The sequence below is a fragment of the Ipomoea nil genome, unplaced genomic scaffold, assembly GCF_001879475.1.
Source record: "Ipomoea nil cultivar Tokyo-kokei standard unplaced genomic scaffold, Asagao_1.1 scaffold2216, whole genome shotgun sequence".
NCBI classification, from domain to species: Eukaryota; Viridiplantae; Streptophyta; class Magnoliopsida; order Solanales; family Convolvulaceae; genus Ipomoea; species Ipomoea nil.
The window spans coordinates 201,611-273,699 of NW_017618644.1; the positions used below are offsets into that span (position 1 = coordinate 201,611).

At 34.5% G+C, this 72,089-nt stretch overlaps 2 protein-coding genes across 3 annotated transcripts; both read left to right on the forward strand.

Moving 5' to 3' along the window:
• Positions 1-37,528: 37,528 nt before the first annotated feature.
• On the forward strand, positions 37,529-41,352 carry LOC109150181 (myosin-binding protein 7-like). The gene is made up of 4 exons (XM_019298087.1): positions 37,529-37,750; positions 37,864-39,454; positions 40,330-40,376; positions 40,919-41,352. Exons 2-4 carry the CDS (start codon positions 38,048-38,050, stop codon positions 41,019-41,021), a joined length of 1,557 nt encoding a protein of 518 aa, XP_019153632.1. The 5' UTR covers positions 37,529-37,750; positions 37,864-38,047; the 3' UTR covers positions 41,022-41,352.
• Positions 41,353-61,592: 20,240 nt separating this feature from the next.
• LOC109150180 (ABC transporter G family member 22-like) lies at positions 61,593-68,971 on the forward strand. 2 transcript variants are annotated; one of them, XM_019298086.1, is made up of 11 exons: positions 61,593-62,175; positions 64,455-64,528; positions 64,632-64,864; positions 64,944-65,099; positions 65,694-65,877; positions 65,968-66,046; positions 66,143-66,282; positions 66,360-66,647; positions 67,417-67,701; positions 67,996-68,103; positions 68,578-68,971. In XM_019298086.1, the coding sequence occupies exons 1-11, from the start codon at positions 61,782-61,784 to the stop codon at positions 68,788-68,790; spliced, it is 2,154 nt and encodes a 717-aa protein (XP_019153631.1). In that variant the 5' UTR covers positions 61,593-61,781; the 3' UTR covers positions 68,791-68,971. The 2 variants fall into 2 exon arrangements, with proteins under 2 accessions (XP_019153631.1, XP_019153630.1); XM_019298085.1 differs by having other exon boundaries at positions 65,968-66,282.
• Positions 68,972-72,089: the final 3,118 nt, after the last annotated feature.

The following is a 72,089-nucleotide window of genomic DNA, read 5'->3' on the forward strand; positions in this document are numbered from 1 at the left end:
GTCCCGAGGCACCTGTAGGACCTCGTAGTTGATCAGCTGACCCAATAGCTGGAGCGCCACGTCCCGGTACCTCCTCATTCTTTCGTCACTTGCCTCAAATTCACCTGTGACCTGTCCCACGACGAGTCTGGAGTCACACCGGATTTTGAGCTTTTCCACCCTCATGTTTAGTGCGAGGCGGAGCCCCCTAGGAGCCCCCCTAGGCCGGCCCGGCCTCCGACGTGGCCCGTGCGGGGCCACGTGGCGAGGCCCCGTCCGGGGCGGGTACGCGGCGCCGCCCCAGGACCCGTTCTTGTCCGCGCCCCGGGTCGGTGCGGGTCGATTCCTAATATATCCGTCATTAACAATACCATATTCAGAGAGCACTCGAGTACCAATATTAGGTTTAGGATCAAACCGCACACATTTGAAAAGAACCACCTTTTTAATTGGTAGATTTGGATACTCAGTTTCAACAATCTCATTCAAAATGCCATAGAAATCAACTTCACCATCAGCAAGTCCTGTCCCTTTACCACATACTCCACTATTTAATTTCTAGTAGATTTGTCATTACAATATGATAGGTTTGAAACTTATACCCATTCACAATATATCCCGAGTATGTTTTGACTTCCAATAGTGGACCACATGCTAAATCAATGAGAAATTTGTTTTGTAACCCATCTCTATAATGATTTACCTAAATTGTTTTATATAATTAATGAGTATAGGTAAAATTACAATAATAAAAAAATGTTGTAAAACAAATACATATATAATTATAATACTTATATAAGTTTGAAACCACTTTGCAAAATAGTTTTCAACTTCTTTGTCAACTTGCGCATTTGTAGTTCCAGGATTTAATGCACACAATCCATCTTCAAACATCGTAAAAAAACATAATGCTTAATGTAATTTATAATTTGGGTTACATTTTTCTTTAAAAAATGTTAATGAAGGTTTAATGACTAATACCTTAAAATTGGTTTTACTTCTTCGCAATATATGTTAATGTGCTGCATCGGTTTCTTCTTCATCATATATCTTTTACTTGAAGCACCCATAAGACGACCTGGAAGGTTGAACACAAATAGCGTATATGGTATTGCATTATTAACTCCACCATCATCCAAGTTCTGACCAATCCTTGTATGTCTACTTTGTATATGAGCTTCAAAATAATATGAACCAAAAGTAGTAGTCTCTTCAATGATAAATGCTTCACATATAGAACCTTCTACCAGGCTATTATTCTTTATCTTTCTTTTTAAGAAATTAAGAAATCTTTCAAATGGATACATCCAACGGTATTGCACCGGTCCTCCTAATATTGCTTCATAAGGTAGGTGAACTGGTAAATGCTCATGCAACCAAAATATGTTGGAGGAAAAATTCTTTCTAATTTACAAATCAAATGTGCAATGCTCTCTTCTAATTCTTGAACCTTATTCACAAATAGTGTAGCAGAACAAAGATGACGAAAAGAAAATGCTTAGTGCTGCTATAACTTTTCAACATGTATGGGGCAACAAAGAAAACACAATTGGCATCAAGCATCCCATGAAGATGTGACAGTCATGGCTTTTCAAACCACACAATTTATTTTCATTAAGATCTACACAGTTTGCTACATTTGATGCAAAACCACCTGGCAACTTCAAATTTTGTACTCACTCACACACAACTCTTTGTTCATCCCGTTGCAAAGTGTAATTATCTTTCGATTTAAACAGTTTTCCATTATGCTCAACCAAGTGTAATTGTGGTCGGTTACAATACTCATGTATATCCAATCGAGACTTACACTATCTTTATTTTTATTTGTGCCTTTAACATTCATCACAGTATAGAACACATTATAAAAACATTTTTTTCAATGTGCATAACATCAAGATTGTGCCGGAGCAAATGATATTTTCAATATACTAAATCCCAAAATATACTCTTCTTCATCCAGTTATGTGTGTGTCCATAACCAATGTGTCGAGTAATCACACCTTCTGTAATTTTTGGAAAGGTAGATACTTGCTTAAACAACTCATCACCAGTATGTACTTGAGGAATTCTACTCTTTTCTATCTTTTTTTTTTTTTTTTTTTTTTTTGAGAAAACCATCTCTATTTCTTCTAAACGGATGGTTGAGATGGAATAATTGACGGTGGCAATCAAACCATGAATTTTTCCTAGAATTCTTTAGGTAAAATGTTTTTTTAATTATGCATACAATAATGACATGCTAGGTTTCATGTTGTTTGCCAACCCTATAACATCCCATATGCGGGAAAGTCATTAATGGTCCACATTAATGCAACCTTCATCAAAAAAATTTATTTCAATGAGATATCATAAGTCACTACACCTGTATCCCACAATAATTTCAGTTCATTAATGAGTGGTTGCAAGTACAAATCAATTTTTGCCTTAGGATTGCTTTTTCCTGGGATTACACAAGATAAGAACATGTATGGCATTGTCATACACATTGAGGGAGGAAGATTATAGGGCACAACTATGACTAGCCAACATGAATATGTTTTAGCATTCATACCAAATGGAGAAAAATCATCTACACACAATCCTAGTCTAACATTTCGAGGTTCTACAGCACATTCTGGGTAAATTGTATCAAAGTTTTTCCATGCCTCACCATCTGATAGATGACACATAACATTAGCCTCACGACGATTTTCAAAGTGTCAATGCATGTGTTTTGCAGAGTTGGGCGATGCATACAACCTTTGCAACGTACGAATGAGGGGAAAGTAGTGCATTTTATTTCGTGAAACCTTTTTGAGATGAGATCTTGTATGCCTATCACTTTTATATCTTGCTTCTCCACAAACCTTACATGAAACTAGTTCCACATCATCCTTGTAGTACAACATACACCCATTCACACAACAATCTATCTTGTCGTATCTCAAACCTAATTTATCAATCATTTTCTATGATTGATAATAGGTTAAAGGCACATGATTAAGACCAAATGCCTGATTATGTAGTTGTAATATTGCATGCATTGCTAGTTTGGTTAAATGTGGATTTGATGTCCATTATCTTCAAGGTGTACGATAACTCAGTTTCTTCATTACTTCTGGACCATAGTGGTTGTCTAGCTAACTCTAATAAGTCATAGAATTCTTTGATGACTCATGTGGGATGTCACCTTCAACTTCATCAATATTTGGGTTGAAACTTGGACTAGCAATATCACACAACATTGACTCATATTGATTCAATTCTGCATCTTGTGCATTTCCCCAAGAATCATTAATCATTGCTTCACCACTTTGTTGAGGTAGTTCTTCTCTGTGACATGTCCAAACCCGGCGGAAACAACACCGGCGGTCTACAAAGGAGACGGCAAAAACATAGTAATGAAGCGATATTTCCTAGGATTGAATATTGGGGGAAGGCTGAGGATGTAAAATAGGGAAGATTGTATCTAGGGTTGAATATTGGGGGAAGACAGTAATTCCTTGGGATGTGGAAAGAAAGAAAAGGAAGATTGTATATATATTTTTATTTTCAACATTCAACTCATAGGGAATATGTCGATGAATGCGTATTGGTCAAATTTCATCCCCCAAACTCTAATTCACCAGCGAAATTTAATTTATAAAATTAAAATTATATCCTTAAATATGCTTTATTATATTTCATATAACTATTCTTTATTACTTTTGAAATGAAGTTATTATATTTAAAATTAAAACAATTATTCTCTATAAATTTTAAAATGAATGTATTATTTTTAAAATTAAGATTTAATCTTTAAATTTACATTATTGTAATTTCATATAATACTAGTACTAATTGAGTAGTTGAACTAAGTTTCAATGTTAATTAATTGTCTGTTCTTGAAAATGCACGACATAACAAGATTTAATCTTTAAATTTATATTATTATAATTTCATATAAACCAAGTTATTCTCTAGTACTAGTTGAGTAGTTGAACTAAGTTTAAATTTTAATTAATTTTCTGTTATTGAAAATGCAAGACATAACAAGAATAAATAAATCAACACATGACTGGTTTTCAAAAAAAAAAGTCAACACATGACTAAGTAAAATATGAACTGTTATATTGAATAAGTTATCTAATGCCACAAGTACCATGTCACATTAGACAAGAACAAGGATTCTTATCTGATATGAGATAAAAGATGGACAAATTCAATTTTTTTTTTTTTTTAATTCTAAAGATGTGTTGGTTTACCCTAGAGGCTAGAAAGTAACACTCAACAAAATGGATGTGATATGGCATCATAAGGGCTTAGTGATCCCTCCATGTTTACATGTTATATGGTTTTGGGAATATATCTGGTGTGAATTTTTGAGCTGCACAGATGCTTCCCTTGATCCAGTGGCGGATCCAGGAATTTTCCTCAGTGGGGGCGTAACATTAAAATAAAATAGATAGTTTGAAGAAAAAAAATGAAACACTTAAGAAGTATAGCTATAAATATTGTTAGATATGAACAAAAAATAAAACACATCAAAACTTTATAAAAATATTCATAACAAAATATGAAACATAATTAATTTGATAAAATAATTCGAATAAAAAATACATTATAAATCACACATCTCATTATTAATAAAAATAAAAAAAAAAGATTATATATATATATATAGGTATGTTTTTTGAATGCTATTAGCTCTATTACAATGTAAAACCTGTTCATATACGTTCTCAACCTACTAAAACACAAAGAACCAATAATTCCTCCACTGAGGCTTGAGAACTCACAACCTTCCAAATGAAAGTCCAACCCGGATACCATTAGACCAGATAATCCTGGTGTATGTATGTATGTATATGTGTGTAAAAAACCTCACCATTAATTAATATTTAAAAATCATAAAGAAGCTCTTATCAAAAAAAAAAATCATAAATAATAGTGAGAAAAAAAAACACATTAATATTTAATTGCACTTAAAAACAGTGAATAGAAATGCTTGAAACGGTGTGCCTGGATTGAAGCGATAATAATAGTGAGGAAAAAAAACATTAATATTTAATTGCACTTAAAAACAGTGAATGCGAAAGCCAAGCATATGTTGAAGGATTCAAACCTTACCTTTTCACAAGATTAAACACGCACCTTGCCAACTGATCTAACACTCTATTGTTTACTATAGTCAATTTTCTTTTACTTATTATAAATCATATACTATAAATACATATATACATATATACATACAAGGATTATATATTGGGTGGGGGTGGGGGTGAGTGGGGGCAGCTGCCCCCACTGCCCCCATTGTAGGTCCGCCCCTGCCTTGATCCTTATAGCACCCCTCATAAAAGTAATTTGGGGGTTTATCCTCCCCATAGCAATTTTCAGAAAATCATCATTAGTAAAGGAAAATGTTGCATCAGAGAATGGATAATTACTATCATCACTTAATATTCATCATTATTTCATTTCATTCCACTACAAAAAGGCATCACAAAAAATGGTATCCTGCCTTTGAGATCAGTTACAAAAGAAACATATATCAATATTTGTTTACAAAAGGGCATAACAAAAAGGTAATCTGCCTTCATATGAAATTAGTTACAAAAAGGGGGCATAGCAAAAAATACTACTTGATTTCTAGCACATGTGTCATCACCATAACACTGCTATTCATTTTCAATACCATGCCCATAGCATCGATCTGTTGTAGTGGAATTAGTTAAAAAAAAAAAGGAATAACAAAAAATAGTAGTTGCTTTCTAGCACTTGTGCCATCACCATAACACAACTATTCATTTTCTCTTGGCAATGCCATGCCCCCATCATCTGTTGCCGTAACTCCTGTGCCATCACCATCTGCACCAACTGACTAGTTAGCATCATTAACATGTCTCCCAGTATTAACCATCACTTGATCAGATTGAAAAATAGAAGAGCAATCTATTCTTAACAGCTTTTCTAATGCAACCCTGAAGAGGCTATTAGTTTTTTCAAGTTCAACTACCCGTTGACATAGATCCTCAGTCTCATAGGATGTAGTTGATGAGGATGTGTGTGCTGGAGCTTTGCTACTATGCGAGGAAACACTAGGGAAGTAAAAAGCAGCATCATTATCGAAACCGGGAAACCGGGTACTTGGCTACCCTTTTTCGGTCCACCAACAGCCTTTAACCACATCCTAGATACACACATTGTTGGTTGAGTCAATTTTAGTTCATCTATATTCTCCTACATTGAATAAAACCTTGATGTTAACACGTATATTTTGTATGCACAAATACAATGTCATTAATCAACTTACCAAAACCTTTCGTGCTTTCACAAAAACATATTTGCCAGTTTTCTTTTGCATGTGTGTTTCTCGATATAACAAGTCAGGACTAGGCTCCTATCCACCATGTTTTTCATTCTGCAATAATAAATAAATAAATATATAAATAAATAGTAGTTAAGTAATACATAGTTAAGTAATACATGTAAAGAACTAAGATTATAAATGCATACCAATCGTCTATGATGTTTAGACATGTGTATAGATCTGCAAGTGTAGAGTGAAGAGGGACCATCATCACCATATGAACTATTTCTGGGTTGTTTATTCTTTTCACACTTGGCAATATAGCTAGGCGTGTTCTATAATTCACAGAGACCCTTGTACACTTCTAGCGTGATCCAATATGGACGGGATTTTTTCGCACGAACATCATAAAGGGTGTTTGAGAGTCTTTTGGAATCCTTTACATCAAAATTGCGTCGAATAGCAGTATCATGCTCAGGACTCCATCTGTACTTTTTCTATGAACATTAAAAAAAAGGTTAGGATTTTTAATAAATACAAAAAATAATGAGCTAGCCTTTTAAATTATTGTACTAACCTTGAACTCATTAAACCATACTTCCCTAACCTCGAGGGGTGCTTCCTTGTATGATTTTATAGGTTTCTTATAATATTTTTTTTTTAATGCAGTCAATCACTGCATGATTTGCACCATGTGGTTCAAAACCATTTTTCCCAGCAGGAATAATCATTCGCAATCCACCCCTCTCCGAAGGCACTTCAGATTGCTCATCATTCCTTGCATCACCTGCATCTGATACAGTAGTTGGAGGGTTTGCCTAGCGAATCATTAGAAGCACTATTAGTCCTACTTGGCCCATCCATAGGACTTTCAGTGGATGCCGGAGAATGTGGGGTTTGCATATGCCGGAGCACCAACAATGCGAGGTTCACTATTATTACCGCAACTCGTTCCTAATGAGTTACGCCTATCTTAAAATAAGGGTTGAAGTTCTTTACTAGCATTTAATAAGAATTCCATTGACGGGTGTATGAAAGGGTCCTCCTCCCTGTGACTACCACGATTACGTGAGCTTGATCCAGAATTACCTTGCATTGTTAAGCTACGTGACATCAACAACATTTTGAATATTATGTTTTCAATACATATAACAAGCTAAGAAAAAACAAATAAAGTATGGACAACAATTTGTTGAAGAATTTCTTCTATAGGATTTTACTTATTTTGAATTTGATATATTTCTATCCTAATTATTTGGATTATGTGAGTTAAAAAATTTGTATCTCTTCCATGAGTATTTGGTTTGAAAAAAAAAAAAAACAGAATAAGAAAACTTAATAATATATCTATCAACCATTTACCTAATATCTCTAATATGCAAAACAAGTATTCAATTTGAAAAAAAAAAAAAAACATAATGAGAAAACTTAATAATCTATTTATCAACCATTTACATAATGTCTCTAACCTACAAACAAGTATTCAATTTGAAAAAAAAAAAAAAAAAAAAAAAAAAAAAAAAAAAAAAAAAAAAACAGAATGAGAAAACTTAATAATCTATCTATCAACCATTTACATAATGTCTCTAATCTGCAAAAACAAGTATTCAATTTGAAAAAAAAAAATAGAATGAGAAGACTTAATAATCTATCTATTAACCATTTACATAATGTCTCTAATATGCAAAACAAGTATTCAATTTGAAGAAAAAAAAAAAAAACAGAATGAGAAAACTTAATATTCTATATATCGACAATTTACATAATGTCTCTAATTTGCAAAACAAGTATTTAAAATGTTGTTCACATCTTACAACACTATTCCTAGGCCTAACAAGAGAAAGAAGTGTATATCAAATGATAGCTCTGCCATTTCCCTTAATCGATATCACATTAAGGCTTTGAGTCAATATATCAGTTTTAATTTCCTAGTTAGAAGCTAGACATTCTAATTTCCCATTCATGTTCTCCACAAAGCCATAATGCCCACATCTAACTAAAGATTTGTTGAGTTCTATAAATCATTCACTTTTGAAACCCCATGCAACACTCTCTAAAGATAATTAATGGTCTTGACAAAACAACAACAAACCACAACCCCTTATTACTCTTGGAAGCGGGTAAGAAATAATTATGCTTTTTTTTTTTTTTTTGTGAAAAATAATTATTCTTTTATGTTTAGATAAGTAGCAATATCCCATACCCAATATAAAACAGATCTTGTTTTATGACAGTGCATGTCAAAAAATTCTAACTTGCATTATGTTAACAACAAATACTAACCATTGCATAACTCAAAACTATCGCTTCAAAAATAAAACTGAATACGAGAAATCATAAAAAAATTCAAAAAAAAAAAAACATAGTTTAACAAATTAAAATACAAATTTTACCTATCCTAAACAAGAATGAATACTTTATATGCCATGCAAACCACAAAAAACAAACCTATACAGAAGAAAGCAAAGAAAATCAAAACAGAAAATTAAAGAAAACCAGAATAGAAAATCCTTACCCTGACTCCTTGACTGTCAGAGAATCACTTGGAATGGAAGACGGGAACAGCAGAAGCTTAGCCCAAATTGTGAATGTGTTGAAGATGGGTAGAATCTGAAGAGAACTTAGATATCACTTGAAAATGAATGAAGAAATTTGAGGAGCGGTAGAGCAGCAGAAGCTTATTAGCCCAAACGCCCCAAAATATGTTCTTTTCGCAGGTTCCCAAGAAGGCCAAATAATATAATATCTTCCCTTTCTTCTCGCCACTTAATTTCTTGTGAAAAGAATATATGTATTTACCGACACACTGTACGTCGCTGGTAAATACTTGTTAATTTTAGTTTTGTGACGACGTATTGATTATGTCGGTAAATATTTATCAAGCAAAGTACCGACGTAAAATAATTTATAATTTATATCAGAAAAAACAAAACAATTGTTTGAGGCGTTGTATTAAAGTCGAAATAACTGACGTAAATATTTTTCATTCGTAAAGTACGTCGGAAATCAGCGAATTTTTTGTAGTGTTGGCACGGCTCCCTACCGAGAGGGTTCCTGAGATAAGGAACAAAATGCCCAATCCGTGATGACAGTTGGCTTTTGGAATGATTCGGACTTCCTTTGTTGTAACTATATCTTGAATGGATTGTGTGATACATTGTATGATGTGTATCGCAAGATAAGCACATCGAAAGCGTTGTGGGAAGCTTTGGATCATAAGTATAAAAGCGAGGATGCCGGCGCAATGAAATTTATTGTCGGTCAATTCCTTGACTTTAAAATGGTTGATTCTAAAATCGTGCTAAGTCAGGTTAAAGATTTGCAATTAATCTTTGACGAAACCCGTGACGAGGGCATGGTAGTGAGTGAAGCCTTCCAAATGGCATCTATGATCTGCTTGCTGCCTCCAGGTTGGAAGGACTTCAAGAATTACCTTAAACACAAGCGAAAGGAAATGAACTTGGAGGACTTGGTCCAACGACTCCGAATTGAGGAGGGGAACAAGAAGAATGACGGGAAAGGTCCTGTCATTGATGGCACTAAGGCCAACGTTGTGGAGCACAGTAAAAGCTTCAAGAAGAACAAGAAGGAGAAGCAGAAGCTAGGTCCAAAGGGAGGCATTACCAAGACCAAGTTTCATGGTAAATGCTTCAATTGTAGCAAGTCTGGCCACATGTCATCTGAGTGCAAGGCTCCAAGGAAGAAGAACAAGAGTTCTGAAGCCAATGTTGTTGGAGAAAGCAGTAAGAAGGAGGCCGAGATCAGCCTTTGGCCATGGTGACCGAGGTGAACCTTGTGGGGTCTAACTAGCGCGAGTAATTCATCGACACCGGTGCAACAAGGCATTTTTGTTGTAACCGAGAGATGTTCAGCGCCTTTTAGACCATTGAGGGCGAGAAGGTGTGGATGGGAAACTCTGCCCAGTTTGCTATGGAAGGCATGGGCAAGGTGTTTCTAAAGATGACTTCCGGGAAGGAACTGACATTGAACAACGTGCTGTATGTTCCGAAACTGCGGAAGAATCTGGTGTCTGGCTAGTTGTTGTGCTGTATGTTCCGGAACTGCGGAAGAATATGGTGTCTGGCTAGTTGCTAAACAAGCATGGGTTCTGTTAGATATGAATAGGCAGGTATGTGAATAGCTATGAGTTAATAGACATAAATGTGAATGAATGTGAAGAGGCATAACAGATGCTTCCATCTTGTATATATATGTAAGTGTTGTGTTAGTGTTGTATATATAAAGTGAGAATAAGAGAAAAGGGCTTCCACTCCAGTTTTCATTGTAAAATAGCTTCTCTCTTTAGTTTCCTTCATGGTATCAAAGCCACACAGCGGAAGAGGTAGTGGGCTTTCGTCGGAGCAGAGAAGCGACGCCGTCGAAAGAAGCGGAGCAGCCATCAGAGTTCTCACGCGCCGCCGCAGTCCAGGAGCTCCGATACCATGCGCCGGCGCGTATGCCCTATTCCGACGACTTTTCCGGTCGCGATTCGTACCGGTAGGATCGTTTTTGGAAGCCCAGTAGATCCAGAGTGGTGGTGTAGTCATCCGACTAAGTGAAGGATACTCCATCTTCCCCTTCTGTGTTGAATCCGAACCACCAGAACCTAGTTTTATCCTTTGGCAGCGAAAACATGCCGCAGCGAAAACATGCAGGTTTGAGAGAAAGAAGGTCTGAGAGAAAGAGGTTTGATTTTTCTATTGGAACTTACGTAATATATATTTGCATTAGAGCTTATATATTATGGCAGAAAGTAATTCCATTACTGTGGTGTCAACCCCGTCCAAAGTAATTGATGTGATATTGGCTGGTGATGGGTCTAATTTTGCTGAATGGAAATTTTTAGTTAAAATTAATTTGGATGGAATAGGTAAAGGTGACCATTTAGATAATGATTGCCCTCTAGATAATAAGGATTGGGAAACAGATGATAAAGCTTTATTATCACGGGTAATCAATTGTATTGATAGGAAAGTAATCTTATCAATGCAACACTGTACCACGGTTAAAGAAGCGTGGGAGTTAGTATCTAAATGGTTTAGTGGGTCAAGTAATTTGAGGAAACTGTATCAGTTGTCTCAAGATGTCTATCGTCCTAATAAAAAAGGTTGAGATTTAAGAGACTACTATTATGATTTCAAAAGTTTAAGTGAAGCTTTGTGTACTGCAATGCCTATTACAACTTATGTGAAAACAATGAAAGAACAACGTGATCAATTAATTTCTTTTAGCTGGATTTCTGGACTTGACAAAGAATATGATATTCTTAGGTCACAATTGCTGGGAAATAAGGAGTTCGGATCGTTGGACCAAGTATTCTCCCAGATACATAATGAAGCAGTAAGTACTAGTGAACCTCCCGAGAAGAGTGTTTTTATATCACAAGGAAGCAATGATGAATGAAGTGCGTTTGTGTCGCAAGGGAAGTATACTAACGAAGGGTACAATAGTAGAGGTGGAGGTGGTCGCCATCGAGGATGTGGTGGTTCTGGAAGAGATCGCGGTGGAGGTCGTGTAGGACCAAGGGTATGTTTTAATTGTGGGGAACCAGGTCATTTCAGAAACCAATGTCCTAAACCTCCAAAACAGCAAAGATTTGCTAACACAACCTCTGGGTCTGATGGACATCTTGTGGTTATGAAAAATGAGGAGTTAGCAGCGTTCAATCAACTGAAGGTGTCTTCTTCTATGCAGTCTCCATCCCAGTTTCCACCCAATAAACCGTCTTCTTCTACAACCTTTGTCCAAACAGGTAATCCTGTTGCATGTGTGTCTTCTTCATCTACACAGTGGGTTATTGACTCTGGGGCTAGCGACCATATGACAGGTAATTCTAATGTTCTCTCCACATATGCTCCCTCTAACCCTGGGGATACGGTTACTCTAGCAGATGGGTCATCTGTTTCAGTTTTGGGTAGGGGTAGTGTTGTTGCAACCTCATCATTACCCCTATCATCCATATTGTATCTTCTAAAGTTTCCATTTAATTTTGCTTTCTATTAGCCAGATCACACGGACTTTGAATTGTTCTGTCTCCATTTTCCCCGGTTATTATTTATTCCAGGATCTTTTGACGAAGAAGATTATTGGTAAGGGGAAGGAAGTCGGAGGACTATACGTATTAGAGCAATCTACATATCCATCCAAGGCAATGTTGAGTAATACCCCTCCTTCCCATCTACACTGTCGGTATGGTCACCCATCACTTTCAATCCTAAAAAAGCTTTTTCCTGGTTTAGAATCATTGTTTACTCTGCAGTGTGAGTCATGTGAGTTTGCTAAGCATTTTCTGGTTTCCCACCCTCCTCGTGTAAATATTTGAACTTGTTCACTCTAATATATGGGGTCCGTGTCGTGTCACATGGAAAAATGGGTTTAGATACTTCGTAACATTTGTGGACGATTTCTCTAGATGTACATGGTTATATCTTATGAAACCTAGAGATGAATTGTTTACTATTTTTTGTAATTTCTGTGCTGAGGTCAAAACCTAGTTTAATAAAACTATTAAGTATGTGCGCAGTGACAATGCACAAGAGTATTTCTCCAAACCTTTTTCCACTTATATGATCCAAAATGGAATAATTCATCAGTCCTCGTATGCGTATACCCCTCAACAAAATGGAGTGGCAGAAAGGAAAAACCGTCATTTGTTAGAAGTAGCTCGGGCAATGTTGTTTCAAATGAAAGTACCTAAAGTTTTTTGGTCTGATGCTGTTCATACTGCATGTTTTCTTATCAATCGGATGCCTTCATCTGTCCTTCAAGGTCAAATTCCTTATTCTTTGGTGTATCCGATGGAACCCTTTTTTCATCTCCCGCAAAAAATATTTGGGTGTACTTGTTTTGTTCAAGATGTTCGTCCTCAACGCGGGAAACTTGATCCAGAATCACTTAAGTGTATATTCTTGGGGTACTTGCACACTCAAAAGGGTTATCGGTGTTATTCACCTGACTTGGGGCGATATTTAGTATCGGCTGATGTTACTTTCTTTGAAAACATGGTGTTTTCTAGGGGTGTTGAATCGTCTGGGCATGGGTCTCTTCCACATAATGACTTCCTTACATATACTATTACTATACCAATCGAGTCTGTTTCTAGGCCCCCCATTACACAGGTTTATACTCGACGGCCGAGAGATGAAGTAGCACCGCTCCAACCACAAGTGAATACTTCTTTCTTACCAGAATCTTCGTCAAATGATCTAGATCTTCCCATTGCCCTTCATAAAGGTAAACGTCGTTGTCAACACCCAATTTCTTCTTTTGTGTCTTATTATGATCATTTGACAAAATCATCTCGCACCTTTGTATCACGTTTAGATTCTGTGTCAGTTCCAAATACTTTGAGTCAGGCTATAGCTAATGATGGGTGGAGACGTGCAATGGAGGAGGAGATGGCTGCCCTAAAGGACAATCATATTTGGGATTTAGTACCCCTATCGGCCGGTAAGACTGCAGTTGGTTGCAAGTGGGTTTATGTTGTGAAAGTGAATCTTGATGGGTCTGTGGCTAGACTTAAAGCTCGTCTAGTAGCAAAGGGTATACACAGATTTATGGTGTTGATTACACATAAACTTTCTCTCCTATAGCCAAGCTAGCTTTAGTTCGTATCTTTATTTCCTTAGCTGCTTCTAATCATTGGCCTTTGTATCAGTTAGATGTCAAAAACGCATTCTTGCATGGTGAATTGGTTGAGGAAGTTTACATGGAGTAACCCCCTGGGTTTGTTGCTCAAGGGGAGTCTGGGAAAGTATGTAAACTGAAAAAGTCTCTATATGGCCTGTAGCAATCTCCACGAGCTTGGTTTGGGAGGTTTAGTAGTGTGATTATTGAGTTTGGTATGCAGAGGAGTATGTGTGATCATACTGTCTTTTTCAAGCATACTAACGTTGGTTGCATTCTCTTGATTGTTTATGTTGATGATATAGTAACCACATGAAGTGATGCAGGAGGGATTGAAGCTCTTAAATCTTTCCTCAATGAAAAGTTTCATACTAAATATTTGGGAGTGTTGAAGTATTTTCTAGGAATCAAAGTTGCTCGTTCTCGGAAAGGAGTATTTCTTTTTCAAAGAAAATACGTGCTAGACTTGCTTGATGATACTGGGTTGTTGGGATCAAAACCATGCGAGACACCTATGGAGCATGGTGTTAAACTTGTAGCTGGTGAGGAGAAAGCCCTTGACTCTCCCGAGAGATATAGGAAGTTGGTGGGAAATTGAACTATATCACCATTACACGTCCAGATATTGCTTTTCCAGTAAGTGTGGTAAGTCAGTTCATGCAAACACCTACGCAAACTCATTGAGAAGCAGCAGTTCGAATTTTAAAGTATCTCAAGAATGCACCCGGGAAAGGTATTCTATATGTTGATCGTGGACATATGAGAGTTGAGGCATTTTATGATGCTGATTGGGCAGGCTCATTAAGTGACAGGAGGTCTACAATAGGGTATTGTGTGTTTGTAGGAGGTAATTTTGTTTCTTGGAAAAGCAAGAAACAAACTGTTGTGGCTCGGTCAAGTGCAGAATCTGAATATAGGGCAATGGCTCATGTGACATCTGAGATAACTTAGGTACACAATATTTTGAGAGAGGTTGGTGTGGAGGTAATGAAGCCCATACGTCTATGGTGTGATAATCAAGCGGCTATACACATTTCGAATAATCCAGTGTTCCATGAGCGGATAAAGCATATTGAGGTAGATTGTCATTTCGTGCGTGAAAATGCTCAACAATGACTGATTTCTATGGCTCATGTGTGTAGTGGCAATCAACTAGCTGATTTGTTAACTAAAGGGCTCAGCGGGGATATGGTTAAATATATTTGTAACAAACTGGACATGATTAATATCTATGCTCCAGCTTGAGGGGGAGTGTTAGATATGAACAGGCAGGTATGTGAATAGCCATGAGTTAATAGCCATAAATGTTAATGAATGTGAAGAGGCATAACAAATGCTTCCATCTTGTATATATATGCAAGTGTTGTGTTAGTGTTGTATACAGAAAGTGAGGATAAGATAAAAGGGCTTCCACTCCAGTTATCATTGTAGAATAGCTTCTCTCTTTAGTTTCCTTCAGGTTCCACATTGTGTTCAAGTCGAACAAAGTAGTTTTGTAAAAATAAGGAATGTTTGTAGGCAAAGGTTATGTAACTGATAGGCTTTTTAAGCTCAGTGTAATGCCTATTATCATGAATAAAAGCAAAGTTACTTCTGTTTACTTGCTTGAGTCTTCCAATTTGTGGCACGGTAGACTAGGTCATGTTAATTTTAATTCTATACCTAGATTAATTAACATGAACCATATTCCTACTTTTCAAATTAACACAAATAATAAATGTGAAATTTGTGTTGAGGAAAAACTAACTAAAGCACCTTTCAAATTGGTTGAAAGGCAAACTGAATCACTGGGATTAATCCATAGTGATTTGTGAGATTTTAAATTGATACAAACAAGAGGTGGTAATAAATATTATGTCACGTTTATTGATGATAGCACACGTTATTACTATGTGTATTTGCTAAAGAGCAAAGACGGAGCCTTGGAGAAATTCATTCTTTTTAAGAATGAAGTTGAAAACCAACTTAATTGTAAGATTAAGAAGGTTAGAAGCGATTGAGGTGGTGAGTACGAAGCATCTATTGGTGACTTCTGCGCAAGTGTAGGAATTATACACGAGCGTACGACACCTTACGCACCTCAATCGAACGGTGTTGACGAACGTAAGAATCATACATTGAAAGATATGATGAATGCGATGCTTATAAGTTCGGGCCTACCTCAAAGTATGTGGGGTGAGGCAATTTTGAGAAGTAATTATCTTTTAGAAGCTCGATAAGACTCCTTATGAGCTGTAGAAATGTAGGAAGCCTTCATACTAATACCTCAAAGTATGGGGTATCTTGCCAAAGTATTTTGTCAACATCTAAGAAAATAAAGATAGGTCCTAAGATGGTGGACTGTATCTTTATTGGCTATGCACATAATAGTAGTGCTTACTGGTTCTGTTCTTAGTACGCGAGTCCCATAATCTGGACGTACATAAGAACACGATAATAGAATCAAGGAACGCATCTTTCTTTGGAAATGTATTTCCTTATAGATCCAACGAGGGACCGAGTACGTCAAAACAGACATTTGACAAAGCTATGGATAATGATAGTGGGGAATCTAAGAAAGAACCCGAGCTCGAGCTGAGATGCAGTAAGTGGGCAAGAGTTGTAAAATCATTTGGTCCTGACTGATTTTCTAACTTACTTGTTAGAGTATGATTCGAGTACTCTAACTTGTTTATTAGAAAATGAACCAGATTTTCTAACTTGTTTGTTAGAAATTGAACCTCGAACGTATGTAGAAGCCGTGACTTCTACGGAAGGACCAATGTGGAAAGAGGCTATTAAAAGTGAAGTGGATTTTATCCTATAGAATCACACTTGGGAACTGGTTAATCCTCTTCCGGGTAGTAAACCCTTAGGATCTAAGTGGATCTTTAAAAGGAATATGAAACAGGATGGTTCCATTAAGAACTATAAGGTTAGGCTTGTAATTAAGGGTTACAGGCAATGCGATGGCCTTGATTACTTCGACATGTATTCTCCCGTGACAAGAATAAACTCAATTAGGATATACTTGCCACAACTGCGTTGCAAAATTTTGAAGTTCACCAAATGGATGTGAAAACCGCTTTCTTAAATGGCGAGTTAGATAAAGAAATCTATATGGAACAACCTGAAGGGTTTGTTGTTCTGGGCCAAGAAAAGAAAGTGTGTAGATTGGTTAAATCGCTATATGGTTTATAACAAGCTCCTAAACAATGGCACGAGAAGTTTGACCATGCGATGTTAACCAACGTGTTTAAAATAAACGAGAGTGACAAGTGTGTCTACGTTAAGGAAACGATAGACGGGTATGTCATTCTTTGTTTATACGTAGATGGTATACTGATCGTTGGTAGTAATGATCATATGATCAAGTCTACCAAAAACATGTTAAATGCGAGATTTGACATGAATGATATGGATTTGGCTGATTTAATACTCTGAATTAAAATCATTAGAAGACCTGATGGTCTTGTGTTGAGCCAATCTCATTATATTGATAAAATCATTGAAAAATTTAACAAGGATGATGATCAATTGGCTAGGACACCGTTTGATACAAACGTTCATCTAACCAAGAACCATGAAGAGGGTATTTCTCAAGTAGAATATGCTCGGGTTATTGGTAGTTTGATGTATCTTATGAGTAGTACTAGGTCGGACATTGCCATTGCGGTTAGTAAACTCAGTAGATATATCAATAACCACGCTGCTATGCATTGGAATGTAATAGTAAATGTTATGAGATACTTGAGGTCTACTCGTGACTTTGGACTGCACTATAGGAGATATCCTGATGTACTTGAAGGGTATAGCGACGCTAACTAGATATCTGATATTAAGGACTCCAGGTCCACAAGTGGCTACGTGTTTACACTAATCGGTGCAGCCGTTGCATGGAAATCCTCTAAACAAACCGTGATAGCTAGATCCACGATGGAATCTGAGCTGATAGCCTTGGACAAAGGTTGTGAAGAGGCCGAATGGCTACGACATTTTCTCGAGGATATTCCTAGTTAGGAAAGACCCGTACTTCCAATCTGTGTGCATTGTGATAGTCAAGCCACAATTGGGAGAGTACGGAGTCATATGTATAATGGTAAGTCTAGACATATGCGTCGTAAACTATACCATTAGACAACTTCTCATAACAGGTGTTGTCTCGATTGACTACGTAAAGTCAAAAGACAATATAGCGGATCCGCTAACCAAAGGATTAGGCAAAAAAGTTGTGGAGAAGCTGACACGATGAATGGGTCTAAAAGCCCTTGAAATAAAAGTTCTATAGTGGATACTGTCGGATTATGCTACATGAGTGATGGGAGAAAGGGAGGAACGAGAGTTACAGAGAAGATGAAGAAGAAAGACGATGATCTGATATTATTCATTAAGAGAGATGGATACACTGGTTATAAGGGAAAAAGAATAGAAAATAAAAAGGATGGGAGGATATTACATTTTTATCCTCCAACACCCCCCGTAAGCTGGAGCGTGTAGATTCTACATGTCCAGCTTAGATACAAAAGATCGAAAAAAGAGAATCAATACAGCAACCAATATTATACAAAGAAGGGTCTGATGTCTGGATTTGGACCAGCTAACCCATCAAAAGAAATGTACTTGGCATAGTTTGGTTCCTCATCAAACTTCAAATTCACAACATATTCAACAAACTGCATGCTTAAAAAACAAAGACCAGGGCAGAAGCAACAGAGCATTTCTGGAGAAATAGACATCTTTTTCTTGCAGACAAGTAATCTTTGTTCTCGCCCTGGTATCCCTGCCAAGGCAGCCGTCCACGGAGAAGGAAGACGAGTGTATAAGCAAGGGACTCTAAATCATCTCTTCGGCTTGCAATCCTTCCATGATGAGCATGCACACTTGCATAACATACTGTCCCTCTGAAAACATCATAACGTTGAAATAACAACGGTGAAATAACAACGACAACCTCACCAGTGAGCAATGTTGGAATCTGAAAACACAGAGATTTCCCAGATCCAGTTGCTGCAAGCACAATGCAGTCTTTGTGATTCAACCAAGCTTCCAGAGATTGCTTCTGAAAACTTTTCAAGGAAGAAAACCCAAAGTGCTTGACCAACAAAGTTTTGACCTTCTTTTCCCAATCTTGGCCAAAGACCTCTTCATCTTTGCAATTCGATGGTACAGATGTTTCATGCGCATTGCACATATCAGTATCCATCACAGGAAGAAGCTCAGTAGGACCTTCTAGAGTCCTCTGCAATGCCTCTGATTCACAGTGTGATACAGGTTCATCATTGTACTTCCTTTTTATGGGCTTGCAAGCTGATTTCAGGCATTCTTTTATATTAAACTGCCTCGTTCTATCAAAAGCAGGCAAGGCATTAGGGGCTCTTTTCTGCCTAGAATTGGTCTTGGGGGCAACACATGTACTACTAGTTGATGTGCCCTTATTTCCATGTGAACCATCCAATATATACTCAATTGCATGACTTACTGATGGACCAACTGCTTTTACAGCATCTGTAATATCAGAGAATTCAAATCCCATTCCAACCAATTCAGCAATTACCTGGTCAGAACCCATGTTCCTGGAATAAACCTTGTGGAAACAATAGGAATTGGGGAGAGAGTGAACCCTAGAATCGAAGAACTTTAAACCCTCGCATTCGCAGTGTCCGAGGCTCCGCGCAAGAAGACTGTCTCGCCCCATAAATTCTCCACCACCACTTTAGATATCAAACCACCACCAATCCTCAAAACACGATCCTCAACAATAAAAAATCCAGCAATTTGTGCAAAAAACGTTTGATGCGAATCGAGAAAGGGCGTCAATGATGATACCTGGAAATCAGAAATCAATAGGAGCTTCCTATTCTCAAAATCAGAAATCAATGCGATTCGACTCTGCTCCTCGGCTTGCCGTTGCTTGATTCCAAGTTCCTCTTCTCTTTGCCTCGCTGCGGAGACTTGTCTGATGGCTAACTGGCCTAAATTTCGACTAACAACTTGGATCTCAACAAACCAATCCCCAATCAACGGGATCCGCTTCTCCGGCACTCTACGGAGCGTAGATGACGGTATTTGATCCAGAAACTCTCGCTCAATTGAGTCCACGCACTTCAAAGCCATGGCTCTCTGAACGTATTTCAGATGGAGAGATACAACCGCTTTGGCTGAATCTGTAGATTCCTCCATCTGTTTCTGACTGAGAAGTTCTTCCTTCCTCTGCGGATCGGCTACGGACGTCAACTGCTCCAAACTCGGAATCCTCTGCGGAATTGATTGACTACTCTGCGTAGCAATCGGATTGATTGACTTCCTCTGCGGAATTGATCAACTACTCTGCGTAGCAATCGGACCTAGGGATTTAACAATAGACATCACCGGATGAGTCGTGCTTTGACTCGATTTTTGGGCGACGGTGACAGCGGCGGCATGGCTGCCTCGCCGCTCTGATACCATGTCGGATTATGCTACATGAGTGATGGGAGAAAGGGAGGAACGAGAGTTACAGAGAAGATGAAGAAGAAAGACGATGATTTGATATTATTCATTAAGAGAGATGGATACACTGGTTATAAGGGAAAAAGAATAGAAAATAAAAAGGATGGGAGGATATTACATTTTTATCCTCCAACAGATACCCAATCTAGCTGACACTTAGGTTCTATGAGACAACTAAATTATGGAACGAAGCGTGTCATTGTGGGGCGGACTCACTACCACTCCTTGTTAAAACAGTGACTCACGTACGAGGTTAGCACATTTCATTGTACTGGTTAGCTTATTGAATTGTATCCCATTGTCTCGTGGTTATTTTTCTTTCAGAATAATTTCAGTTTCCAGAAAATAATAATCCTTTTCGTAGGTGACGGTAATAACGTTACTGTCAAATAATAATATAACAATGCTATAAGAGAATACGATAGTTGTATCGCTTTTGTCTCAGTATAGAAAGTACAATGTGTCCCCTGCTCAGCTGAGGGAAGTTCTATTTATGCTAGGTCCTAACGGTAACAACATGAAGAGTCATCATTGGGGAGCTGAGCTAACGGCAAGAATATGAAGAGTCATGAATGAGGCGTTGAGGCTTTAACTCTCTCTCATCAAAGGTGGCATCAATGGTGGCTTCAAAGACAATAAAGGTGACACCTGTTGGAATTCCTAACCGTTGGAGTTCTGCCCGTTGGGTTCCCATGTGATGCTGAGTCAATGCCCATTTGTGATCCGGGTCGGGTGCCAGCCCTATTATCCTGTCAGTAGGATTATTATTATTATTATTCGTGGATAAGACCAACACTTGGTATATATATATATATATATATATATATATATATATATATTGGGTTCGAGACGGATAGATAGTTGATAGTTTTTAAATGTATTTTAAATTCGGATTAAAAAGAGCTAAACAAGCAGGTATTTTATAGGTTGTCATCCTCATTTTTAAATTAAGATGCACAACGGGTTTACATGCATGCTATTACACTGAAGCAGAGTTAATAAGTGCACACTTTCAAATGATGATTACGAGTTTTTCTCATCACTTAACAATAAAAAAAAATATTAATTTTTGATGATTTATATTGATCATTTTTGCCACTAAACAAAGGACCACAAGAAAGTAAATCAATACAGATGGTTCATAGCTGACTCGTTCAAACCAAGAAAGTCAATAGGCTACGTACTATCATTGGGAGTCTAACTCAAAACTTGTAACCTTCTGCTATCAAGTAAATAGTCTGACCAAATTGGTTGAGGGAACTCAGAACTTGTAACATTCTGTTATCAAGTAAATAGTCAATCGTTATGCCATGGAACCGTATTCACCATCCATGGTGAACGGTCCTAAATGGTAACGGTGCCTACGGGCACTGTTATCTTCCACCAATCTTTTTTTTTTTTTAATTAACAGCGCGACTTTTCTTCTTCATATTCACATTTTGCGGTTTAACTTTCTCTTCGCGCAAGTTTCTTCAACACATAAATTATGAATGTGCAGGCATGGATTTATGAATGTGCAGTTATGAAATTATGAATTTTCTTTTATGAGATTATGAATTTTCTGTTATGAAATTATGAATTTTCTGTTATGAGATTATGAATGTACAGAAAATTCATAATTACATAACTGTAAATTCATAATCTCATAACAGAAAATTCATAATTTAATAAATGTTTTTCTTTTATGAGATTATGAATTTGCTGTTATGAGATTATAAATTTTCTGTTATGAGATTATGAATGTACAGAAAATTCATAATTACATAACTGTAAATTCATAATCTCATTACAAAAAATTCATAATTTAATAAATGTAAATTCATAATCTGAACATAGAATGCAAAACGCCGTTAACAGCACATTAACTAAATTTTATTTTTTTTCGATAAAAATGATGCCGTTTGGATCCTTTGGGACCGTGTTTACCAAGCATGGTGAACACGTTTCCACGGCATAATTTGCGATAAATAATCTAACAAAATTGAGAACTCAGAACTTGTAATGGGGATAAAAGGGCACGATTGAGTCTATTTTGACAGCTCTAAGTCACTAAAGCCCAAAGTATTATAGATAAAATCCTTTTAAGTGAGTTTAACATTATTTGACCGTTCACAGTACAACATATACTTATTTCACATACAAAACCAAGTTAGATTAAGATCCAATAAAAGGCTGGTAAATCATAAGAAATAAATTAAACCTAACCTAAGCTAAGAAAGAACTTATCTGCAAGTGAGAATTTGCACCAAGCAAAAAGCAAAGAAACAAAAACAAAAAGCCGAAAAGCCCAAAAAAAAAAAAAAAAAAAAAAGAGGAAGAAGAAGCTTGCCAACCTTTACAATTGTCGGACGAAACAAGAAGTTAACTACTTTAGCTTCCCCAAGTAACGGTTAACAATGTACTTTGACAATTTTCCAGAAAAGATAAAAAAGAATACGCTAATGAACTTTCGCTCCGCAGGCTTTGATGTAACAGTAATATTCTCAATGTAACAGTTCAAATATAGCACTAGTTGTCTTTGTAATTTTTTTCCACATAAATTTTTAAGTAAAGATAAAATACTCTTATCATTCAATACCGTAACAATACATCAATTTGAAAAAGAATTTATAATAAAATTTACAAATTGTTGGTTAAAAAAAGTATTTTTTCAACATAACATCATATCATATTTTTAATATATACTCCGTAATAAGGCGTGTTTCATTTAAAATGCACATTTAAATAATGGCGGCAGAAATTTTTGTAAATCAAAGTATATACTTCGTATCAAATTGGTTGGTGCTGCAACTAAATTAATGGTGGTATCTAGTTGAGTAAACTATATATATATATATATATATATATATATATATATATATATATATATAGAGAGAGAGAGAGAGAGAGAGAGAATTAAGTTCCAATGCGGGTGAATGTTTCATGTGCGGTTTTAAGGTGCGTGAGTTGTGTGCTTAAGGTGCGTGAGTGTGTACTTAATGTGAGTAGTTGTAGAAACTTAAGGTGCATGAGTTTTGTGTTTAAGGTGTGTGAGTTTTGTACTTAATTAAGGTGCGTGAGTCTTGTGCTTAATGTTAGTAGTTGTTGAAATTTTAAAATGCGTGTGTTTTGTGCTTAAGGTGTGTGAGTTTTGTGCTTAAGGTGCATGAGTTTTGTGCTTAAAGTGTTTTGTTTGTGTGTTTAATGTGCGTGTGTTGTGTACTTAAAGTGCGTCAGTTTAATGCTTAATGTGCGTCCACCCGCACAACCGCACGGGGAGCCCTCTCCGCACCAGATCCCTTCCATATATATATATATAGGAAAAAGCTCAAATGCGGCGAGACCCTCTCGTGCGGTGGTTTTCATAATACATCAACAGTGTTAACAATATACACCAACAATGTAAGAAAAATACACCACAATGAAATACAAAAATACACCAAAAAATACACAACACACCCAAACAAATACACCATATACCTCCCTACTACTAATGGTTTATTTCTGAACACTATGTGGTGCTTTTAGTCATACCTAATGGTGTGTTGTTGGTGATGCATACCTAATTTGTGTGTGTTTTTGTAGTGCATTTCATAATGTTGATGGTGTATATCTAGACTATATATATATATATATATATATATATATATAACTTTTGGCCAATTGCATGTGCCTTTCTTTTAATACTCCATTTGTTCTATTTTATGCATTTGGTTGGAATAACAAGAATTTACTCAAGTTATTTACAATTTAATTGTTCAAAATATTTAGTTTATTATTAGTAGATAAAACTTATATATTTAAAATTACATTAAAATTACTATTAGTTACAACAACAACAACAAAAAATACATGCAGGAAAACATTAAAGAAAATAAGTGAAACATAAAGAGTTAGTTTAACTATAATATATAATAAATTTGATAAGTAAAATAAGACATAAGGAGTAATAAATTTAAATATTATTATTATTATTATTATTATTATTATTATTATTATTATTATTATTATTATTATTATTATTATTATTATTATTATATATTTTTTAGAGTAAGTTAAAATTGTAAGAATGTAAAAAAAATAGTAGTGGATTGCAAATTTGCAAATCTGAGAGTATAGTCGGCTTTGGAAAGTAAATAAAGATTGTCAGATCACATATTTTCGTCATTGAGGATACACTAGGATCTCACACACCAAAACTGATCATGTTTGTACCGGGTACGATCTCAATGTTTTTGTTCCAACATCATTATTGTACATGACCGAATGCTAGCTGAGTTTAGGTTCAAAATCATAATGAGAATAAGATAAGGAAGGGCCATTTGATAGTTGTGGGTACCTTTTTTATGGGAAAGAATATGAAAGTATTCGTTGAGATGATGAGAATTTTGTAAAGTGCATGATAGTGGCCAGAAGAATATACTAAAAAAAATTAGGATAATATATGGAACTCACAATATAATTAATCCAGCAAAATTGGATCACCTAAATATTTAAAAATAAAATTACTCGTTGAAAGTTAAAAATTGTGTGGTATGTGATAAGGACTGGCGGTCCAATTTTGAATGCTACCGATGAACTTTGCAAATACCAAATTGAGGGGAATTGTTGATCAACATCTATCTATATATATATAAAAGTAAAATCCTCCTATTTCATTTTCCCGCCCAAATTTTTATAGTCAAATTAATTAAATATTTTATATTTTATTGGTCAAATACTTAATAAAGCTTATTTGGTAAGAAAATGAAAAATGGAAATTTAGTAATATCAATATTATGAATTAATTAGGAATAAGATTAATTAGGAATATTAATATGATGAATTGATTAGGGCAATACCTTAAATAAATAAATACACTTTCTTTTTGAAATTTTTTACAAATTTATAATTCTCATATTTTTCACCTATAAATACAATAAGTTGATGACTACAAAAATTATAAGTCTTCATTTTATATTGCATCCCTTTTTTCCCACTAGGTCTTCAGCCTTGATCATTCAGTTCAGTCGCGTTTCGAAATTAACGGTAGGTTTAGCATCCAAGTAGTTTGATTGGATTAGATACAATATGTTTTTCATGGTTGTGTTATCCAAATTTAATACTTTTTTCAGCAAAAAGCTATTCATATCATATGCCTAGATTATGATTTATTCTGAATATTTCTATGGTTACTCCAAGTCTATTTCATATATTGATTTTTTGCTTCTATTGAAGTTTCATTATCATTGATGAAAGGCAGCCTCATGTGAATCTCGCTTTGAGTGGTGCCTACTCCTGCCCGTTTAAAGGGATGCTGAGTGCTTACTCCTCTAATCTCTCTCTCTTCATTTTTTTGCTATAGTGTCATTAGTCAAGAATTTAAAGTGCCACACAATAAAATGTGTGACTCATGGGTGATTGGAGAATGGGGAGTGGTTAAGTGTTTCTGTTGTAATATACACGACACGATATATCAGTAATCGTCTTTAATACATCAATTGACTATTATTATATTCTTCTTAGTTCTTTGCGTTGATTATTGAAGTAATCGAACTTATGAAGTTCTGCTTTGTTAAGTTGTTTTATTCTCATGGTGCCGGTTTTGACAGTTATGAAGTTCATGCTCAATTACTCATTGTATAGGTCAAAAGTGTATTTATTTTTTGGCGTAATTATGGGATTGCCATAATTACTGCGTAGTAATAATAATAATAATAATGATAATAATAATAATAATAATAATAATAATAATAATAATAATAATAATAATAATAATAATAATAATAATAATTGGTAATATTATTGTTCAAATATAATATTAAAAATAAAACTAATTTTAATTGGTAATCTATATTCTATATTAATTTATATTTATATTCTATATTAATTAATAAACACAAATCCTTATTTACAAGTTCCCGCCTAAACAATTAATAATAATATGAAAAAAATGAAAAAGAATGGAAGGAAGCCTTACGCTCAAACAATTAATAATAATATTGGGAAGAAAATTAATAGTAATATGGAAATATGAAAAATAATGGAAGGAAATATTAGCCATGTGAATGTTTTCTACACTCTGAAAAATGGAAAAGAATCAATAAGCAGTATAAGGAAAATAACCATTAAGATATTTTACTATTAATCTTTTACGGAAGATTTTGGGTAAAAAATAGAATATAATTGGTTATTAATAATTTATCCTTATTTTACTATTAATCTTTAAGAAAAAATCTGCGTAAACAATGTAATAGAATCGGTTATTAATAATTTAGCTTTATTTTACTATATTAATCTTTAAGAAACATTTTGTGTAAAAAAATGTAATAAAATCGGTTATTAATAATTTAGCTTTATTTTACTATTAATCTTTAAGAAAGATTTTGTTAAAAAATAAAATAGAATTAATTATTAATAATTTAAATTAAAATTAAAGTACATATATTTTCCTATTCGTAATACAATTTTACTTATTATTTTACAAAATCTTCAAATAATAATTGATAATATTATTGTTTAATTATAATAAAAACTTTAATTTTAATTGGTAATCTACATTCTATATTAATTAATAAAAATAATAACCTCCTTTACAAGTTCTCGCCTAAACAATTAATAATAATATGAAAAAATAGAGATGAATGGAAGGAAGCCGTACGCCAAAACAATATAGAATAATATTGGGAAGGAAATTAATAATAATATGAAAAAATGGAAATGAATGGAAGGAAATGTTAGCCATGGAAATTTTTTCTACACTCTGAAAAATGAAAAAGGATCAATAAGCAGTATAAGAAAAAGAATCATTAAGATATTTACTATTAATCTTTTAGGAAAAATTTTGCATAAAAAATAGAATAGAATTGGTTATTAATAATTTAGCCTTATTTTACTATTAATCTTGAAAAAAAATTCTGCGTAAAAAAATGTAATAGAATCGGATATTAATAAGTTAGCTTTATTTTACTATTAATCTTTAAGGAAGATTTTACTTAAAAAATAAAATAGAATCAATCTATCTATATATAATTAAAAACAAAATCATCCTAATTCATTTACTATTTTACTATAAAATTCGTTGCAAATATATTCTAAAAATTTATCACTTTTAACGTGTTTAAAAACATGTGTTATCGTTCTTAACGCATTCATTTTTTAAAATTAATTTGATGCATATGAATGAGATTGAAAATAAGATACAAATATAATTCATGCAGGAATGTTAGGCAATCAAGTATGTATGTGTTTGTTGATTTAGCTTTTCGAACAAATTGTGAAATCCAAATAAAAAGAATTCAATCATTATAATTACTTGATTAAAAATTGAGTTAGCATGTAAATCAAAAGTCTCAGCAACCATTTAATTTAATAATGGGAAAAATGACATTTTTCCCCTTAAGTTATATATTATAGCACTTTTTCCTCCTCAATTATTTATGTAAGCACATTAGCCCCCTCAATTATTTTAAAAGTGGTGATTTTTCTCCCTAATATATTAAATTGAAATTTCTACCCTTAAAGTAAACATTTTATTTATTTTACTTCTCCAACAAATTAGTGCGTATATGTAGCGATTACCACGATTCGGTTCGAACTGAACCAGACACTATAGCAATCGAATTAAAAGTTTTCGGTTATGATTCTGATCTAGAACCCAATATTTGGATTTCAATTTATTAAATTGAAGAATAAAAAAAACTGTAAATGAAATATCGCGTTTCAATAAACTCTAAATATCGCGTTTTGATTATAAATTGTAATTGAAATATTTTGGTTTGGTTTGAACCAAATTATAGTAATAATTTGTTGGAGAAGAAAAATAAATGAAATATTTATTTTAAATATTTATTTTAAGGGTAAATATGTTCATTTAACATTTCAGGAGGAAAAAGAGCCACTTAAATAATTCAGGGGAAAAAGTGCTATAAGTATATAACTCAGGGGGAAAAAGTGTTATTTTCCCTTAATAATATTATATCTTATTTATAAAAATTAAAAGTAATACTTTTAGTACTACAGATTTGACTAATAATTAAATTAAGGCAGTTAATATGTATTTAACTATAAAAAATCTTTAAATGTATGAATTATAGTAACATGAAATCAATTAGTGAGACAATTATATTAGGCAATCTAATTAATACTTGACTTTTTAAATTATATTCCCTTTTTAATAATGAATATTTTTCTAAAGTATGTCCATACACAAATTATGCATATCAAATATAGAATTAGAAGTGTGTGTGTGTGTGTGTGTGTGTGTGTGTGTGTATATATATATATATATATATATATATGTGTGTGTGTGTGTGTGTGTGTATATATATATATATATATATATGTGTGTGTGTGTGTGTGTGTATATATATATATATATATATATATATATACACACACACACACACACACATATATATATATATATATATATATATATATACACACACACACACACACACACACACACACACACACACACACACACACACACACACACACACACACACACATATATATATATATATATATATATATATATATATATATATATATATATATAGGCGGGTTCAGGTGCGGCAGTGTCTTACGGTGCGGTTATTTCTTACGGTGCGGCAACACCAATAGTTCACCAAATATGCACCATCAACGTTAGGAAATACACCACACAAAATAGAGTAAACAGAGCCCTGCATCACCAAACACACACCATTAGGTGTGAGTAAAAACACCATACACTGTTCGGAAATACACCATTGGGGTTGGTGAGTTATATGGTGTGTTTTTTTGAGTCTGTGGTGTATTTTGTGATGTTTTATTACATTTCATTGGGGTGTGTTTTTATTACACTGTTGGTGCATATTGTTAACACTGTTGGTGTATTCTGGAATTTGACCGCACCGTCGCACCGTAAAACCCCGTGTGTGTGTGTATATATATATATATATATATATATATATATATATATATATATATATATATATATATATATATAGAACTACATTCAGGTAAAAACACTTGTTAAAATACAAACCTGTGGACAATTTGGGACCGTTGGATGGTGGGATTGGATGGTCCAGATTGTGGCTGATTATTTCGCGCGTGCGGGGGTTTTTACGTTAAGTGTTTTTTTTTTTTTTTTTTGGTAGGGGGTTATTTGTGGTATTTTGGTTATCTTTGAGACCTAGTCAAATTAGTCTAGCTATTCCTCTTCCAAGCGCAACAGCTCTCTATTCTGTCTCTCCGCTTCTAGTTCTCGGCCCGAGCGTGATTTACGTCTCCAGGCTTCGCGTCCATCTCGGTTTCATCTCTTGCGTTTCACTTCCACGTTGCAATGGTGGAAGGTGGGGACCGCGGCGCATCGAAGAGGCGGGGACCACCGGTCCGAGGTGCCAGCCGATGTGCGTATTGTCGCCATATTTTTATTTTACTTTTTTGGTTTTCTGTTTGTTCGTCGTGTTTGTCTTGTTTTGTCGGGGGATTCCTTCATTCTACGCATGGTGTGTGTTTTTTTTTTGTGGTGACGGTGGGTTTCGCTTGATTTATGGGCGATATTGGGGCTAGGGTTTCTGATTTTGGGATTTTTTTTTTGTATGTATTTGCCTGTTTAATTGCTTTCTGTGGTTGATTATTATGCATGTATTAGGTGTGAGAATGGTGTCTATGGTCTTTTTTTTTTTTTTGTTTCCAGTGTCTGGTGTCTGTGGTTTGTTTTTTTTTTTTTTTTTTTTTTTTTTTTTTCTTTAAAGTTCCATTTGCTTTAATAAAATTTATTTTCATTTTAAGATAAATTAGTTGCTCTAGTGAAAAAGATAATGTAGTGCTATGCATCCATTCCTGTAAAGTTATAATATGTTTAGTGGTGTTAATGTATAAAATTGTTTGCTGTTATGAAAATGTGTTCGTTTAAGTAGAAAGAAAATAAAATAAAGAATAGGAAGATAATGGTAGAAAAGAACATATCAATGAATCATTATATATGAAGATGAAGAAGAATCAAAATCCAGTATGTTTTTTAATTTCTTGATTTTTCTTCATTTAGATTGTTAGTTGTGATAGAAACATTTGCTTATCAACTGCATTTGCTTAAATTGATTTTTCTTCATTGCCTTTTTCTAGTCTAGTTCTATAATTACTTATAAACTTAGGTTGACCACTTTGACTGTTGAAGCTAAGCATGTAAATTTAATTGCCAGGTATGGCTATTTCATTTACGATGATGATTTAGGTTACTATGATTGCTAGCTTGAAACAGGTTATTTAGATTTGTTTTCCCATTAAAATATGTGTTTAGTACTGTTATAGTTTCCGAGTTCTTATTTAGTATTGATTGTATGTTTTTCAAGTTCTTTGGTCTGATGTCGTGAGTTTTTGTCTCATTTATATTTGTGAATTTGTTTGTGCAAATGTGTGCACTCTATAGTCTATCCAGATTTGTTTTCATGTTCTTGTTTCCGAGTTCTAATTAAGTTTTGATTGTATGTTTTAATTTACAAGTTCTTTGGTCTTATGTTGTGAATTTTTGTCTTAGTTAGATCTGTGCATTTATTTGTGCGAATGTGTGCACTCTACGAAGCTTTGTGTAGTCCTATTTCCTTGCAAACATGTTGTTTGTACTGTGCACAGGTATTTAATTGTGTTTAGCGCAGTATTGATTTGTTTGTGGTGTTTTTTTTTAGTATTCAAAGTGGGATTGCAGCCTTGTGAAGGGGGACTCTAGTATGCTGCAGAAACTTAGGCTACAGTATACGAAGGAACTGGCGGTGTCCAAGTTCAATGAGCACAAATCACAGAACCTATGTCGGGCGTACCAGTGTATCTCTGCTCCTTTTCCTACGATGTAAACTTGTGGTTGCCGCTAGGGTCTTTTTGCATTATCTTACTTGCAGTTGTATAGACTAGTTATTCCTCATATTTTTTCCTGACTGGTTTTTGATTACATGTCGTGGGATAGTACTGGCATTTAATATTTATATTCTCGTTATCCTCTATCGTGGTTTATACTGTTCAGATCCCGTGTGCACATACGATTGAAACTGTGTGCTTACGTATTTTGTATTGTGATCTGGTACGAATGCGTTGAGTGTGGGTGCATACGTTTTCTACAGTAGATGAACACATTCATCCTAGGCCTAGTTAAATCACAAGGTGGTCTTCACTACTTCTTCCTAAATCGAAATTCCTAAGGTTAGACTAGCCTCGTTATGAATTCTAGGACGACGTAAACGTAGCACATCGCACAATAACTACACTCCAACCCTTTGCCTTGCTAACAATAGAATCAGTAAATGTTCATTTATCATAATGTTACAGACCACATCAATGCACAAATCCATGGTGTTTTGTCTTATTTATATCTGAGAGTATGATATTAAACTAGCTAATTGTTTTTCATATTGATATGGAGTAGTCAAAATTAGACATTTGTACGTGGAAAGTTGAAGTAAAAGCTAGTTGCTTAAACTGGTATGACCGAATACACACATATATACTACCATGTGCACTAGCCGACACAACTTAGTTAATTTCATTTGTGGATAATAACTCGATAAATCTCACGGACGTGGCTAGTTGAGTATTAGCTTGTACTTTTTGTAAATGGATACGTGTGTGCTCAGATGCGGAAATCTGTGTGCACGCACAACACTATAAAATTCAAAGAAGTGCCTATGTCACTATTAGCCTGTAGGGTTAGTAAATATATACATGCGTGCACATTGGTGTTAAAATGTGTGCGTAGTTAGCTAAATAAATTTCAACCATGGACATTAACTAAATCAATTTTACATAAGTGACTATTGGACGATTAACTTGTAGGCTTAGTTTATAAACACATGTGTGCACAGTTGTGTTAACTGGGTGCATGGATAAAAATTAGATAAATTTCACAAAAGCGACTAGCTCAATATTGTCCTATACGCTTAGTTTTTAAATACATGAGTGCTCATTGGCTTTAATTATGTGCGCACACAACTAAATAAATTTCATCCATCGGTAAAAACTAAATAAATTTCACTAGCGTGAGTAGTTCACTATTAGCTTATAGGCTTAGTAATTACAAACGGGTGTGCACATTGGCGTCAAACAGTGTGCATAGCTCAACTAAATAAATGCCAACCATGGATAAAATTAAAAACAGACTAGTTCAATATTATCGTATGCGCTAACTTTTTAAATACGTGGGTGTACATTGGCGTTAAATAGTATGCGTGCACAACTAAATACATTTCAACCATGGTAAAAACTAAATAAATTTCACAATATTGAGTACTTTAGTATTAGCTTATAGGCTTAGTAATAAAAAACGTGTGCACAATGTTGATAAACTGTATGCATAACTCAACAAACTAACTACCAACGATGGGTAAAATTCAACTCCTTTCTGTATTCAACTTCAATTCCTTAATTATAGCATTAATATACAAAATAGAATTCATTATTCAAATCCTGTCAGTATTCAACTTCCTTAATTATAGAATTAATATACAAAATAGAATTCGTTCCTTATTTACATTGTGGCTGCATTCACATTATTGCCCTTCATTTAAGTAATTAACAATCCGTGTGTCAGAATTAAGACTCCATCTAATCCATTCATCTTATCACATCCTATGGCTAGATGTTGTCCACACGTTTGTATTTTAAGGGGGTCTGCATGTGAATGCAACCCTATATATATATATATATATATATATATATATATATATATATATATATATATATATATATATATATATATATATATATATATATATATATATATATATATACAGAGAGAGAGAGAGAGAGAGTTATTACACATATATTAACTAAGCTATAATACTATTATAATTAAAGAATTAATTTCATGTACTAAATGGTCAAATTTAATGTATCAAAATATTAAGTATTTACTAAATAAGTATATTAGAAAATTATTTCATAATATATTTCAATATTGAAACAGAACAAATATTATAATTAATATAATTAATAAAATTATTATGGTAATTGTCACAATATTTGATAATTATAATTAATATAATTAATAAAATTGAGAAATATAATATTTTTACTGTGAAAATATTTGTGACAATTTCATTAAATTATACGGAGTAATGAATAAAATATGAAATATAATTAAGAAAATTAAATTATAAAATTAACAAAATATGTTTTGATAAATAATTATAATTTTTTTAAAAATACATACATACATATACGTATGCATTATATTAATCATACAAAATTTAAAACAAATTTTTTTAAATTCTAAATGTTATTATTAATTATAAATCTATCAATATAAATTATAATTATAGAAATTTCCATATATATATATATATATATATATATATATATATATATATATATATATATATATATATATATATATATATATATATATATATATATATATATAAAAGCAAAATTCTCATATTTGATTTTTTTTCGTCCAAATTTTTGTAGTCAATTAATTAAATATTTTATTAGTCAAATAATTAATAATGCTTATTTGGTAAGAAAATGTAAAATGAAAGTTAACTAAAATCTATTAATTGGTAATATTATGTATGGTATTATATTCTATAATATAATTGGTAATATTATTGTTCAAGTATAATAAAAACCCTAATTTTAATTCGTAATATAATAAAAATCATAACCGTGACCAGCCCTCTTAATTTATAATCTATACTATAATTAAAAACAAAATCATATTTACCTAATTTTCAGCCCAAATAATAATAAATAGTAAAGGTAAATTAAAAAAAAAACAGAAATTAAAAAGGAACAGAAATATTTCACAATAATATTCTACATTATCAAATAAAAATGGAACGGAAATTAGGTAAATTGAAAAAGGAAATGAATATTAATAATTGACTGAAAATTAAAAATTGAAAAAAGAATGAAAATTAGGTTAATTGGAAATAGAAATAAATATCAATAATTGGGTTAAAAAAAATGATCCATAATTGATTAAAATGGAAAAGGAAATGGTCAAATCATTACTTTTTAATTTTTCTCTATAATTTTACACAGTAGAATAAATCAAATCACAATTATATCATAAATATTTCACAAATTTAAACAATGGAACGAAAATTAAAAATAGAACAAAAATATTTCAATAATAATATTCTACTATCGTCAAGTAAAGGTAATTTAAAATGAAAACAAAATATTTCAATAAGAATATTCTACATCATCAACAGTAAAGGCATATTTTAAACAATAGTAAATGTAAATTAAAAATAGAACAAAAATTAAAAATGAAATGGGCAATAATAATATTCTACATCATTAGTTAAAATTGGAATGAAAATTATGTAAAAATATCACCGCATCTGATTTCTAATAAACTCATTCATTGAAAAAGAAAAAATAATTGGATGAAAATGAATATGATATTACCAATTGACTGAAAATATAAGAGGATTGACTACAATAAAAAATGATTCACAATTGACTAAAGTGAACAAAAAATGGTCATATCATTGCATTTTAATGAAAAATTGGACATAAATATTTCAATAATAATATTCTACATCATCAATAGTAAATGTATATTTTAAACAATAGTAAAAGTAAATTAAAATGGAAGGGAAATATTTCAATAATAATATTTTACATCATCAATTAAAAATAGAACGGAAACTAGGTAAAAATATCAATATATCTGATATTCTAATTGACTAATTAAAAGAAAATAAAAAATAATAATTGGCTGAAAATGAATATGATATTACTAATTGACTGAAAATATAAAATGATCACTAATTGACTGATATTCTACAATTATATATTTTCACCCGAGTCACCCATCCTAATAGACTGAAGATGTTAACTATAGACGAGGATTGACAAGATTGTGTTGCTACTACTAATATCGTATACAATGAGGTTTCAATAATGTGTAAATACAATAAGTGATATTATGTTTTTTTTTTTAAATGATAAAATTGCTATATATCTAGACAAAAATATATTTTCCATACGAATTAATGAATTAGGATAGCAACTCATTCATATAACTGAGTTGCTAAAGAATGAACACATTTTCCTAATTTATAAAAAATAATAAACAGTGATAAATATATTTTACAGCATCGCATGTGTACATTTACACATTAGCTATTAATTTGAGCAATTATTTTCTCAAATTCAAGCAATGATAACATCAAAACATATAAAAGATTCAAACCATATTTTCAATTGCACTATAAATATTTGATATTCTAATTTAAATAATCATATATCAATCCAAATATTCTTAATATATTACAACAAATCCATTTCGTGCATCGCACGGGCGCAAATACTAATTAATAAAAATAACAAATATTTTAATATTATCAAGATTATTTATGTCCTCTTCTTCATTTTTTTTTTTTAAACAAGATTATTTTATGTCTTATTAACACTTTTCTAATGAAACAAGTATTTAGAAAACATATCTTTGAATTTTTTTTTTTTTTTTTTTTTTTTTTTTTTTGTAAATCAAAGTGTCTAAAAGTCATTTTAAAACTTATAATAGTCATTTTTATTGTAATGATGAAGTAATAACTTCTAGATTCCTTAATGTGTATAAAAACCATGTGTTTTAATTTAATTGTAAACACATTTTGATCAATTAATTAACGATTAATACATTTTGAAAAAGCAATTAATTCAGTTCAATTATTATGTGTTTGCAGTTAATTTAGTTAAAGTATTAATCAAGCGAAATAATGGTGGCTCTTCCAAATTGAAAGTCACAGGTTCAAACTCCAGTTGAGGCGACGACTTTTTATACATTAAAATATTGAGAAAGTATGTATTAACAAATACTATTGTAACAGAGTCAATAGTACTAAAAAAAAAAAAAAAAATTCCATATGCATTATTGCCAATAAATATATTATACAATATTACTTTGACATTAATATGTAATACTTAATACAACTCCCTTTTAACTAACTCAATATAAATAATATTCTTGAATTATGTCCATATTTTTTTGTGTGCATGTGATATTTTACTTTAATCTTTTAATGTAAAAAATATCGTTACACTGTTAAATACGGAGTACATTATTTACCAAAATAATATACTTCTAGATAATTTTCTTTACTAAAAATACATATAGATAAAATATACTCACTCGGTGTCATTTTGTTTGTCTGGTTCAGTTAACGAGGCTTGACTGAAGTTATTTTTAATTTAATTTTTCACAATATTAAGTTTAGTATTAGTAAATAAATTTATATATATTTAAACAAAAAAAATCAAAATTAAAAATAACTAAAAAAAATAAGTCGTGAAGAAAGAATTGGCTTGACCAATGAATAGTAAATAGGACGGACGAAATAATAATTAAATCTTCTTAATATAAATATAAAATTAAGTTAATAATTAAATTTTAATATACAATTATGTGATTTGTGCTATTTATTTATATTATTTTAATATAATCATAATTTTAACATTAAGAATATTAATGTTCACCAATATTTTTTTGCATATAAATATTATAATATATATACGTACGAAAAAGTAAGTATAAATTATAATATTTTAGAATAGGCAAAAATTAGTGTGAGACTAGATCTCAATCCGTGAAACAGATCGAATCTTTGATTAATGAGGTCAAAGATTTAACCAATTAATTCAAGAATTGGTCTATTAATCAAAGATTCGATCTGCCGCACAAATTAAGACACGTGAAACGATATCACATAAGTGTTATCTTTTAGAATATTACCTATTTTTAGACAGTATAATTTTACAATATGAGTAACATTTGTGTAAGATCGTTTCACGGATCTCAACCCGTGAGACAGGTCAAATTTTTGATTAATGAGTTAAACCTTTAAGCTCATTAATCAAAGATTCGATTCGTCTCACAAATTAAGACTCGTGAGCAATCTCACACAAATTTTTGCCTTAAATTATTTGTATTTTATGTTTCCTTACTCCGGAGTCCGATTGTGGACGCCACGACGCCAAATCTATTTCCGTTGTTTTATTCTCAGTCAAATTCCCATTCTACCCCTCATCCAGAACCGGTAACACTCGCTCCTAACTACCTCGAGTCCACGACCACCGTAGAGATATACAAATTTGATTGGGGGAAGAAGTTTTACAAAATTGACACTGGTAAACGTTTATTCATTTACATTTAAAACAAATGTACATTACACCTGAACGGATTGTTCATCAAATCTGGTCCGCGATATATATATATTTATTTATATTCGATTTCTCTCTCTAAAAATACGAAAACTAGAATGCAACACGAACACGAAGCATCGCAAACTCTGTCTCTTTCTCTCTCTAGGGTTTGACAAAAATCCGTCCGGCTTCTGTGGTGCCTGCCAGCTCCCATATTATTCTTCTTCTTCAACCTTTTTCCTCAAATTTCCAGTTTCCGGAGAGATAGTTTCTCTCCGGGGAACTTTTCTCCTGCAGTTTCTCCGTTTCCAGGTACGCTTCTCTCGATATATGTCATGTATTGTTCGAAAATCTGTGTACATGTGTACGCATTATCATTTCGGGGTTGATTGGACGGGAATTGATGGTTTATTGGTGTTTTGCAGGGGTTTTATTGCGTATGTTGTGATTGAGGATTGGGGATAATACGTAGATTTGTTTGAATATTATTTGAGTACAGGATTTTAATGGGTTAAATAATTACCTTTTTGTGTTTTATTTTTTAAAATCTTTCTGGGGCATTAATTGTGGATTTAAGGTTAGAGGGTTTGATTGGTTGCGTATCAGTGTATGGATTCTGAGAATATGTCCCCGTCGACTAGCCTGGAAAAATGCTGCGACTGCGAGTGCAGCTTTTCCCCTATGAACAGGCAGTTTTCAGGGGAAAGGCTTCGTTCTGTGAAGCGAAAGTACGATGAGTGCGATGATGCCACACTTAAGGTTATCTTACCTCAGACGGCCCGGATTGAGGTACAAGATGAATGTTCTGCACTTCGCGAAATGGTCAGCAATCAGCAGCAGACCATTCAGGGTTTAAGTATTGAGTTGGATGAGGAGAGGAATGCAGCCTCTTCGGCGGCCAATGAGGCTATGTCAATGATCTTGAGGCTGCAAAGAGAGAAGGCGGAGGTTCAGATGGAATTTAGACAATTTAAGAGATTTACGGAGGAGAAAGTGGCTTATGACCAGCAGGAGCTAGCTTCTTTGGAGAACCTATTGTATACGAGGGACCAAGTAATTCAGTCATTGGAATGTCAGGTGAGAATGTATAAACACAGAATAATGAGTTATGGGTTCACCGAGGCTGAGGTTGAGGCTGAAGCAAGGGGTGGTCATTTGAGTTGGAATGATGGTGCAGCTGAGGTTTCCGATGATTACCCCCTAATAAAATGCTTCGATGAGAAGCTAGTTAACTATGGCCTCAATAATGAGGGTTATGAGGCTGTGGATGTTGAGGAACATGTGTTTGGGGAGACCCCTCGGTCACAACATCAATGTCAAGATCTGGAGTGTAGGATCGTCCAGTTGGATAAGAGTCCCGAGATCAGTCATCCTGATGGGGAGTTTAACGAGAACAATGTGCTTGATAAGGTCGCAATTGATCAATCTCCAAGGAGGCCTAGGCATTTGAGGAAAATCTCAACTAATAGTTCTGGTACTTACATTGCAACAAATAAAGATATGGATGATGAATTTGTGGCTCAATCTCCAATGTTTGGTGGAAATTCAAGGAAGATAGGTGTTTCAGAGGCACATGGGTGTGGTGTTTCAGAGGCACACGGGTGTTCAAACTTGAGGAAGGTGAATACTTCAACTGAAGTTGAAGATGACAATGACACGGGTGACAGAGTTTACACAATTGATTCCATTCATCAAGGGGCAGGATATAATGGTGTAACTAATCCCAAAACACCTGTCAAAATAGGTGATTATTATACCACAACTCCAAGGTATTCATTGAACTATACAGATATGGAAGATTCTGATATGGAGAAGCTGTATGCGAGGATTCAAGCACTTGAGGCTGATAAGGAGTCAATGAGGCAGACAATTATGTCAATGCGGACTGAGAAAGCACAGCTGGAATTGCTGAAGGAGATCGCCCAACACTTGTACAAAGACATGTCACCAGCAAGGAGTGCACCTGTGAGGAAGACCTCTACCAATGGGAGATTTTCATTCTTCTCATTATTCAAGGTATTATAATAACAAAGTTAATGATACATAACAAATATACCACCCAGTATTTGCATTAAATTTGTGTCACATAAATTACATAACCTTCCAATATAATATGTGCCTTATCTTCTTGTTTTCTAATTCAGTAATTCTAACTAGCCCCAATTCCTTTTTGTAACAGTCAGAAATGATAGAAAATAGAGGAAAAACATAACCATTTCCATTTTGAAGATCTTTCTACATCGTTATGCAAAATAGTGAATTACTTGGTTTTGAAAATTCACTTATTCCGATCCATTTCAAGTTTTCAACATTACCTTTTAACAATTGAGAGTTGAAACTGCCAAAAAATTTGTCTTTGTCCCTCAAAATAACTGCCTAAATTAGTGTGCTATTTAATTATCTGCTACTATAGAGTATTACCACTCTAACTACTTTTTAATAGAATTTATCTTGGAAATTTTAATCATAAAGCAGTCCCCTGTTGAATTTCTCTACTTTATCCAGCTGGCCTTTAATTGTATGATTTAATGTCCAAAATTGATCTCAAGCCCAGAATGTACAGAGTAAGTGGTATGATTTCTCAGAGACCTGGAATTTACACTTCTGTGCATACTATTGCAAGAAATGTGATTTTTGTCAAGCATAAAATTTCTCTTATTAATGGGAAAGAACATAGTTTTTGGGCTTAAGTTTAGGAGGACGATAGCATATATTGCTTTATTATTTCATAGGGTTTTGTGATAAGAACATACAGTACAAGGCTTTTGCAGGCTTATGTGTGAATTTGGGCTTCATTTATCTTTTATTAGTATTATCATATGTATTAGTTAATGGCTCATGGTATGATCTAATCTTCCATCGTAGCTCATATTTTAATTTGTTTTGTCCAGTGGATCATACCCTTTGCCTTCTGGAGGAAGAGAACGCGTCGATGCAAGTGAGTAGATCCTTCTCAACTTCATTTCTTAATTTTTGAGTTGTTTCTTTACTCTGCACTTAACAAACCTCATTATTCTTGTTAATTATATTACCTTTGTCAACCCAATGGGGTACCTCAAGTGGCAAATGAGCTCTCTTTGTGGGGGAGAATTATGGGATAACCTGGGTTTGATTCCCACAAGTGATGATTCTGTCCTTGGGCCTGCTCCCGTGCCTCCTGGAGCGAACGGGGATTAGTCGGGTGGACTTGGATCGTTAAACGAACAGAGAAAGACCCGGACCACCTCGTGGTTTACACCAAAATATTACCTTTGTCAACATATGAACCATTGCCTCTTTATCTGTTTTAATTCATACCTCGCAATATGCTCATAGGGATCCTTGTTTGGGTTTAGATGGGGGTCACCGGGTCATAAACTTGATACTATTGTTTTTGGCGTTTCATTCTAATATTGGTTTAGTCTCTCCTAAAACTTATTCTCTCCATTTGACATGTCCCAAATCTGTGGCCCGAACTTACATACTTGGCACTGTCTTTAGGTATGCGTTTGGAATATCAGGCAACAATCCAGGCTTGCTATTGCTTTTAGACAAGGGACCTCGTGTAGGGCAATGGAGATGCCTTACAAGCACACAGGTCTGACGCCAGTTTCTATATCAATGTCTGAGACTTGTAATCATGAGTGTGTGTGTGTATGTAGAGTGGATTTTAGTGAAGGCATGGTGGTTGTAGGTATTACATTCTTTTATTCGGGATTCCACGCTCTGGAAATTTAGGGTCGTTTTTTTTGCTTGCTTTTAGCCAGGCTTGAGTTCTGATAGTTTCATTTACTGTACATGGAAAGATTTGTTAGTGATTCAAGTGTGATATAAGTGGCATTGTTAGCAGTATTGTACAATGTACATAACAATTTGTTTTAGTTGGTGATATGCTGAGCTTATGATATGATTATGTCGTGAAGTTGAACTTTAAATATAATGCAGTTTAAAGCAAGGATGCTGTTCATTGTAGGGCAGCATGTCTCATAGCAATTGTTATACCATGGACCATGGTACCATGGTTCATATTGCATGGTGAACCTTGATACAAAAATTCTGTACTTTCAGTTAACACATTTTGTACCTACAGTTAAAAGTTTATGTACATGTAAATATGTAACTTGATAATTGCTGACAGCTACGTGTACAGAAACTATCAACTGCCGGTATAGAATATGTCAATTATAGAGACAGAATTTGACTTGATAATTGCTGACACATAATATGATAGCTATATGTACAGAAACTAACTATCAAGTGTATGTATAGAATGTGTCAACTATAAATACAGAATCTGAATGTTATTTTTAAACTAGGGTTTACAATGCAAGGTAGACCTTGGTCCATGGTATAATTTGCCGTCTCGTAGAGCTCTATATCCCTTCATTTTAATAGGGTAATTCTATTTGCACCACCCTAAATGCTATTTACACCACTCTTCGATAGGTGTGCTAGCTTTATAGGTGGTGTAAATAGAAAATTATACTATTTACACCACCTTCATTAAAGTTAATCAAACTGAAATATATAAAAGCGTAGCACGCAGTGATATTGAAACTGACGTTGTAACACAAACGATCTGTAACGCAGTTCGGGTAAACAACCCTAATCTGCGAGGCACTTCTAAATTTGAGAACTTGCCTAAATCCACTAAAAGCTCAATATTTAAAGTACACTGTTTGGAACCTGAGATTACACAATAGAATGATCTTTCCTACCAAACTATTGAAACCTAAACACATGTACTACTTTCTAGGGGAATTTAGTATCCTATTCTCAAAGACTCTCGTACCTCACAAGATTAGTGTTGAATGCTTGATCTCTGTGATAAAGGAAAACCCCTATTTATAGTAGCTACTTCTAACAGATTTGTGAATAATAATGCTATTCCTAATCAAACTAGAACTAGAAGATCTTTAATAACAATTCCTCTTAGAACTAGTATTCTTCAATATCTATTTCTTTTAGGACAGTATTCCTTCATAGAACTGGAATCCTTTTTGCACATAACTTTGACAAGGTCTTTGAGTCAACAATCTCCCCCTTTGTCAAATTTTTGGCAAAATCCTTGATTCCATAAAAAGCTTGGCATTTGACTCATTTTCCCTTTAACTGATTCCATGTATCACTGTTATTGGTGAGTGCTATCTTTGAGTATGATTTGTTTTTTAAAAAATCCCAATTAAATCAGCCTATCACTGCTAATTTCTCCTCTGATTTATTCTTCCTCTGTTATTACCGCCAACGCCTCTGATTTCATCACTTTCCTCAATCGCGACATCCCGAAAGGAAATTGCCCATCGGATGAGCGCGACGCCAAAGTTGAGACAATCTGTCGAGAATTCTTTTAATCGGAGATGTATTCTGGCCATGCAAACATGAATCCACTGAGATTCCATCAATCGGTCTCTTCTGCCTTACGATCGCATCTAGATTTCCTGACCGGAATTTCGAACATACTAACTCTGCGCCATCATTAATTTCTGGAAATAGCACAAAATCCGGTGAAAGCTCTTCAAATGATCTCTAAATATCTGATCGGATCTTCATGGGATAACCTAGACGAAACTGGAATTTCTCCAATTACCGGTGACATAATCATCGTCGGAAAACGCTCCGTCGCCATCGCTAGGCCACCCTCGCCCTCCAGGGCTGTCTCACACAAATAGGTTGGAGGTGGTTCGCGTTCGTCTTGAATATTTTGGTAGGGTTCCTGTGAAATCAGAACAGGGCTCATAATGATCGTTGCAGAGCTATCATCCTTTTTTTCATCTGGTTCTGTTTCTGTTTTGTGATTCTGCATAACAGTAGTCAGAGGTGTTGGAACAGTTGTTTCAACAATTCTGGGACTTTCGTCATCATTAGTGGTTATTCTTGAAATTGTGTCATTAATAACCACATTCATGGATTCCATTGTACTGTCTACATTGAAAGTGTTACTGTTTGATGAATAACCTGAATAGTCTAGGAATATTTCTTGGTCCCCTTTAATGTCATGAGAATTTATGTGTCCCATATGTTGGTGCCGTGATTGTTTTTCCTTGTTGGTTGTCTGTAAACCAGATAGGTCACCATACCATGTATAGCATTTGTTTGCGGACCTTTTTCCCATCATGACACACTTGTGATGCTGATTAAACACAATGCAATTGTCTTTAGAGAATTCTACTTTGAGTTCATCTTCACAAAGCTGACTTATGTTGATTAGATTTGTTTTTAGACTTTGTACTAGGAGGACTTTTGACAACCTAGGCAGCCCATGGACATTCAAGATGCCGCTTGCAATGATCTAGCCTTTTCCTCCATCTCCAAAGGTAATATGTCCTTCATTCTTATACTGAATGTTTTCCAGATTTTCTGAATTTCCAGTCATATGCCTTGAACACCCGCTGTCAAAATACCATATGTTTTGTTCTTTGCTAGTTTTTGAGGTGTAGGCAACATTCTGATCTTTTCAAACCCAGATTTTCTTGCTTTGTACTGACCAATCTCTGTTGATTCGTCTGTAATACAGATCATTTTTTCTTTTGAAGCAGTATGCTTTTATGTGCCCCAGTCTGTGACAGTAATAGCATCTGATCCTCCTTCAGTGTTGGAAGTGATGTTGCGACACTTCAGGAATTTCAGAAGAATGCCTTTCATTGGATGCTGGATTTAGAGATCTAGGCATCTCAGTTAGTGCCTTGATCTCTTGTAACAGTTTGGTCTCTCTGCCTTTCGACTCCATTAATTCATTTTGAGTATCTTTAAGGCGTTTTTCATTACTCTCTTTTTCATCTTTTAGAAACTGATTTTCATGTATGAGTTCAAGATTTACTTTGATGATTTGTTCCCATTTAGCATGCGGCTGTGTATATGAATCTAGTAGTTCTTGTATATCATTTTCGTTTCCATTGTCATTCTCATGATTTGTGGTGAATGCTACGAAATTAGTGTTGTTGTCTTCTTCACTGCCCGAGTCATCGCTTAGTGTTGTCACATATGTTTTGTTCTTCCTTTTAAAGTATGTTGGACATTCTGACTGGATGTGTCCAAACCCTTTGCACTCGTAGCACTGAATTCCTTCAATTTTTGGATTCTCCCTTCTCGTTTTGATTGGGACGCAATTCCTTTGCCAGTAGGAGAAGTTTGTACCAATTAGGGCTGGGGTTCTGGTGTTTGACAGTCAGTCTTTCTTTGGGAAACTCCATTAGGATCCTGCTAATAACTTAAAGCAGTTTGACTCTGATACCAATTGAAATATATAAAAGCGCAGCACACAGTGATGTTGAAACAAACGTTGTAACACAAACGATCTGTAACGTAGTTCGGGCAAACAACCCTAATCTGCGAGACACTTCTCAATTTGAGAACTTTCCTAAATCCACTAAAAGCTCAATATTTAAGTACACTGTTTGAAACCTGAGATTACACAATAGAATGATCTTTCCTACCAAACTATTGAGACCTAAACACATGTACTACTTTCTAGGGGAATTTAGTATCCTATTCTCAAAGACTCTCGTACCTCACAAGATTAATGTTGAATGCTTGATCTCTGTGATAAAGGACAACCCCTATTTATAGTAGCTACTTCTAACAGATTTGTGAATAATAATGCTATTCCTAATCAAACTAGAACTAGAAGATCTTTAATAACAATTCCTCTTAGAACTAGTATTCTTCAATATCTATTCCTTTTAGGACAGTATTCCTTCATAGAACTGGAATCCTTTTTACATATAACTTTGACAAGGTCTTTGAGTCAACACAAACATTATGTTTTTATTTAAAATATATTTATTATTTAATTTAATTTTATTTCAAATTGTGATGGTATAATAATTTTGTCTATAATATTATTTAATTATTTGTGTAGTATCCAAAGTTTAATAAATTTTAATGATAAAATTAATTTTATTTTTTATTATTCTAATATTCTTTATAACTCAAATTTTTTATGCATTATTTTACCTTATTACAAAAATATAATAAAAAGTAAATTAATTTTGAATTGCTAAAAACGGTAAAAACACATTAACATCACAATAACATATAAAAATAAAATTTCATTCCATTTCAATCTAATATAACATTCTCATGAGTACAATTAGAGCGTACATGCTCATTATAACTATTGATCTGATTCACATATGGAGTAATCCATGCATATGCACAATCATATTTAAAATAAGCATATTGTGGAGCAATAGTAGGCATTGGGTACCCTCCTGTGGATTTTATATTAACACTAGTTTTTTACGCGCATTGCGTGATTGAGATAATGCCCAATATTTTTCTTAAATAAGTATTTTAAAGTATAACAAGACAAGTTTATATTGTAATTGTTTATGCATAAATAATTGAATGTTGAATTTGCGTATTTAAATTGGTAATTCTAAGTTTACAAATGCAAGATGATATAGTCAAGATTGATTATAATTATCAATAAAATAATTGTATGGGCATGGTTGAAACCAAATAGGCAAATACGGAATATAAGGGAGAGCAAATAAAAATTAAAGCATAAAATATTAAATATATACTAATATTGTTTGAGGAGATTCTGACAGTAGGAGCGTTATGCTGTGTGCAAGGTGGTCACGATTCCATATCCATAATTTATATACTGTAGATTCATAATTTCTATATTGTAGATCCATAATTTCTATACCGTAGATTCATAATTTTTATACAGTAATTCATAATTTCTATACTGCAGATTCATAATATTTGTACTGTAGATTCATAATTTTTATACTGTAAATTTAATAATTTCTAAACTGTATAGTTATCAATTATGAACATATAGTTCTCTGATTTGTGAAAACATAGAGTTCAACAATTGAAATTTAAAGTATAAATTTTATGAATCTACAGTATAGAAATTATGAATCTGCAGTATAGAAATTATGGATATGGAACCATGCCCACCTTGCAGGGTGGGCACGTGCTCACAACACAATTTGCCGGATTTATAGTTAGAGTTCTATTAAGACTTTAATATTAGAATTAAATTAATGTTGTAGTTATAATTCTATATTAGACTTTAATATTAGAATTAGACTACGGTGAATTAACGGTACTTAATGGAAAAGTTAACGGATCGAATAATCATATAATTAAGGATAAATTAGGAAATCTCAAGGAAAAATAAAAAATTGAACAATCTGAACTATTCATTTGATTTAATAATTTGATAGTCATTTTTTTTACCCAATGTTTATAATTAAATAAATATTTGAAAGTATATCAATATAAGATTATATATGAGAAGTTCAACATAAGTAATTTAATGTCTAATTTTATTTTTTTTGGAAAACATTTAATGTCTAAATTGTTTATTTAAATATGTAATTCATAGTATATGAATACAACGTAATATAGGGAATTCATTATAATTATTACTAAACTTTTTTAAATAGTAACCAAGTATTTTCGTTGCAAAGGGTTCTAATATATTTAATGAATGCCCGCATATATACAAGATCAATGAATGATTCAACAGTACCAGTCCTTTAGGTGTTTTGCTCAGTGTTCATTTAGTTCAACCATTATTGTTGAATAAATTATTATAGATAAAGAAGTTCCTAATTTAAGGAATTTAAATATAGCAAAAATTTAAAAATTTTAATTATAATGTAACCCAAAGATATTGGACGCTTGGTAAAATATGATGTAACCCAAAGATCAAAATGCTAAAGAAGTGTTTTGGTTATTCAACAGTTTGAAGCAATAATTTGTTCCAAATCACTGAAAATACAAACATTGCAATATACAATATTTCTCACTTAGCAATTTTTAGAATAATTTTCCCAAAACACATCTATATTTTTAAAAAAATTATTATTAAAATAATAATAATAATAATAATAATAATAATAATAATAATAATAATAATAATAATAATAATTATTATTATTATTATTATTATTATTATTATTATTATTATTATTATTATTATTATTATTATTATTATTATACCCTTAGGTCATTTTAAATGTTAATTTAAAAAACTAATTTTTTCAAATATCTTTTTACTAACCATTGATATAATTCGCTGGTCAAATCCGCTAACTGCTGATTGTCAAACAAGGACATTGTGAGATAGTTTCTCACTTCAATTTGTTGTGTGATTTAAATACTCTCTTTGTCAACAAATCCCTCAAGTTAATATGGTTGGCTTTATTATTTTAATTTTTTTTTTAAATTTTTTCATGGTATTAATAAAATACTTGGCAAATAAATATATAGCATTATTTTGTATTATAACTTTGATATTTAATTAAAAAATAGTGCAAAAAAAAGATAATAGACAATGTAGTGAATATAATCAATTGATGAATTTGAATGTAAATAAATTTTACATTGGAGAAAAATAAAGACAATATACTAATGAAATTATTTCTCTTAATTAATTTATTGATAATGAATAATTTTTTTAATAAAGACATTGTAGGGACAATGTAGCGAATATAACCAATTAATGAATTTGAATTTTGAATGTAAAGAATTTTTATATTGGAGAAAAATAAAGACAATATAAGTAATGAAATTATTTCTCTTATTTAATTTATTGATAATGAATAATTTTTTTTTGAAAAAAGGCATTTTAGACACATAATTCTAAATTAAAGAAATGCATATGTATTATTTTTTGTTGTAGCTACTGAATTATTATTTTAATTTAATAAGAGTAAAATATAGTACTAATTATGCCAACTTTGATTGGAATGGGGTTATTAATTTAATAAGAGTAAAATAGAGTACTAATTATGCCAACTTTGATTGGAATGGGGTTCGAACCCAAGACCTTTCTTATTGAAATCAATGAGCAAGTTAACGGTGAACTAACAGAAATTAACGGAAAAGATAATATTTAACGGAAAAGTTAACGGATAATCATATTCATTAAGGATAAATTAGGAAATCTCAATGAAAAATTAAAATCTGATCAATCTGAGCGATTCATTTGATTAAAAAATTTGACCGCCATTTTTTCTACCCATTATAGACCTAACTCTCTTGGGCTCTTATTAGTATAGTATATAGTAGATAATGATTATTATTAACGTAACCAAGGGCAATTGCTACATGCTCGTACCAAGGTGGTGGGCAAGATCGGAGCGATAAAAATGTCGTACTTCCAACCATATTCAAAACATGTAGTATCACATTGATTGATGATTTGGAGCCCTCCACACTGATCCACTATGAATCGAGCCGTGGTGCTGACTCCACGGTATATGACTTGGTGTGATTGTGTCCTATGTGGACTTGGAACTCGTTATGGTGTGAATCTGGCCTTCCATTGCTTAAGAGCAAGTATTTTGTGAATCCTTCATTGTGGGTCATACGTTGTACTTTATTGTTGAGCTTGTTGCTTGTGGTTCTATTGTCTTATTGAGTGTGTTGGTCTTTGTTCTTTGTTGTGAGTGATTGATGTGTCTATTGATGTTTCCCCTCTCTCGGCTTTGAAAATGATATATACTATATTCCCAGTCTCAAATGGTTTTGATTATATGTATGTATATTATGATACTTAACGCATGTTGGTGGGTTACTAGCATTATTCGCTGACCGGGTGTTATCCCTTATCTTTTACAGGTTGAGTAGCTTTGGAGAGCGCGTTAGTGGCCTGTAGATAGATTAGATATCTTCCTTTAATAGTTGTTGAGGCCTGTGAGCCTAAGTAGTTGATTTGTTAGACTGCTTTAGTTATAGTATCTGCATGTGCACCTATGTTTGATATAGGTGTGGCATAGCACCTCCGTGTTTAGACATTGCTTCCGTTGCTTAATGATTAATGTTTAGCTTTATGTCTCTTTTTTAAGTTTTTAAATTTTTTTTTAAAATCGGGGGTGTTACATTGGAGGCCCGTTTGGACTCCGTCCTTTTGGAAGAAAAGAGAAAGTAAATAAAGAAACGGACATTGCGATCCGATGTGAAGTAACGAGGTCGATAGTCCCGAGTTACTAGGTAGGATACTACTCGCCGGGCTTGGAATCCCGGTTAGGCGGTGTGCACACTGACAAGTACGATACCTGATTCCACAGAGTTTGAGAAAAGAACCAAGAGTGTGGTTCTGTTGGAGAGATGAGTATTAGGCCGGCTAGATGCCGAGCCCAGATAGGTCCATTCACATTATGGTGAAGTTCCTACCTCGCCCACGAGTAAAAGTAAAGAGAGAAAGCGAGTCATTGCGACTCTAAAGAAAGCGAGTCAACGTGACTCTAGAGAAAGTAAAGAAAAGCGAGTCATTGTGACTCTAAGAAACCTTCATTTAACAAGTGTTCCTTGTTACCAAAGAAATAGTGTATTTGTATATCTATCTATACTTATACTTAAGCATCATATTCATTTTATTGCATGATTATAAGAGTTGCATGTAATACATGAAAATATGAGAAGAAGTATGATAGTATGAGATTGCTTAATGAGTTATATCATAGCATGATATTGCTTAATGAGTTATTTGATAGCATGAGATTGTTTAATGAGTTATATGATAGCATGAGATTGCTTAATGAGTTATATGATAGCATGAGATTGCTTAATGAGTTATTTGATAGAATGAGATTGCTTATTGAGTTATATGATAACATGAGATTGCTTATTAAGTTATTTGATAGCATGAGATTGCTTATTGAGTTATATGATAACATGAGATTGCTTATTAAGTTATTTGATAGCATGAGATTGCTTATTAAGTTATTTGATAGCATGAGATTGCGTATTGAGTTATATGATAGCATGAGATTGCTTATTGAGTTATGTGATAGTCTGAGATTGCTTATTGAGATATATGATGATATGAGATTGTTGTTAAGATATATGTCAGCATGAGATTGCTTGTTAAAGATTAAGTATATTATTAACCATTAGTTTGAGCATGATTAGTGTATAATGCCACGATAAGATATGTATGTGAAAGCATGAGATTGTTGATAAGCTAAATAATTGAGAAATTATGCCTATTCGATAATTAGGTTGCAAGCATATAGAAATCCTGTTGAGCATTTTTAAATGTTGCTTAAGTGATTGAGAATACTTGATCTAAGTGTGTGAAACAAATGTTTTCCAAAAGAATATACTGTAGTATTTTACAGGGTTGAGTGGCATTATACTTAGCTTCGTGCTATCAGGTGGGTCCAGTTCATGAGAGCGTTCGAGTTAGACTAGATTAGCTTAGTTTGCTAGTTGTAGTCTAAACTCTTATTTCATTTATGTTATTTTGAGATTTGGTTGTAGACTTATCTAGTTGTTTTGGTGGTGTTGGACACCGGGGTTTCATTCCCCAAGTCTGTTTTAAGTAGTAAACTTGTTGATGTTTAGATCCTTTCTATGCCTGTGCAATCACCGTGTTTGGTGATTGTGGCGGTGACACCTCTTATTGATGATTAGTAAGTTTATTATGTTTGATTATTATTCTTTTTCAAATTAAGCATGTTTATAAGGTTTTAGAAAAAATGGGGTGTTACACACCTGCCTCTCACTCCACAAACCATTAGCGCTGCTAGACCACAGTGCACATGTCCCTCTCACAATGTAGTCATGCACCCTTATCAACGCTGCCTAACACCACAGCGTTTCCCTGGTGCATGCACGTAAATCGATTCACTCTGAATCATTCTTCAACCGTCGCCCTTACCCGCGGCATATGCCGGGTCCACCCCACTCTTGGCACCTGTGCTGCCCACTCCTACAATACCCCTGTTTATGCACACTGAACAAGCTGTACTTGACTCAACTCAGACCCTAATATTGCTCCTATACCAAATTAACTTAAAACGAGCGACAAACTATCACAAACCACACACAAAGCTCAAGACTTATTAATACGATAAACAAAAGAACCTACTCCCTAATTATTCCTCGTCAGCAGCACAAACCTAACCACACATTATGCTTCTAATCAATTTCTCGAAGCATTCATCAACTAGACCTCCACGCCATTTTATTTTGTAGCCATGAGACCACCCAACTTCGTGGACCTCAAACCACCCACCTTCGTGGACCTCGCCTACCATCTCTCTCTCGGCTGTCTCTCTCTCGCTGGTTTCCGTCCATCTCTCTCGACCAGCAGCAGTTCCCCTGACGCGCAGCTCCCTCCGGCGACCTCTGTTCCTTCCTGGCGAGCACAACAGATCTTGGAAGCTTCTCTCCGGCAACATCTACTGCTTGTGTTTCTTGACGAAATGGGCTCACCAAAACGTTTTGTCAGAAAAGTCACTGGAAATGACCTCACGCGCCTCCACCACCACCCCAGACCTCTTGGGCTCACAGAGACGAGCCCGCCAATACCAGCCTCGACCAGAGAAGATGCCGGAACAGTGTGCACGCGCCGACGCGTGAGAACTCCGGTGGCTGCTCTGCTTCTCCCGACGGCGCCGCCTCCTCTTTCCAACCAAAGCCCACTACCCAGTCACCTCAATATCGCTATGATACCATGTTAAACAATGAACTCAACTTGTATATTTCTATATGTTCTGTGTATATGTACAAGGAGGTGTAGAGCTATTTATACAAGACAAGAGATAATCCTAGCCATAGATTTCAAACACCTAAACCTAAGGCTAAGAGAGATCCTCTTAACTAACACCCTATTTGTGACACCCCGTATTTTCCTAAAATAAATTATAGTCCCAATAATAAATATTTTAATAACAAAATATTTATATAGCTATTTAATTTAAAAACGGAGTAGCAGCGACCATGGTGGATGTTCGACGTCATTATGGTGGTTCCGTGCAGCGTTCAGTCAGCAAAAGGCGAGCTTTTTCCCTTCCCTTGAGCCCAGGCGACGTCTCAGAGATGCGGTGGCGGGTTTCGGAGTGTCGGTGACAGAGGAGGAGCAGCGGCGGTGTCATCTTGTGGCGGTGGAGGCAGTTCGGCGTTGCGGTGTCTCCCTCTCCCTTCTCCGACGAGCTTCCGGCCATTGCGTTGGCTTGGAGGCGTGGTGCCGGCGGGTGGTGGAGGCCCCTGTGGCTCTACCCGCGGGTTTGGCCTCATGCAGAACGAAGAAGAAGATGAGGTGAGCTGCTACCTTAGTTTATCTTGCTTGTTTAGTGTTAAGTGGGTTGTTGTTTAATTAAGTTAATAAGTGGTAGCTTAGCCTAGTGGTAAAGGATGCTTAATGTTAGATGGTTGGGTAAGGTTTGAACCCTATCTAGCTCATATTAGTTTAATTAATAGTTTTGCTATTAATCCTTGGTTAATTAGCTTATCTATTAGTGTTTAATGTTATAGGTAAATTACCAAAGAGATGTTTAGCTTAGTTAGTTAGTATATGTTTAAGCTTTGGGAGAGATCTAGGGTTTAAATCCTTTATTAGTTAGTAATGTTTTAATAGTTGTTAATTAGTGAAGGATCGGTTTGATTCACAGGTTCCTGGTAGCTTGGTTTTATGAGTTGAGCCTATGTTGCGTTAGTTTTGGTTGGATAAACAGATGAGGTAACCCATGCTCTACAAAATCTATCTTCATTACCTATATGATAATTTATTGGATTCTACATGTGATTTTGCTATGAAATGTGAGTGTTGATGCATTGTCTTGTGAAAATGCATATCTAGAGCTTGTTATTAGGGTTCATGTATGTCATTGCTTGGCTATTCCTTTGATTCAAGTCATTTTTTTGTATTTGGTGAGATTTTGGATGTTTTGGACTTGAATTTGAGCTTGGTTTTGAAAATCCCCGAAGGGATATTTTGGTATAGGGTTCGGTACCCGCGGGCGGAACGGCGGGCAATGGCCTACTCACTGCCCCACCCGCGGGGCACGAGTGGTGTGGGACGTTGGTTCCTGCGGGCGAACTACAGGTGGGGGTCCACCCGTGGCCCCACCCGCGGGGTACATATATGTTGATGGTTCGGGATTTGTTCCCCGTGATTCTTTTGGCTCGGTAATTGATGTTTTGACGTCCCGATGTTCTTTTGTTGGGCTTTTGAGTGTCTTCTTGATGTTTCGTATGTCTAGAACTATATGGTAGGATTCCATGTAGGTGTTGGTGTCTTGAATCGTGCTAAGTGTTCAACCTTGTGAGTCGTTGAACCATGATGAGTCTTGTGTGTTCTTCGGAACTATGTTTGGTTTACCCGTTTGATAAGCATGCTAGTTCGGTGTGTAAATGTTAGCGTGTGTGGTTTGTTCTTTCCTATTGTGGATGATGACTTGCGTTAATCATCGTTGTTGTCAGATTGTGATCCTTCTCTTGTTGAGTATGGTTTCATATCTTCGTTGTGATCCGTTGATTGATTCCTATGATGGTGTTGTGTGTGTGGCTGTACCTGGATTGCACGATTAATGGTATGGGACATTAGTCACCAAGGTACGACAGTGGTCCTCGTGGTGGCCATGACGTGATTATGGAGTTTGTGACCTGTGTGTCGGGTTCATGTATTTTTTGGGAGGCATGTGTTGCTAAAGTGTGTGATCGGTACCCTCGTGTACTATGAATTGGTGGAATTGTTGGTGGTCGTTGGCGAATGGGGAAGACGGTCCTCGGAGGGATAAGGTTGGACTTGGCTATACAGGGGTCCTGGAGGTAAAGGTTGGAACTAGCTATAAGGTTGGGGGTAGCCATAAGGTTGGAACCGGGCATAAGGAAGGAATATTGATTCGTGATGTGTGATGTCACGAAGGCATGTGTACCGTTGTGTGTTTCTCTATTCGTGATGAGTGATGTCACGAAGGCATGTATTGCCAATGGTTGTCTCTTATTCTCTTGTATTGAGTATGTTGGGTGATATTCTACTGAGTGATGGTAGAATATGCCTTGAGCCTTACTTGTGTTGTCGTTGTTGCTTCTTGTGTCTTGGGATGTGTTCCCTTATTCTTGTTGTGAGTGATATAGAGTCTTGTGGTTAACTTCTATCTTTGGCTTTGAACTTATATATACAGTATTCCGTTCCGAAAATGATTTTGTATATACTATCTATGTATAATACTTAACATGTATTGGTGGGTTACCAGCATTATTCGCTGACCGGGCGTCGTCCCATTTACTTATGTGCTTTTCAGTTCTCGAGTAGTGGTGAGCACGATATAGAGATGGCTAGTTTAGTCCCCTAGACTCTTTTAGTTTTATTTTGGGCCTGTGTGCCTCTTTTGATAGACTTCTTAGATTGATGTTGTTGATGTTGTTGCCTGTGCGTTCACTTAGTGTGGACGTGGCATAACACTCTCTGTTTTCTGGCTTTATATATATAGACTTCAGTTGTGCTTTGATTATGTTTTGTGGTTAGATATCTTGCATATTTAAGTTTAAAATGGCATGGAAATCGGGGGTGCTACACTATTCCTCCAACAATAGTACACATAATCTGCCTCATCTACTAAAGGATTTTTAGATGTGGGCACATATTGTGGTATAGGTTCAGCTTCTACTACTATTTTCCTTTTCCTCTTATCCCTATTTCTAGTCTACACATCCTCACTACCACTACTAATATGCTCATTGCCACTACTTATATGGTCACTGCCACTATAATAGTCACTCCCAACACCAGAATCAGCATCTACTTCACTCCCCCCTTCCTCACCTAGTAATTCATCTTCTTCTCCCACTTCCTCACCCAGTACTTCATATTCTGCCCCCAATCTCTCACCCACTATATCAACTTCTGCCCTTCCTTCCTCACCCATTAATCCAGCTTCATTCTCATCATCCTCAGGCTCAGGTAAACATAAACCAACCACCTTAGGCTCATCTACCCCATGCTCAACATATATCTCATACTTTTTATTTTAATGAGCAATCTGAGCTAAGTGTAGACTACTAGCATCATTATGTAAGAGTTTTAAAGCTGTAAAGGGTTCAGAGGTCAACTTATAGGTAAGTGAGACTATTTTCCCATATCTTTGGTATATACTTCATTAAGTGAGGATAACATATTAAGTCAGGGTCCACAACCACTACCTCTGTCTCACCATTCAAATATTTTAACCTAGGGGATTTGACGAAATTACCACCATGATGAAATATTAATTCCACACTTTCATTCATCTTGACAAAAAAATAAAAATAAAAAAAAATGCAAGCCACATTTAAACATAAAAGCAACAACATACTTTATCACTTTCTACACACTTTACTAACTGGAGTAGGACCACACTATATACAAACATATTCAATTTAAAGACAGTATAGCAGGACTCCACTACATCACAATCAATACAAAATTAAACCAAAAGTTAAAACAGTAAGACCACCCAGCATCATATTAAAAGCATATAGGACCACACAATATACAAACATATTCAAGTTAAAGATAGTATAACAGGACCCCACTACATTACAATCAATACAAAATTACATAGAATAGCTAAAGCAGTAGGATCACCCAGCATCTTATTCAAAGCATATATTCATAACTATATTAGAATATTGTTCTGCATACCTTACTCGTCCACTTTCCAGTATTGTTCCAGGCTTATTTCCAATTTTCTTTCCAGTCTTCTTGCACTCGGTTTTCCTTCGTTGGTAGTGAGGATTTGAGATTGTCGTCGCGTTTAGGGATTTAGGGTTTCGAATTACGAATAGAGATTAGTGATGGCCGATTTGGGTTTGAGATTATGAATTTTGCTTCGCGATTAGGGATTTGGGATTGAGATTAGGGTATGGGTTTCTTCACTCGTCGAATGAAATTGCAATTGGGATTGAAATTGGGATTGAAATTGAAAGTACAATTTTGCCTATAATAGATTAAACTGCAGAAATGGCTGCCACATCTACTCAAATTGCTGCCACATCTACAAAACAATACACGTCTCTACCAAATCACCTCCACATCACCAACTTATTACCTGTAACTTGAAGGCTACCTGTAAAAAAGGCTAGGCGGACAATTTTTTTTTGTTTGTGAATCGAATCATCACTTATGTGGGTGCGGCATGACAAATCGCAGTTGGTTCATGATGTTATTTGGCACTTGAGCCAAAAATTTTCTATCCAGTCATCCATGGCTTATAGATTGTGTGATACATATACATAACACACTCATATATATAGAGTCATATGAGTCCAGTTAGTATTCTCTACGCGCAAATTACCAATAGTTTCATCCCACAAATATCGATGTTGACTAAGAAATTTAATTACACAAAAAATTAGGTATTGGAATTAGAAATATTATTTTAATAAATTTAAATTAAATAATTATTTAAAATTTTTAAAATCAAAACATTTAAAAAAAAAAAAAAAACAACCCCTCGCCTTCTCTGGTGAGAATGCAGCCCAGTGGGTCACCTTCTCACTAGAGAAAGCGACCCAGGTAGAAGGCGACCCACTGGGCTGCCTTCTCACCGGAGAAGGGGAGAAGTTGTTTTTTATTTTTATTTTTATTATTATTTTTTTTAATGTTTTTAAGTTTTAAATTTTTAATAAAAAATGATTAATAGAATCTCATAAATTACATTTGACTAGGGTGGTGTAAATAGCCATATTTACACCTTTATTGTTTTTTCTTGAATGCTACTAGCTCTATTACATTGTAGTATCTGTTCATATACTTTCTCAACCTATTGAAACACAAAGAGCTAGCTCTATTACATTGTAGTATCTGTTCATATACTTTCTCAACCTATTGAAACACAAAGAGCTAATAACGCATCCATTAAGACTCAAACTCACAACCTTCCAAATGGAAGTCCAACCCTGGTACCATTGGACCACATAGCCATATTTACACCTTTATTGTTATTTACACAATCTATGAAATTGTTAAAATTTTTATCTTTTTACAATTCCAAGATTATTTACACCCACTTTTCACTAGAGGATGATACAAATAGCAACACCCTTTTAATAAATGGTAGATTACTTCATTTTTGTTTGAGAAGTGTTTGGTAACTGCTAATTGGTCCTAATATGTTAAAAATGAAAAAGTAAAAATTTGGGGTTTTGCAACAAATGAGTGGAATTTTTTGCTCTTTTTTATTTTTACAAATGCATAACTTTTATGGGGACTATTAAAGCAGATTAAAAGTCTAGCAACAACTCTAGGTATGTGTTAAGCGCACTGGCTGAGCGCGTAAATAAACTTTATTTTATTTTAATTTTTACTTTTTTTTTTTGTTAGAAACCTTTTTTTTTCCTTCTATTTTTCTTCTTCTCTTCCTTCTCTTCCCTATTTGTCATTACAAAAACTACTAAAAAACTTGTATTGTTGAGGTTGCTCTTAGAGTATTTTTTATTATTATATCAATTGATTGTATTTTATTTTTTAAAGTTCAATTTATGCTTTTTTTTAATTATAACATTAATAATAAAAGCAATGAGTAATAATAATCATTTTTAAAATTTACGTCTAAAATTTAAAAAATTAAGAGTGATTAAATGAATAAAATAATAGATTCATGTTTTATATGATTTTACATGTTACTAGTTAATAAATAGTAAACAATTAAATTACTAGACATTTTCTTTATAAATTGTTATTAATATTATTTGCTAGACAAAATAGCTAACACAATTTGTTAGTAGTTTAAAACAAGATTTTTTTTTTTTTTTTTTTTTTTTTTTTTTTTTTGGGCAAGAATGACGTTTGGCTTTGAGAAAATGGCAAATTATAAGTGGTTTTTTTTTTTTTTTTTTTTTTTTTTTGATATGAAGGGACTGAAAGTGAACTTCAAATGTCAATCTAAAGACAAAAATTGAATGCGTCAACAACTAAATGATTGAGTTTTACTATTCATAAATGGATGGTTTACAAATGTTATTATTTGAAGTGAAAGTGAAAATGTAGGTGGATGTGACTGTTTGGTGACATATGTCACGTACATATATAATTGAGGATTTGTGTGCCGTACACGTGGCGAAACATAGAACCGCGTAGCAAAACATGTATTTTTGTGGGGTGTGTTTCTACGTTGTCTTCCCACCTCAATTGTTCACTTCATAAGGATCAGCATCAGCATCAACCGCTGCTTCCTACTCTGATTATTACGCCTAACCACATTAATTACTGTTATTGCTCATTCCAACCGTCCATTCTTTTAACAGCGATTTGGTTTGAAGAAAGAAATTAGGAAGGAAATGAATTATAAATCAATCGAAAAGAATAAGATGAGATTAAAATAGAAATTCAAATTACATTGTTTCATATAGAGAAATAAAATTATTGAGAATAATGGTAAAATTAAAAAAGTGATATAATACTCCGTAATAATTATTAAGGGTAAAATAGTCATTTTCTTAGTATTTTTTTTTCAATGTTCCGAATTACAATTTCTATGAGAGGGTGGGGGGGGGGGGGGGGGAGGGGGGGTAAGAATTCTAATTCCACAAATAGAGGGAATTGCAATTCGGTAAAATTGCAATTTTCTCCAACTAAACACTGTAATTCGGGTAATCAAAGAATTATGTTGTAATTGAATTGCAACCACATCCAATCAAACAAGACATTATATCCCACTCTAAGGTTGAGAATTGTGTTTGTACTTAATATAATTTCATAAACGTAACAAATTGTTTGAGTTATTATTGACACCATAGTACTCGATTAGTTTGATAATATTATCGACCCTTGTCATTTGGTAATAGAACATCACCTCGAGCTCAAATTGACTATGATGAAAAGTGTTAAGAACCATGGAATAGTACTCTTCATAAGGTTAGAGTGGTCGATTCATTCTCATTTGGGCCACCTAATTAACTTACCTGTTAACTTTGACGATATGATGCATGGAATTTATTACAAGTGTCCTATGTTTGTGGATGCTGATAGCCCCATTTACAAGGAAAATCACCTTTGGATACACATCTTCATCATATTAAGTTTAATTTCTTGTAACAACTAGATGTCATGTCATGTTATAAATATAATTTAAATGTACTAAGAATAAGCTCGATACTTTGGTCAATTGAATACAGTTCTTAGGCTCACATTGAGTGACCTAGAACTCTTTGTCCATTCCATTATTATGTCATTAATACTCTCTAATTACAATCTTGTGGATAGCTAACAATTTATGTTGAGATCATAAGTGAATAAACACTAACATGTAACAAACTGTGAACTATACTTTTGTTACTCTATACTTAATATAATTATTTAACTATAGCATATTATATTAGATATTAGTGACATAAATATTAACCGTACTTGATATATCTCACTACACTTGCATATTTGTATTATATACTGCATAATATCAATCAACACTTTATAATTTTTCCTAAAATCGCATTTTTAATGGTAATTTAAGTAAGAGGTGTTAAACTAATTATTTCTTTTTCCAAAATATAGAAAATAAAATTACCAAAAATCCCTACACATACATTTGATATGATTGATTATTCATTATCTAATCCTATAGTTATAAAATTCCCCACAATTTCAAATGGTACATGTGGAAAGACAACCACATGGTTCATGGTTGGGCACTTGGGACAAGGCTCTTTAACCATTTGTGCTGCCCTCCAAGAAAGGGAACCCCAAACAAAAGAAGAGTCCTAACTTGTGTTACGTTGTCAAAGAGGAGATGATGAGTATGAAATTGTTTGTGTTTTCTTGTCCATTGGACTAATTTGTCTTAATTAATTACCTAAATTTAGCATAAACCACAATATACCATTTGATTCCACCTTTTAAATTTATTCCTTAACTTTTAATTTTGACAAATTTATTCTTTTATTTTAAAATTTGTTTAGCATTCAATTTAAAGTATTTGAAATGTCATAGTTTACTAGGCGTTTTGTCAAATTAGATCCTTCTTTGCCTATGAGAAAAGTTAGATTGGCTGTGAAATCATTTTAGAATAAAATAACAAATATGTTAAAATAAAAAATTATTAACAACATCTAAACGGGAGAATTGTACTTTTGGACATTTAGACCCTCTTAGGCAATCAATGGTTAGTAGTTAGCGGATTGCCCAGCTGCGCCATGAAATGTATTAGCAATTTATACAAAGGTGTTTGATAAAATTAGTTGTTTAAATTAGCGGTTAACATGTAAAATGACCTATAAGGATATACATATATTTCATAATAATAGTAACAACAACAATAAAAATAAATAAAATAAAAAAATAATGGGAGCAGATGTGCTACTCCCCTTTTGTTTTCCCAAATGTGAGAAAAGTGGGAATGGAGCCTCAAGGCTCCATATCTTTAATTGCTTTGCCCACCAGCGGATGGGCAGCATTGAGGAGTGGAGGCTCCTCAATTAAGGAGCCTTAGGCTCCTTTATAATATAACTTTTTTTTTTTTTAAATAATAATATTGAGGGGTGTTTTGAGAAAGAAAAGTTTTTTCTCAAAACGTTATCAACAACTGGTGTAAAATGTAGGGTTTGTAAAATTGGTAGTTTGGAGCACACCGTTGTTTCAAACCACCATATTACCAAACACTTGTTCTCACGTTTTGATATGGGTTAAAATACTAAAATGATGGATCTACCAAAATTTTAATGAATTATCTATTTACCAAACATGCCCTCAGTTACATGGTATTAGTTTGATTTATATATGTCTATTTGAGAGAACTTTTGAGGGGGTTAGAATGTTTCACCACCACAAAAGTCAAAAAATAATTGTTTGGTAAAATTACATTTAGAGTGTTCAAATGCTTCAAATATAGTGCCATAACCATCCACTATCAAATGATCCAAATATAACTCTATAACCGCACCCGTAATAAATTTTTCACAAGACCCAAAAGGGTCCCATGCAAGTGTTAGGGTTAAAATACCCATATATATATATATATATATATATATATATATATATATATATATATATATATATATATATATATATATATATAATATTCCATTTCAATGTGAGAGTATGAGACTAGTCTTTTAGTGGCATGTTTCAGGCTTCTTCCCCATTACTTAGAAAAATTGAGCAACAAATTTAGGTACAAGATATTATCATTACCACGTGGATAATTAGACACCCAAATCTGTAATCGCAACAGTTCAATTATAAGAGCGAAGCTCTACCAACTGAGTTATATCCCCTAAGCCAAGTGGAGCACGCATGATGTAGTCGGATAATGTTAACCTTTAACTAAACTCCAAAAAATATAATGTTTTCCGCAAATCATTTTGTAGAAAATATTTTTCAAACAAATAATGAAGAGGCAAGAAGCAATATCTAGGGGGCAGGGGTGTTTTTGTAATTTTAAGTTCCCCTCATTGGATTGCCACTCTAAACTCTAAAGTCTGAAAATGAAAATGAGAGGTGCATTTTAGAAACTATATTATATTACGATTTCGAGGAAGCTCTATCTCTCCCGCAGATTTCATTTCACAAAAAAAAATACTGTTCACTGCCAACATGTAAAGTTATTAGTTCATAAAATCTCATGGCGTAACCGTTTTCTTCCATGCATTTCATGAGCTAGCTAGATTCTCGTGCACCGTAAACCAATTTCAAATGGAGCAAACGAATTCCACGAGTCTGTTGAGAACCAAGTCCGATCAACTGGTGGAGGCGATCGCCGCCGCGAAGGGATCGGCGAGGGCGAGGCTTCCTAGGCTGTCGGCGGAGTTCGCCGGATCAGGAGTTCCGGAGAGCGTCAGAATGCTGTCCAGGAAGCCCAGCCGACGTCTCATGCCGCCTTCACCGGGCGGCGGCGGCAGCGGCGGCACGAACAGTACTCACATCCGGAAGTCGAGAAGTGCTCAAATGAAACTGGATTTGGATGAGCTGAGCAGCGGCTCCGTTCTCAGCCGTGCCTCCAGCGCTAGCTTAGGCTTCTCCTTCACCGGATTTTCCGTACGCCCCGATGAGAGCGCCGATTCCAAGCCATTTAGCGATGATGAGAACCGTAAGTCCTTTTTTTTTTCTTGGTCATGGGAAAAGGGTCAAATACACTCTTAAATCTTACTTAAGAAGTTAATTAGACTCTCGAACTTTTGAAAGTTATAATTAAGTACACAAACATGTTGATTTAGTGCATCAACGCCCAAATGCCTATTTACAGGTCACTAGATTGTTCGGTAATGTTTCGATGGCGAAAACCAACGACGACGAGCAATACGTCGTTGGGGAAGGGTTGGTCGCCTTCTCTGGTGATTGGAGATGGCGACCAAATTGGTCGCCTTCTCCAGTCGATTGGAGATGGAGACTGATTGATCGTCATCTCCATTGATGGCTAGTCGCCTTCTCTATCCCTTGGAGATGCCTGGCGGCCAGTTTGGTCGCCGGAGAAAGTAACCAATCCTTCTCCAGCGACGTGCGGGTTGCCGTCGTCAGTTTTTGCCATCAGAATATGGCCGGACAACTTAGTGACCTATTATTACAGATCACTAACAGATATTTGGGTCTTGATGCACTAAATTAACATGTTTATGTATCTAATTACATCTTTCAAAAGTTAGTGAGCCTAATTGACTTCTCATGTAAGATTTAGGGGTGTATTTGACCCTTTTCTCTTTATTTATTTATCAATACCAATTAATTGCATATCTGCGTATTTATTTCTACCTTAAATTTTACTTTTCTTCATTAACATCGCATCATGCTTTGCTAGCGTGATTATGGCAAATTATGTTGTGATCATAAGTATAATGGTTAAATACTTAAATACATGACTATCAACATAATGAAAAACAAAATAAAAACAAAAACAAATAATTTTCACGTACACCAGGACTATGTGGTCTAATGGTACCCGGGTTGGACTTTCATTTGGAAGGTTGTGAGTTTAAGCCTTAGTGGAGGCGTTATTGGCTCTTGTGTTTCAGTAGGTTGAGAAAGTATATGAACAGATACTACAATGTAATAAAACTAGTAGTATTCAAAAAAAATAATTTTCACGTACAATTGTAACTACAAAGTAGCATATTATATTGAACCTTATGCATTGATTTGTAAGCATACTAAATTTTGAGTTTTTGACTAACTTAAAATTTAATTGCTCTTATATCTCATTTTAAAAAAAAAAGAACAATTATCATTTTTTTCCCACGAATTTAATTCATTTTCAACTTCAATTTTGACTATATCATTATTTTCAATTTAAGCACATGCCTTTCTATGATAGTAGCTAGGGCCAAAATAATTGATAGGAACTTGAAAATTGTTCACTTTTAAATTAAAGACAATAATAATAATAATAATAATAATAATAATAATAATAATAATAATAATAATAATAATAATAATAATAATAATAATAATAATAATAATAATAATAATAATAATAATAATAATTGAAATTGAATTTAGCTAAAACTTGTGGAATCAAAATGCGATAAACTTTCTTTCAAAAAAAAAAATTAGTTTATTCACAAAAGTTGGATTAAAATATATATTAAAAAAAAAAGAGAGAGAGAGAAGAAAATTATACTCCGTATATCTTTCGCTTTTAAATCATTAATTGTTGATTTTACACATCATGCTTTATCGCGATGCGCTGGACGGTAGCTACTAATTAATTAATTAGTTATCATCCACGACTCCACGAGACTTGTCCCATGCAACTTCCTTTATCTTTTTCCTTCCCATCTCCACCGTCCAAACAGTGCGTTTGAGAAAATCACAATCACCCAACTGTCCTTTCAATTCTGAGGTCCTTATTACAAATTTGTGAGTTCTATTATTATTATTATTATTGTTATTATTATTATTATTATTATTATAAGCCAAATGATTATCTCAAACCAATAAGGTTAATAGGTTACTCATTTTAGGAGTTAAACTTGTGATCTTGTGATTACCAAGTTAATGATCTAACCACTAAGCTGTTCCCTTTAATTTTTTATTATTATTTTTTTTTTGGAAGGAGAGCTTATAAAATATAAGAGTTTGTGTGCTGTAGATAATCTATTTAGTGCCTGCACGAACTTAGTAGAGCCGTCAAAACGGACCCAACCTAGCGGGTGGGGACCGTTTAACACGGGGTTTTGACGGGCCGGGTAGTCATTTTTTCAGCCCGCCCTGTATAACTGGTGGTGGTGGGAGGTGGGTTATTTAATTATTTTATATGTTTATACGTACATTTATTTACTCATGTCCAAAAAAACAAAATTTTAGTTTGAGTTTTGGTGGTTAGTGGTTAACACACAATTTTATATATTGTGAGCATATATATACCATTTTCAGCTGAAGATCTTGAAGCTGGCACGAAGAAGAAGAGGAGTATTCCAGCTGAACCTACCTTTCCAATCTACCTCAAGGTCAAATTTCCTCAGCATTTAAGCATTCATAATAAAAATGTTTCTTCTAATCTGTACACTGAAGATCATACCTTCACCTAAGATTCAAAATAAATATATGCAGTTTACCGAGGTGAGCTACAAGATAGTAATTAAAGGAGTGACATTCTCAGAGGAGAAAGATATTCTGAATGGAATCAGTGGTGCAGTTGATCCTGGAGAAGTTTTGGCACTCATGGGACCTTCTGGCTGTGGAAAGACTACTCTTTTGAGCCTCCTTGGAGGCAGGATAAGAGACCCCTCTGCTGGTTCAATTACTTATAATCAACACCCCTACTCAAAGTTACTCAAAAGCAGGTAATGTTATGTATTCATGATCTAAGTAATTTTGTAAAAACAGATGATTTAAAGGAACTTATTAGCTTGGGTTGGACAGGATTGGATTTGTGACTCAAGATGACATTCTGTTTCCTCACCTAACCGTGAAAGAAACGTTGATATATGCGGCTCGACTCAGACTGCCTAGGACACTCACAAAGGAGGAGAAGGATAAAAGAGCCATGGATGTCATATATGAGCTCGGACTAGATAGGTAAATATATATGTGTTGGAAAAAATAGTATAAAATGGCATTTAAAGTGTCAATTTTGTGGTACAAATATTAGTGGGGTCCACCTCTGATTTGGGTAGGTCAATGTGGATTCAGGTTCTTCGTAGTGAGACAAAGAGATTGATATATTGTACGCTCAAAACAGATAATGAGTGAATGAGAAATTTATTCTTAAAATAGACTCGTAAGGGAAAATGCTTTAAAATAGCCTTTGTTCCACATTAATTTGGGAAGAGGGTTTGCACAACTTTATATGCCAGAGGCTTATTGAATTGTATAGCATAGAGACCCTTGCGAATCAAATTCCAAAATTAACCATTTATTATAAGTTTTGATTGAGCAGGTGATTTTACACATTGAAATCCTAAGCTTTTCCTCCAACAATATGTTGGGTAACTAACTCAGAAGAAGTTGGGAGTTCGAATTCCTCTTGTATGGAAAAACCAATCTGGTCGGCACTTTGGCCCTTAATTAGGCCATGATACGGGCTTAAAGGTGCCTCCTACAGTTAGGGTCTCTCAGGAGAAGTTTGATGATGTTATTAGATGTAAATATATATATGTTATTGTGTTACAGGTGCCAAGACACAATGATTGGAGGGTCCTTTGTTAGGGGAGTTTCAGGGGGAGAAAGAAAGCGTGTGTGTATTGGAAATGAGATAATAATCAACCCATCTCTCTTGTTCCTGGATGAACCCACCTCTGGCCTAGATTCCACAACAGCTTTAAGGATTGTTGACATATTACATGAAATAGCTAAGGTAATATAATCAACATAATTATATTCTCTGATCTGATCTGAACAGATCCCTTTTAATTATATATGTTTACCATTCTTATCCAATAATCAGGCAGGGAAAACAGTGATAACTACCATTCACCAACCATCAAGCAGACTCTTCCACAAGTTTGATAAGTTGATTCTTCTTGGTAAAGGAAGCTTGCTTTACTATGGAAAGGCTTCTGAAGCAATGGCTTATTTCTCATCTATAGGCTGTTCCCCTCTTATTGCAATGAACCCTGCAGAGTTTCTGTTAGACCTCGCGAACGGGAACATAAACGACGTTTCCATTCCATCAGAATTAGCTGATAAAGTCCAAACCTGGAACTCTAAGGAAGAACCAACAAGAAATAATGGAAAGCCATCACCAGCCATTGTGCATGAGGTAATAAAACTGAACTTTTTCAACCCAGAAAATGATAGAGAAAAGAAGTTGTATATAATTAATGTTTGCATTGACAGTACCTAGTAGGATGTTATGAGACTCGAGTGGCGGAAACCGAAAAGAAGAAGCTTATGGCTCCTTTACCTGTTGAAGAAGAACTCAAGTCCAAAGTACGTTACTTGAAGAGGGAGTGGGGAGCAAGCTGGTCCGAGCAATATGTGTTATTATTCCATAGGGGAATTAGGGAAAGGTGGCATGATTATTTCAGCTGGTTGAGAATCACCCAAGTGATTGCGACTGCACTAATCTTGGGTATGCTTTGGTGGCAATCTGGGGGTGATACCCCTTCCCAGATGCAAGATCAGGTACAAACCTCTTGCCTTGCCCTTAGCTTGTGTGTTTAACAATCTTATTCACACATACACATAGGCAAATTATACCATGGACTAGGATCCACCTTGCATTATAGACCCTGGTCCAAAAATAACCTTCAGATTTTGTATCTATAGTTGACATATTCTGCACCTGTAATTGATAGGTTCTGGTTTTTGTATTTGTAGCTATTATATTATGTGTCAAACAATTATCAAGTCAGATTCTGTATCTATAGTTGATATATTCTGTACTTGCAGTTGATAGTTTCTGTACCTGTATGCTGTAGCTATCAGCAATTATCAAGTTATTTGTTTACATGTACAAAAATGGTTAACTGTAGATACGGAATGTATTAATTCAAGGTACAAAATTTTTGTATCAGGGTTCACAATGCAATATGAACCCTGGTCCATGGTATAACAATTGCACACACATATATATGGAGGCTCCTGCGAACTGATGGAATGCACAGTAAGTACTATACTAATGCACAACTAATCCAATTCTGCGACTACTACACGAGTGCATAACACCTGCTACATGAATGAATCGAAACTACTATATGAATGTACCGAAATTATTACACGAATGCACCGCACACACCTGCTCGCCTCCTATGGCACGGGGAATAGTTAATATTGTGCATTTATGTAGAATATATAGTGCATTCCTTCAAAAGTTGGTAGCTTTGCATTTGAAAGCGACTCTATATATGTAGTACATATTCTCAGGCTTAAGGGTGCATATTTATATGTGCAGGCAGGGTTGCTGTTCTTCATCGCAGTTTTCTGGGGATTCTTTCCTGTATTCACAGCAATATTCACATTCCCTCAAGAAAAGGCTATGCTGAGCAAGGAGCGAGCAGCAGATATGTACAGATTAAGTGCATATTTTGCAGCCAGGACCACAAGTGACCTCCCACTTGATCTCCTCCTCCCACTCATCTTTCTTCTAGTCGTGTATTTCATGGCAGGGCTCAAACAGGATGCCTCTTCTTTCTTGTTAACTGCAGTCACTGTTTTCCTCTGTATTGTAGTAGCTCAAGTATATATGCCCTCTTCACCAACTACTATATATATAGATTAATGATCAAATAAGAACTCCTCCTCCCATGCAAACCAACATAAATGCACAAAAGTGTTTACACAAATGCACAAAAACTATTCCAAAAGTTGTGCACTGGAATGTGAGATTTTGTACATTTTTATAGACTCTTTTGTGCATTTATGTACAAGTTGGTAGGTTCTGGTTCTTATTCGAACATCATCCTCTATGTATAAATTATTGAATATTCCCAGCAGTCTGGCCTGACTAAATTAAGTGTTTGTGTAATTGCAGGGATTAGGATTAGCTATTGGGGCCACACTAATGGATTTGAAGAAGGCAACAACTCTGGCCTCTGTTACTGTCATGACCTTTATGTTGGCTGGAGGATACTTTATAAAGGTCAGTTGTCTTGTGATACCAAAAAACAAAAACGAAAAGGATTATGGCCTTGTTTGTTAAAATAGTTAACCTATCAGTTAATTTTGACTTATTTAATCATTATTAATTAATTGTTTAATTTGATTAAAAAATTTAATAAAAAATGTTTGATTAATTAATTTTTGTAACTCTAAAATGCTAAAATTCAAAAAGTGGTTCAAAGTATCTTTTTTAATTAGCTTTTCGAGAAAAGAATTATACCAAACTGCTATTAGCTAACAACTAATTTATCAAATACATTTCTACAATCAACTAATGTTATCAACTAGTTATATCCTCTAATTAACTCAATCAGCTATCAACAAACAGCCTTTTACCAAACAGGGAATATATATATATATATATATATATATATATATATATATATATATATATATATGCTGTGTATAAGATCAGAGGGAGTATAATAATAATCCATGCATGCATAATGTGCAGAAAGTACCAGGGTTCATAGTATGGCTTCGGGATCTTTCCTTCAACTATCACACATTCAAACTCCTCTTAAAGGTGCAATATGAACACAAAACAAACTCAGTGAATGGTGTCCAAATAGACAGTGGCATCAAAGAAGTGGGTGCACTTGCAGCCATGGCGGTTTCCTATCGCCTTTTGGCCTACATATCTTTGAGAAGGATGAAGCTTCAATAATATATATCTCGTAACCTACCTACCTAGTTTCTAATATTTCTGATCGATCTGTTTCATTTTACACCCCATATATATGTTTATTAACTTTTTTCTGAAAGCAAAAACGTGTAATAGATTATTGTAAAAGATATAAAAGAAATACAGTGATTTAGCCTGAGAATATATAGGCTTTTGAAGGTAATTAAGTATATATGAGCTGGTAGGATATTAAACTAAAATAATAGTACAATGAGATGTAAAACGTGGTTGAATTCAAGTACCCTTGATGCCGGTGATCTTGGTAAGGCAATCGTCGGTGACGCCATTGATCCAGGCCTCGAACTTCTTGAACTGCGGATCGTCGCTATCGTAAACCTTTTGCATGCAGTCCTTGCAGGTGTCGGCGTCGGAGGACATGGCGGTGACGTCAATGTTGGCCTTGTAAAGGTTCCCGTGGTTCACGTCCTCCACCGTCTTCTTCATCGCGCTAATCGACGCCGTGTACGCCTCCTTGCACGTGCTCAGGCACCCCTTCGTCTCCTCGTCGGTGGCCGGGTCGTTCAGCCGCTTCAGGATCACGTCGTCGATGAAATTCTCCGTCTTCACCATCGACTTCTGCATCGTCGATTGCACGAACATGTTCACCGCCGGCGTGTCCTTCACCCGGGGGACGCTCTGGAAAGACGTCGACTGCTCGTCCAGAAACTTGGAGCCGTCTTCTTCGCCGCCGCCGCCGCCGCCGCCGCCTGGGCTAGGGGCCCCCGCGATGGGGCCGGTGGAGATAACATTCGTGGTGTCGGAGTATGCTTGTGGGGTGTTGCCGGCGCCGGAAAAAGTAGCGAGGAAGAAGAAAATGCCGCCGCAAATGAGGAGGAGGAATTGGGATGGAGGGGCCGCCATTATTAATTGTATTCCTACTCCTCTTCCTATATCATGTATAGGAAACTACCGTGATGATCTGATATGATAACTAGCTAGCCTGATGATGAAGAAAATTGGAGATACAAAATTATAACTATTATATATTATGAAGGGAAGAACAATTTTATATATATATTGGAGATGACGATTGAATGAATTTCACCAAGGGTACATGCATATATATAGATTGCTATAGCAGTAGAGGATGGTTGGTCATGCTTCTTGTTTGGCAAATTACTCCTTGTTTTATGGGTCAAATCTTATTGTCGTTTAACCACAAGAATATATATGGATGATGTATTATTTCAGTTTCGTTAATGGTTAAAGAGTTTTAAAAATATTGGTAAGCGGTTAATTCGGTTCAAAAGTGTCAGTTAACTGAATTGTATGTGTATATATGTTTTAATTTCTTTTTATAATTCATAAAGAATACTATTATATTAGTTTTTCAAAATTTATCATTTATGTATTGATGTAATGATTATTTTGTGGTGGAGGAACCGTCGGAAACTCCAATCTTGGAACGAAACCGCAAAAAGAAGTCACGACCTAGCGGTTTGGTAAGTACGTCGGCAACCTGATCCTTTGAGCTAATATGACGAACACCCAAAATGTCGTCCATGACACGCTCCCGAACAAAAAAATAGTCCAGCGCAAGATGCTTCATCCTCGAATGGAACACTGGGTTCTTCGCAACATACGTGGCTCCCATATTATCGCAATACAACAGTGGAGAATGCGGTAATACTATACCCAGCTCAGACAAAAGATTTCGTACCCAGATTATCTCAGCAGCCGAACTCGCCAAAGCATGATACTCAGCCTCGATTGAAGACCGTGAGACAGTTTTCTGACGAACAGACTTCCACGAGACAACATTTGAACCAAGACAAATAACAAAACCAGTGGTAGAACGACCATCATCTCTACTACCACCCCAATGAGAGTCTAAAAAGGCTGTCAGCAACAAACTGGGGCATGCACGTAATAATAAACCATGAAATAAAGTACCTTTCATATACCGAAGTAACCGTTTAATGACACCCCAATGATATGCCTTTGGCGAGTGCATGCATTGCGATAAGGAATTAACAACATAAGCAACGTCAGGTCTAGTGACCGATAGGTACTGTAGCATTCCAATCAACCTACGAAAATCAGTCGCATCAACCACAGGTTCCCCCTCGTGAATAAACACGGACGTCATAGTAAACATCGGAGTGGAAACAGGCTTTGCGCCATCCATGTTATATCGAGCCAGAATATCTGTAACGTACCTACTCTGGGAAAGAAAATAACCACCAGAAATAGGTAGAACCTCAACACCAAGAAAATGGTGTAGTGTGCCTAAGTCCTTCAAAGCAATTTTTTGTGATAATAATTTTATGAATCGGTCAAGAAAAACATCATTGTTGCCCGTGACAATTATATCATCCACGTAAACTATAAAATAAACAAGCATTCCACGAGCAGCATACACAAACAAAGAAGCATCACTGGTGGTTTTCTTAAAACCAAAATTGATCAGAAAAGATGACAACTCCAGGTACCAAGCTCGCGGAGCTTGCTTTAGGCCATACAAGGCCTTTTTTAACTTGCAAATGTAGTTAGGCTGAGTAGAGTCAATAAACCCCGGAGGTAGCTCCATAAAGACCTCTTCACTTAACGTCCCATTTAAAAAGGCATTGTTAATGTCAAGCTGCCGTGTAGACCACCCTCGAGACAATGCAATTGTTAGAACAACCCGGATAGTTAATGGTTTCATAACCGGACTGAAGATCTCAAAGTAATCATAGCCAGACTCCTGTAAAAATCCCTTGGCGACTAAACGAGCCTTGAACTTGTCAATAGTACCGTCAGCATGCCGTTTGACCCGAAACACCCATTTACATCCAATAATTTTCTGTCCAACATTCGGCACCAGCTCCCATGTTCGATTATGGATCAACGCTGTAAATTCAACCTCCATTGCCTTACGCCAAAGTGGTTGCTTCAGAGCCTGCGCAACCGTAGATGGTTCGACTGCACTAGGCATGGAGTGAGCCGAAGTCACATTAACAAATGCATCATTAAAATATTTCGGATTAGGCCGTCGGGTTCTTTTTGGACGATCACTGGCTTGCGACACGGTTCGAGTGGATGCTGTCGGTTGGTCACTGATTTTGGATGAACCAGGAGCAGCCTCGACTGACGGATTACTCACCTGAGGCATGCCAGGAACAGAATCCGCAGACTCAGTCGATGAGGAACCCGATTGTACATGATCTCTGGAAGAGGCAGATTCGGAGTGTGCATGATCCCTAGATGATGGAATATTATCCTGCAAAATTACTGGACTCACAGGCGCAACTGAGTTATTGTGGGATTCTATATCACAATTAGCAGGAGTAGATGGAACA

Excerpts from the sequence above, each read along its gene's own strand:
- LOC109150181 (XM_019298087.1), top strand. The coding sequence starts at position 38,048 with ATGGATTCTGAGAATATGTCCCCGTCGACTAGCCTGGAAAAATGCTGC. Across the intron at positions 39,455-40,329 it reads CATTCTTCTCATTATTCAAG|TGGATCATACCCTTTGCCTT; the intron begins GTATTATAATAA and ends TGTTTTGTCCAG. Across the intron at positions 40,377-40,918 it reads AAGAGAACGCGTCGATGCAA|GTATGCGTTTGGAATATCAG; the intron begins GTGAGTAGATCC and ends CACTGTCTTTAG.
- LOC109150180 (XM_019298085.1), top strand. The coding sequence starts at position 61,782 with ATGGAGCAAACGAATTCCACGAGTCTGTTGAGAACCAAGTCCGATCAA. Across the intron at positions 64,529-64,631 it reads CCTTTCCAATCTACCTCAAG|TTTACCGAGGTGAGCTACAA; the intron begins GTCAAATTTCCT and ends AAATATATGCAG. Across the intron at positions 67,702-67,995 it reads TCTGTATTGTAGTAGCTCAA|GGATTAGGATTAGCTATTGG; the intron begins GTATATATGCCC and ends GTGTAATTGCAG.